We start from the raw sequence: 72,089 nt of genomic DNA on the forward strand, positions 1-72,089 counted from the left end.
AGCTTTCCTATGAAAAGGTCTTGCCTGTGGACTATTCTGAATGCCTTTTCCAATCTCGTAATTTTCTGCACCTGATTGTCCAGCATACGACATGTTTACACCTCACTAAATGGCCAAACTCCCCACACGGGGCCGTGGTATCGACACTTGGCGACAGCACCCGTGAGAGTGCAGTTTGTCTGAAGAGGTGGGTGAGCCCGCTTTTGGTCGACGGCACTGCCACTGGGTCCCTCCTAGTACAATAAAGTGTCTCTGGCGGTGGTGGTGCGCACCCAACGTCAGACACACCGTTGTAATATGAGGGGCCCTGGGCCTGTACCGCCGGCCACAAGACAGTTTCCCCCCACCCCAGCTCAAACAGTGCTCTACCACTTGCAAAATTATCTCACAGCTCCACCAATGTTTAGTCTATGCGCTGACATCCTTCAATGCCTGCCACTGACAATACCATTGTATTGACATTTTTGTTATGTTAGGCCTTCGATGCCTGTCTGTGGTCACTCCTTCCACTAGGCCTCCACTGACCACACCACTGCTGCCCGTGTACCCCTGGAACCAATTTAAAATTGCCTACAGCCATGTGTTATTATTTTAGGCCTTTGATGCCTGTCTGCGGTCACTCCTTCCACTAGGCCTCTACTGACCACACCACTGCTGCCAGTGTACCCCTGGAACCAATTTAAAATTGCCTACAGCCAGCCCAATTTTTTTATTTTAGGCCTTCGATGCCTGTCTGCGGTCCATTCTTTCAACTACTACTACACTGACCAGGGCACTGCTGCCCGTGTACCCCTGGAACCAATTTAAAATTGCCTACAGCCATGTGTTATTATTTTAGGCCTTCGATGCCTGTCTGCGGTCACTCCTTCCACTAGGCCTCCACTGACCACACCACTGCTGCCCGTGTACCCCTGGAACCAATTTAAAATTGCCTACAGCCAGCCCAATTTTTTTATTTTAGGCCTTCGATGCCTGTCTGCGGTCCATTCTTTCAACTACTACTACACTGACCAGGGCACTGCTGCCCGTGTACCCCTGGAACCAATTTAAAATTGCCTACAGCCATGTGTTATTATTTTAGGCCTTCGATGCCTGTCTGCGGTCACTCCTTCCACTAGGCCTCCACTGACCACACCACTGCTGCCCGTGTACCCCTGGAACCAATTTAAAATTGCCTACAGCCATGTGTTATTATTTTAGGCCTTCGATGCCTGTCTGCGGTCACTCCTTCCACTAGGCCTCCACTGACCACACCACTGCTGCCCGTGTACCCCTGGAACCAACATCAGAAAATATAAAAATAAGTATTTTGCTTATAAAAAAGAAAATACTGGAGAGATATCAAATGCAGACATTTTAACATTAAAAACAAACACACGACTAAAATCTGGTACAGTACTAAAAATGGCCACCAGCTACAATTACTTTCTCCTGCAAGTAGTTAACTGAAAGGTTTTTTAAATTGAAAACACAGATATGGCATCCACCGAGTGTTGTCCTGTCGCGTCTTCTTTATATTATTGCCGAGAAGATGCAAAACAATGAAAATAATAAAATCATTAATTACCAAAATAATAGAGAAAGTCAACACCACATTGCAAATAAACATTCATTCCAAATAAAGAAGCAGGGCGCGTCCGAGGGTGAGTATATACCTAATAAGAATATAATCACCCTCGGACGCGCAATGCTTATTTCCAACAGCCTTCCTTCCTAAGAATCAGCCCTTCCGTGGTGTAGAGAGACGTGTTACACTCCAAGGTGTTCCCCAGGTTGCCTTTCCTGAGCTTCGATCTTCCGGCTCTCGTTTAGTAGTTGTTGGAAACTACGCTGCATTAGGCCTTCAAATTGGGTATGGGGTGTAGAGAGAGGGTGTGTTACACTCCAAGGTGTTCCCCAGGTTGCCTTTCCTGAGCTTCGATCTTCCGGCTCTCGTTTAGAAGTTCTTGGAAACTACACTGCATTAGGCCTTCAAATTGGGTATGGGGTGTAGAGAGAGGGTGTGTTACACTCCAAGGTGTTCCCCAGGTTGCCTTTCCTGAGCTTCGATCTTCCGGCTCTCGTTTAGTAGTTCTTGGAAACTACACTGCATTAGGCCTACAAATTGGGTATGGGGTGTAGAGAGATGGTGTGTTCCACTCCAAGGTGTTCCCCAGGTTGCCTTTCCTGAGCTTCGATCTTCCGGCTCTCGTTTAGTAGTTCTTGGAAACTACACTGCATTAGGCCTTCAAATTGGGTATGGGGTGTAGAGAGAGGGTGTGTTACACTCCAAGGTGTTCCCCAGGTTGCCTTTCCTGAGCTTCGATCTTCCGGCTCTCGTTTAGTAGTTCTTGGAAACTACACTGCATTAGGCCTACAAATTGGGTATGGGGTGGAGAGAGATGGTGTGTTACACTCCAAGGTGTTCCCCAGGTTTCCTTGCCATTGCTTCGGTCTTCCGACTCTCGTTTAGTAGTTGTAGAAAAGTACACTGCATTAGGCCTACAAAATGGGTATGGGGTGGAGAGAGATGGTGTGTTACACTCCAAGTTGTTCCCCAGGTTGCCTTTCCTGAGCTTCTATCTTCAGGCTCTCATTAAATTGTGGTTAAATGGAACAACTGCATTTGGCGTACTAGTTGGTTTGGGGCCTACTATCGGTGTCTGCCACTCCTTGCTGTTCTCCTGGTTTCCTGTCCTGAAATTCCATTTTCAGGCTCTCGTTAAGTAGTTGTTAATGTTAGACTGCATTTGGCCTACTAGTTGGGTTGGGGCCTACTATCGGTGTCTGCCACTCCTTGCTGTTCTCCTCCACTGAACAAAGCTGTGCCGCCTGTTTACTACGGTTGCCAATTTTGAACTGCATTTCGACTACTTACTGATTTGGCCCTACTCTCTGTGTCAGCCTCTCATTCCAGTTGTCCTCCACTGCAATGCCCCCTGGTTATTCCTGTGTTACCAATTTTGAACTGCATTTAGCCCACTTTATTCTTTGGGCCTATATCTGTGTTTCCACTTCATCGTGCCCATTGCCCAGCCAGTGATAGATGAGTCTGCTGGTACATTGACCCATAACGCAACATTCCCCGTGCATGCTACACAACAACATTGTGACCCTGCTGAAAGTCAGGTTGCTCTTCCCGCATACCATACCACCTTACACGGGGACAAAGATGAAGGTGCAGATGAAAGTGCAGGTTCCTTCATCAGGTGGGGGGAGGAATACTAGTTGGCGACGTCACTGGCACAGGGCCTCTCATAGTACGCAAAAGTGTTGCTGCCGGTGGGAGGCGCCCCCGCCGTGCAAACACACCGCTGTACTTTGAGGGGCCCTGTGCCAGTGCCAATGCCAACAAGTGGGCCCCCCCTGCTTGCTCAGGATCACAGCACTTGCAAAGTTGAAATACTTACCTCTCCCTGCTCCACTGCCGTGACGTGGTCCAGATTTCCTGGGCCCACTAATTACTTGAACCAGCCCTACCCCACACAACTTTAGCCAAATGACCCCCAATTTCAAATGCCTTCCAATTATTATAAGGTAAATTACGCTTGACAAGCTTCATTAAGAAGAATGGATGGTTTTGACATTAAAATGGGCACTCTAGGTGTTTTCCTGGCCCCCACTCACTGCCGACTATGCTGCCCCATTGACTTGCATTGGGTTTCGTGTTTCGGTCGATCCCGACTTTACGTCATAATCGGCCGATTTCACTCGACCCGACTTTTGAGATAGTCGGGTTTCGCGAAACCCGGCTCGACTCTAAAAAGGTCAAGGTCGCTCAACTCTAATGCTTAGTATGAGAAAAGCAGGACTTAGTCACAGAAAGACCTGCTTGCTGCTGATCAGTGCTGGCTACAAAGGCAGAGCCTGGAAAGGTAGCAGTAACCATTCGCACAGTATCAGCTTGAGCCAGAGGCTGGGACTGACGTCTCTGCTGAGCAGGTTCCACTGCAGATGGAGGAGAATGGGATACCGCAGTGGACATGTTTTGAGAATCCCCCTGTGCAGCGGCGGGAACTCGACACCTAACACTGGGGCCTGCTTCTACCCTCATGCTAAATATCATGGCCTTAACCACTACCTCCTGGAACTAAATGTACAACGTATCGATGTGGAGTGTACATCGTGACAGCAGGAAAGCGTTGAGCATTGCCATTTGTACAATGTACATGGACAGCTTTTTGTACCACACCTTGGCCTTTCTCTAAGTACTATACGGTTGGAGGAGTTGATCGGAGAGATCAACGCCCCCATGTTTTTGTTGTACCCTAGCACACAGTCCAGTTTGCTGACCTGTGTAGAGGTACCTCGTACAGTGTTGAGGGCGCTGCCATCACCGTGTATGGTGGTCAAGAGAAGGATATCCCTCTTTTCCTTGTACTTGACCACCAGCAGGTGGTCGCTACATTGGGCTCTGCTCTCACCTTTTCACCCTCTCTGCGGACAGTACCGCAGGCTGCAGTACCGTGCACAAAGAGGGATTTGTAGAGTGGGATGCTGGAATAAAAGTTATCAGTGTGATGTAATAACCTTTATCCAGCAGTGGGTGCACCAAATCCCACACAATTTTCCCACTCACTCCCAGGTCAGGGGAACACTCAGGGGGTTCAATCCTAGCATCCTTCCCTTCGTAGACTCTAAAGCTGTAGGTGTACCCTAAGGTACTCTCACACAGCTTGTAGAGTTTGATTCCGTACCTGGCCCTCTTGTTGGGCAGGTATTGATGGAATCTGAGCTGCCCCTTAAAATTAACCAAGGACTCATCTGTTATGAACTGGTGATTCAGAACCACAATGGACCTAGTGGTTAAGAGCACACAAAGTGACCTGATAGTTACTATTAACATAGGATGAGCTCTGAGACGTGGGAACTCTGCTGACCGCAATCCCTAATCCTATCATACCACACTAGAGGTAGCCGTGGAGCGCTCCTGACCAGACCTAGGCGCCTCGGGCACAGCCTGAGAAACTAGCTAGCCCTGAAGATAGAAAAATAAGCCTACCTTGCCTCAGAGAAATTCCCCAAAGGAAAAGGCAGCCCCCCACATATAATGACTGTGAGTAAAGATGAAAATACAAACACAGAGATGAAATAGATTTTAGCAAAGTGAGGCCCGACTTACTGAATAGACCGAGGATAGGAAATATAGCTTTGCGGTCAGCACAAAAACCTACAAACAACCACGCAGAGGGCGCAAAAAGACCCTCCGCACCGACTAACGGTACGGAGGTGCTCCCTCTGCGTCTCAGAGCTTCCAGCAAGCAAGAAAAACCAATATAGCAAGCTGGACAGGAAAAATAGCAAACAAAAGTAACACCAGCAAAACTTAGCTTATGCAGGGCAGACAGGCCACAAGAACGATCCAGGAGAGAGCAAGACCAATACTGGAACATTGACTGGAGGCCAGGAACAAAGAACTAGGTGGAGTTAAAAAGAGCAGCACCTAACGACTTAACCTCGTCACCTGAGGAAGGAAACTCAGAAGCCGCAGCCCCACTCACATCCACCAAAGGAAGCTCAAGGACAGAACCAGCCGAAGTACCACTCATGACCACAGGAGGGAGCTTGACCACAGAATTCACAACAGTACCCCCCTTGAGGAGGGGTCACCGAACCCTCACCAGAGCCCCCAGGCCGACCAGGATGAGCCAAATGAAGGGCACGAACCAGATCGGCAGCATGAACATCAGAGGCAAAGACCCAGGAATTATCTTCCTGACCATAACCCTTCCACTTAACCAGGCACTGGAGTTTCCGTGTCGAAATACGAGAATCCAAAATCTTCTCCACTATATACTCCAACTCCCCCTCAACCAAAACCGGGGCAGGAGGATCAACGGATGGAACCACAGGTGCCACGTATCTCCGCAACAATGACCTATGGAATACATTATGGATGGAAAAAGAAGCTGGAAGGGTCAAACGAAAAGACACTGGATTAAGAACCTCAGAAATCCTATACGGACCAATGAAACGAGGCTTAAACTTAGGAGAGGAAACTTTCATAGGAATATAACGAGACGACAACCAAACCAAATCCCCAACACGAAGTCGGAGACCAACACAGCGCCTGCGGTCAGCGAAACGTTGAGCCTTCTCCTGGGACAATGTCAAATTGTCCACTACATGAGTCCAAATCTGCTGCAACCTATCCACCACAGTATCCACACCAGGACAGTCCGAAGACTCAATCTGCCCTGAAGAGAAACGAGGATGGAAACCAGAATTGCAGAAAAACGGTGAAACCAAAGTAGCCGAGCTGGCCCGATTATTAAGGGCGAACTCAGCCAAAGGCAAGGGTACCAAATGGACCATCTTAGAGAAGCGATCACAAACCACCCAAATGACCGACATCTTTTGAGAGATGGGGAGATCCGAAATAAAATCCATAGAGATATGTGTCCAGGGCCTCTTCGGGACCGGCAAGGGCAAAAGCAACCCACTGGCACGAGAACAGCAGGGCTTAGCCCGAGCACAAATCCCACAGGATTGCACAAACGAACGCACATCCCGCGACAGAGACGGCCAACAAAAGAATCTAGCCACCAAATCTCTGGTACCAAAGATTCCAGGATGACCAGCCAACACCGAACAATGAACCTCAGAGATAACTCTACTCGTCCATTTATCAGGGACAAACAGTTTCTCCGTTGAGCAACGGTCAGGTCTATTAGCCTGAAATTTTTGCAGCACCCGCCGCAAATCAGGGGAGATGGCAGACAAAATCACCCCCTCCTTGAGAATACCCGCCGGCTCAGGCAAACCCGGAGAGTCGGGCACAAAACTCCTAGACAGGGCATCCGCCTTCACAGTTTTAGAGCCCGGAAGGTACGAAACCACAAAGTCAAAACGGGAGAAAAACAGTGACCAACGAGCCTGTCTAGGATTCAACCGTTTGGCAGACTCGAGATAAGTCAAGTTCTTGTGATCAGTCAAGACCACCACGCGATGCTTAGCTTCTTCAAGCCAATGACGCCACTCCTCGAATGCCCACTTCATGGCCAGCAACTCTCGATTGCCAACATCATAATTACGCTCAGCAGACGAAAACTTCCTGGAAAAGAAGGCACATGGTTTCTTCACAGAGCCATCAGAACTTCTTTGCGACAAAACAGCCCCTGCTCCAATCTCAGAAGCATCAACCTCGACCTGGAACGGGAGCGAAACATCTGGCTGGCACAACACAGGGGCAGAAGAAAAACGACGCTTCAACTCCTGAAAAGCTTCCACAGCAGCAGAAGACCAATTGACCACATCAGCACCCTTCTTGGTTAAATCAGTCAACGGTTTAGCAATACTGGAAAAATTATTGATGAAGCGACGATAAAAATTAGCAAAGCCCAGGAACTTTTGCAGACTCTTCAGAGATGTCGGCTGAGTCCAATCATAAATGGCCTGAACTTTAACAGGGTCCATCTCGATAGTAGAAGGGGAAAAAATGAAACCCAAAAATGAAACCTTCTGAACACCAAAGAGACACTTTGACCCCTTCACAAACAAAGAATTCGCACGCAGGACCTGGAACACCATTCTAACCTGCTTCACGTGAGACTCCCAATCATCCGAGAAGACCAAAATATCATCCAAGTATACAATCAGGAATTTATCCAGGTACTCTCGGAAGATGTCATGCATAAAGGACTGAAATACTGATAGAGCATTAGAAAGCCCGAATGGCATAACCAGGTACTCAAAATGGCCCTCGGGCGTATTAAATGCTGTTTTCCATTCATCGCCCTTTTTAATACGCACAAGATTATACGCACCATGAAGATCTATCTTGGTGAACCAACTAGCCCCCTTAATCCGAGCAAACAAATCAGACAGCAGCGGCAAGGGGTACTGAAATTTGACTGTGATTTTATTTAGAAGGCGGTAATCAATACAAGGTCTCAGCGAACCATCCTTCTTGGCCACAAAAAAGAACCCTGCCCCCAATGGCGACGACGACGGACGAATATGACCCTTCTCCAAGGATTCCTGTACGTAACTCCGCATAGCGGCGTGCTCAGGTACAGACAAATTAAACAGTCGACCCTTAGGAAACTTACTACCAGGAATCAAATCGATAGCACAATCGCAATCCCTATGCGGAGGTAGGGCCCTGGACTTGGGCTCATCAAATACATCCCGGTAATCTGACAAGAACTCTGGGACCTCAGAAGGGGTGGATGATGAAATAGACAGAAATGGAACATCACCGTGTACCCCCTGACAACCCCAGCTAGACACAGACATAGATTTCCAATTCAATAGTGGGTTATGGACTTGTAGCCATGGCAACCCCAACGCGACCACATCATGCAGATTCTGTAACACCAAAAAGCGAATATCCTCCTGATGCGCAGGAGCCATGCACATGGTCAGTTGGGTCCAATACTGAGGCTTATTCTTGGCCAAAGGCGTAGCATCAATTCCTCTCAATGGAATAGGATGCTGCAAGGGCTCCAAGAAAAACCCACAGCGCCTAGCAAACTCCAAGTCCATCAAATTCAGGGCAGCGCCTGAATCCACAAATGCCATGACAGAATAGGATGACAACGAGCAGATCAAAGTAACGGACAAAAGAAATTTTGACTGTACCGTACCAATGGTAGCAGACCTAGCGAAACGCTTAGTGCGCTTAGGACAATCGGAGATAGCATGAGTGGAATCACCATAGTAAAAACACAGCCCATTCCGACGTCTGTGTTCTTGCCGTTCAGCTCTGGTCAAAGTCCTATCACATTGCATAGGCTCAGGTTTATGCTCAGATAATACCGCCAAATGGTGCACAGTTTTACGCTCACATAAGCGTCGATCGATCTGAATGACCAAAGACATAGACTCATTCAGACCAGCAGGCATAGGAAATCCCACCATGACATCCTTAAGGGCTTCAGAGAGACCCTTTCTGAAAATTGCTGCCAGAGCACATTCATTCCATTGAGTGAGCACAGACCACTTCCTAAACTTCTGACAATATATCTCTACCTCATCCTGACCCTGACACAGAGCCAGCAAGATTTTCTCTGCCTTATCCACTAAATTAGGTTCATCATAAAGCAACCCGAGCACCAGAAAAAACGCATCAATATCACATAATGCAGGATCTCCTGGCGCAAGGGAAAATGCCCAGTCTTGAGGGTCGCAACGTAATAAAGAAATAATGATCTTTACTTGTTGAACTGGGTCACCAGAGGAGTGGGGTTTCACAGCCAGAAATAGTTTACAATTATTTTTAAAATTCAGAAACTTAGCTCTATCTCCAGAAAATAACTCAGGAATAAGAATTTTAGGTTCTAACATAGGATTCTGAACCACTAAATCTTGAATGTTCTGTACACTTATAGCGAGATTATCCATCAAAGAGGACAGACCTTGAATGTCCATGTCTACACCTGTGTTCTGAACCACCCTGATGTAAAGGGGAAAAGAAAGACAAAACACAGTGCAAAGAAAAAAAAATGGTCTCAGAACTTTTCTTTTCCCTCTATTGAGAAGCATTAGTACTTTGGGCCTCCAGTACTGTTATGAACTGGTGATTCAGAACCACAATGGACCTAGTGGTTAAGAGCACACAAAGTGGCCTGATAGTTACTATTAACATAGGACGAGCTCTGAGACGTGGGAACTCTGCTGACCGCAATCCCTAATCCTATCATACCACACTAGAGGTAGCCGTGGAGCGCTCCTGACCAGACCTAGGCGCCTCGGGCACAGCCTGAGAAACTAGCTAGCCCTGAAGATAGAAAAATAAGCCTACCTTGCCTCAGAGAAATTCCCCAAAGGAAAAGGCAGCCCCCCACATATAATGACTGTGAGTAAAGATGAAAATACAAACACAGAGATGAAATAGAGTTTAGCAAAGTGAGGCCCGACTTACTGAATAGACCGAGGATAGGAAATATAGCTTTGCGGTCAGCACAAAAACCTACAAACAACCACGCAGAGGGCGCAAAAAGACCCTCCGCACCGACTAACGGTACGGAGGTGCTCCCTCTGCGTCTCAGAGCTTCCAGCAAGCAAGAAAAACCAATATAGCAAGCTGGACAGGAAAAATAGCAAACAAAAGTAACACCAGCAAAACTTAGCTTATGCAGGGCAGACAGGCCACAAGAACGATCCAGGAGAGAGCAAGACCAATACTGGAACATTGACTGGAGGCCAGGAACAAAGAACTAGGTGGAGTTAAAAAGAGCAGCACCTAACGACTTAACCTCGTCACCTGAGGAAGGAAACTCAGAAGCCGCAGCCCCACTCACATCCACCAAAGGAAGCTCAAGGACAGAACCAGCCGAAGTACCACTCATGACCACAGGAGGGAGCTTGACCACAGAATTCACAACACTCATCCACGCAGATGTCCCTTTGGGGCACGTACACTTTAGCAAACTTTTTGCTGAGGTGTTCGATGACCGGTCGAACTTTGAACAGACGGTCAATGTTGGGGTCATCTCATGCCGGACACTGTGCATTATCGGAATAATGCAGAAATTTATAGATGGCCTCAAAACGCATCCGGGCCATGACCATTCAGAACACTGGAGTGTTGTAGTGTCAAACTTGATTCCTGATTCTGCCACAAAATCAGGAATCAGTGGCTTGTAATTTTCGGGAGGAGGGGGGTGAGGTCCATACGGTGTCCGAAGATGGGGGTGCTGGTTCATCATCAGGAGTGGGCGCTGGTTCATCTTCATCTTCATGAATGGTGGGCACTGCTTCTGTCCTTCTGTCCGCGTGGCGGTTCCGCAAGACCTGAGGAGAAAGATGAGGAGGAAGAGGATGAAGAATCTGAAGAGTAAAGGAATGTGAGATCCTCTCCCTCACTATCAGTGTCGAAGGCAATGACAGAATATGCCTCCTCCAATGAATAGCGCTGTTGGGACGAGCGGAACATTTTTTTTGTGAGTATGGTCCTTGGGTGTACTTTATTGGTAACTATGTGTACGTGTGGGTGGGATAGTGTTTGGTACAAACTATTCTGAAAAGAAAAAGTTAAAGGAAAAATAAAACAAATAAGGAGAAAAAAATACCTGTGAAAGGAAAAGTCTAAAACAGCAGGCCCTAGCTCTGATAAGTGAACCGCGTCACTTATCAAAGTTCTGAGAATAAGTATGTGTGCACTACTAATGGTGGTGCTCAGGTAGGTTCCCACACCATGAGATAATAGATAGAAGAACCTGACCCTCAACTTAATGCTTAGTGAGAGGTTTTATTTAGTACTACAAAATAAAACCTCTCACTAAGCATTAAGTTGAGTGCCAGGTTCTTCTATTACTTATCAAAGTTCGGTGGCTGCTGGGTGTGCAAATGGGGATGTGAAAAAAAGGATAACGGCAGGCACGACAGCTCTGATAAGTGAAGCGCGTCACTTATCAGAGTTTGGCGGCTACTGGTTGTGCGAACGGGGATGTGAAATAAAAATGGCAGGCACGAGAGCTCTGATAAGTGAACCGCATCACTTATCAAAGTTCGGCGGCTGCTTGGTGTGCAGGGGGATGTGGAAGAAAAAGAAAAGGGAAGGCATGAGTTAGACGTAGCGGCTGGGTGAGCTCATGGGGATGTGGAAAAAAAAGAAAAGGGAAGGCACGGGTTAGATGCAGCGGCTGGGTGCACGCAAAGGGATGTGGAAAAAAAATTAAAAGGGAAGGCACGGGGTAGACGCGGCAGTTGGGTGCGCGCACAGGGATGTGGAAAAGAAAGAAAAGGGCAGGGCACGGGTTAGACGCGGCGGCTGGTGAGCACACGGGGATGTGAACAAAAAAAAAGAAAAGGGAAGGCATGGGTTAGATGCGGCGGCTGGGTGCGTGCACAGGGATGTGGAAAATAAAGAAAAGGGAAGGCACAAGTTAGACGCTGCGGCTGGGTGAGCGCACGGGGATGTGAAAAAAAAGAAAAGGGAAGGCACGGTGGCTGGGTGAGCGCACGGGGATGTGGAAAAAAAAAAGGTAAGGCACGGGTTAGACACGGAGGATGGGTGAGTGCACGGGGATGTGGAAAAAAAAAGAAAAGGGCAGGGCACGGGTTAAACGCGGCGGCTGGTGAGCGCACGGGGATGTGAACAAAAAAAAAGAAAAGGGAAGGCATGGGTTAGATGCGGCGGCTGGGTGCGCGCACAGGGATGTGGAAAAAAAAGAAAAGGGAAGGCACAAGTTACACGCTGCGGCTGGGTGAGCGCACGGGAACGTGGAAAAAAAAGAAAAAGAAAAGGGAAGGCACAGGTTAGACGCGGCGGCTGGGTGCACGCACAGGGATGTGAAAAAAAAAAGGAAGGCACAAGTTAGACACGGCGGCTGGGTGAGCGCACGGGGATATGAAAAAGAAAAAGAAAGGCAAGGGTTAGAGACGGCGGCTGGGTGCGCGCACAGGGATGTGGATAAAAAAGAAAAGGGAAGGCACGTGTTAGACACGGCGGCTGGGTGAGCGCACGGGGATGTGGAAAAAAAAACAAAAAAGGTAAGGCACGGGTTAGACACGAAGGATGGGTGAGTGCACGGGGATGTGAAAAAAAAAGAAAAGGGAAGGCATGGGTTGGACATGGCGGCTGGGTTTGCGCATGGGGGTGTGAAAAAGAAAAGTGAGCACGAGTGTTGATCAGTGAACTGTATCACCAATCAACACTCGGCAGCTGCTAAATTTGGGCACTGAGGTGGTGCAAAGTGGGGGTGGAGGGGGAAAGGGAAGGGGGTTGGGGGGATGAAGAGAGATCGGGCTGAGTCGGGGATCAACACTTACGGTTGTAGTCTCTCTTCTTTCTTCTGTCTTCTGTCTTTCTTCTTTAGCAAAAATTGTGGTGTCACAGGTTACTATGGCATCACAAGTCCCAGCACAGGAGGGGATTTCTCTGCGTGACCGCTCTGCAGGAATCCTCAACTAGTGTGAGGATTCCTGCAGAGCTGTCAGGCAGGTCAGGAACAGGTGAGACAGGTCATAGAGCGGTCATACTGCTGCTGTGACCTGTGATAGGTGGGATCGAGGCCCTGGTGATACCGGTGTTGCTAGACGATCACATCGATTGAGCCAATCAGTAGCTGCAGACTCTGGAGTGGGATCGGTGCTATTACAGAACGATCCAGGAAGTTACCGGCAGGGCACAGCGCGGTAACACTGCCGCTGTGCCCCGCGATTGGCGCGATAGATGTGACCGTCAATCGCGCCAATCTGGGGGATTTTGGCTGATGCCTGGCGTTGCCAGGCACCAGGTCAAGGATCGAGTACATTGGTACTCTATCCTAGCCTGAGACCTCACTGTTTCAGCCAATCTGATTGGCTGAAACAATGAGAAAGGCTGCGGTTGGCTGTTCAGAATTGAACAGCCAATCACAGCGATCAGGAAGCCGGGGGGACGGAGACAGACCCTGGCATGCCAACACCATCTTTCTCCAGGTAAGATGGCATCAGAATTTTAATACGATCACCGTGATTTAAGTTGCAGTGTCGCATTAAAGGGCATGATGTTCTATCCCGTCGGTGGTCATATGGGCCTCGGCCACCTCGACAGGATAGTATGTCAGATGTCAGAAAGGGGTTAAATCACCCCCCTTTCGCCCCATTTAAAATAAAACAATAAAAAAATCAAATATACACTTATTTGGTATTGCTGTGTTCAGAATCGCCTGATCTATCAATAAAAAAAAATTAACCTGATCACTAAACGGCGTAGCGAGAAAAAAATTTGAAATGCCAGGATTACGTTTTTTTGGTCGCCGCGTCATTGATTTAAAATACAATAACGGGCGATCTAAAGAACCTATCTACACCAAAATGGTATCATTTAAAATGTCAGCTTAGCACACAAAAAATAAGCCCTCACCCAACCCCAGATCACGAAAATGGAGACGCTACGGGTATTGGAAAATTGTGCAATTTTATTTATTTTTTTTAGCAAAGTTTGGAATTTTTTTACCACTTAGATAAAAAATAACCTAGACATGTTTGATGTCTATGAACTCGTAAAGACCTGGAGAATCAAAATGGCAGGTCAGTTTTAGCATTTAGTGAACCTAGTAAAAATGCCAAAGTGTGGGGTCATGAAGGGGTTACACACAGCTGTACTCCAATGAAGGAGTAGAACCATCTCAAGAAGTAACACAAGAAAATGGACAGCATGTGACTTAAATATGAGTGTCGGAGCAAAGGATCTGAATACTTATGACCATGCGATATTTCAGTTTCTCTTTTTTATTAAATTTGCAAAAATGTCTACATTTCTGGTTTTTTCAGTCAAGATGCAGTGCAGAGTGTACATTAATGTAAAAAAATTAACTTTTTTGAATTTACCAAATGGCTGCAATGAAACAAAAAGTGAAAAATTTTAAGATACACAAACACATACACACATGCACACACACATATATTGTGGCGTCTTACTCAGCTGCACATGTAGGTAGTCAATGCTGGTGTAGGTCCACTGTGCTTTATCAAGACCAAAGTCAGCGCAGCCGTCTACCAGGAAATTTTAGATCACTTCATGATTCCCTCTGCCGTCTGCTTTTTGGAGATGGAAATTTAATTCTCCAGCAGGACTTGGCTCCTGTCCATACTGCCAAAAGCAGCAATACCTGGTTTAAAAACAACAGTATTGCTGTGCGTAATAGGCCAGCAAACTCATCTGACCATTAACCCCATAGAGAATGTATGGGGTATTATCAAGAGGAAGATGAGAGACACCAGACCCAACAATGCAGATGAGCTGAAGGCTGCTATCAAAGCAACCTGGGCTTCCATAGTACCTCAGCAGTGCCACAGACTGATCGCCTCCATGACATGCCGCATGATGCAGTAATTGATGCAAAAGGAGCCCCGACCAAGTATTGAGTGCATTTACTGAACATACATTTCAGTAGGCCAATATTTCAGTGTTAAAATCAATTTTTCAAGCTGGTGTTATAAAGTTTTCTAATTTACTGAGATAATGACTTTCGGGTTTTCATTGGCTGTAAGCCATAATCATGAACATTAGCAGAAATAAACACTTAAGTTGAAATACATCACTCTGTTTGTAATGACTCTATATAATATATGGGTTACCCTTTTTGTATTGAAGAACTGAAACAAATTAACTTTTTGATAATATTCTAATTTTGTGAGATGCACTTGTAATTTGTATACTCGTCTTAAAAAGTGCTGAAAAAAGAGAAAGGACAGCACCTCCAAAAATCATGCAATGATCTAATGCCTCTTGGCAAAAATATATATAACTGAACATGAGGTTCTTAGTTTAACATTCTGATCAGACTGTATGAAGCCCACTGCCATGTCACAGTAAACCTTGTAGTGGGTCCTACCACCCTAACGAAGCGGAGCCATGCGCTGACCACTGCCACAGCGGCCATGCACTGGCAAAGCAGATGGCCCGGGGTCTCCTGACCACGCTGCTCCACTAACACAAAACCACAGCCACAATGGCCGCCACACAGCATCAGCACCAAATAAAAGGAGTCCCCATCACTCCCACGAAGCAGAGCCGTGCGCCCACCTCCACAGCAGCAATGCAGTGGCATGGCAGATGGCCTGGTGTCTCACAGTACCCATGCTGCACTACGGAGTCCCCATGACTCCAGACCATGCCTCCCCATCACCACAAAACCACAGCAACAATGGCCGCCACACAGCACCAACACCAAGTGTAAGGGGCAATGAAACTCACTCCTTACTAGCAGGAAACTGCAAAGTAAATGCCTTAGCCCATTTTTGCTCTCACTGAAGAGCTTGATGGAGGTGAGCTTCATTGCTCCTTACACTTGGCATTGGTGCTGTGTGGTGACCATTGTTGCTGTGGTTTTGTGGTGGTGGTGAGGCATGGTCTGGAGTCAAGGGCACTCTGTCTTGCAGCATGGGTGCTGTGAGACGCCAGGCCATCTGCCATGCCGCTGCATTGCCACTGTGGTGGTGGTCAGCACATGGCTCCGCTCTGTGGGAGCGATGGGATCTCCTTTCATTTGGTGCTGGTGCTGTGTGGTGGTGGCCATTGTTGCTGTGGTTTTGTGTTGGTGGAGCAGCATGGGCTTGAGACCCCGGGTCATCTGCCCTGGCGGTGCATGGCTGCTGTGGCAGTGGTTGGCTCATGGCTCCGCTCAGTTAGAGCAGTAGGACCCACTACGAGGTTTGCCATGACGTGGCAGTGGGCTTCATACAGTCTGATCAGAATAATAAACTAAGAACCTCATGTTCAGTTACATATATTTTTGCCAAGAGGCATTATGATCATTGTATGATTTTTAGAGTTGCTGTCCTTTCTATTTTTCAGCAAATTGCATGTTTTGTCCTTTTTTTCTTTGGATGTACACTCCTCCCATTTGGCACAGGTAATTTTAACTAGCAATAGACTGCAAAGTAATGGGTCTAGCCCATTTTTGCTCTCACTGAAGAGCTTGATGGAAGTGAGTTTCATTGCTCCTTGCACTTGGTGTTGGTGCTGTGTGGCGGTGATTGTTGCTGTGGTTTTGTGGTGATGGGGAGGTGCAGTCTGGAGTCATGGAGACTCCGTCTTGCAGCATGAGTGCTGTGAAACACCAGGCCATCTACCCTGCTGCTGCATTCCCACTGAGGTGGTGGTCAGCGCATGGCTCTGCTTCAATGGAGCGATGGGGAATCCTTTCATTTGGTGCTGGTGCTGTGTCGCCATTGTTGCTGTGGTTTTGTGTTGGTGGAGCAGCGCAGTCTGGAGACCCCAGGCCATCTGCCCTGCTGGTGCATGACTGCTGTGGCAGTGGGTGGTGCATGGCTCCGCTCTGCTAGGATACTATGTCCCACTACGAAGTTTGCCGTGATGTGGCAGTGGGCTTCATACAGTCTGATGAAAATGTTAAACTAAAAACCTCATGTTCAGTTATACCGTATTTTTTTGGACCACAAGATGCGCTTTTTCCCAAAAACTTTTTGGGGAAAAAGAGGGTGCGTGTTATTGTCGCAACATACTTAGAAATCCTGGCAGCGGTCCTGGTGGTGGAGGTCCTGATGCAGCAGGTGCGGCTGTAGCTGTGCTCTGTGGGGCAGTGGTGTCATGGCTCTGTGGTGTGGTGGTAGCGGGGTTCTGTGCTGTATGGGGGGCTCTGCTTGCATTTTGTCAAAGCTTGGAAGCCCCCGCAGCTGTGTTGCTGCGACGCGGTGGCCTCCAGAAACATGGCCACCGGGGGTGGCGCATGCTTAGATTCAAATCTCCCAAGATCTTGGGATGAAATCTCATTGCGGAGATCTGAATCTGAGCATGTGCCGCCCCTGACTACCGGCGGCCATCTTTCCTGAGGCCTCCGTGTCACAGCGACAAAGCTGCGGAGGCTTTGGGGCTTTGACAAAATGCCAATGGAGCCCCCCACGCCGCTGCAGCTCCAGCATAGGGCCTTGACACCACCGCCCCACAGAGCCACGCCAGCCCACAGAGCCACGCAGCCCCACAGAGCCCCATAGCCCCACAGGCCACTGCAACCCCACAGAGCACTGCAGCCCCGCGGGCCACCGTAGACCCACAGATCAGCACCTGTACCACTGCACCAGCCTGGGATCTTCCAGAGGCCACCGCATCATCCTGGACCACCGAACACCCTCTGTGACCACTCCTCCACCAGTGCTGAAACCCCTCCCTGGTAAGCTGAATTCGGACTGTAAGACGGACCCCTATTTGACACATTTTTCCCCTATTTTCCTTCTGAAGATTTGGGGTGCGTCTTATGGTCTGGTGCGTCTTATAGTCCAAAAGATATGGTATATATTTTTACCAAGATGCATTGGATCATTGTATGATTTTTGGAGGTGATATCATTTCTCTTTTTTCAGCATATTGTCTTAAAAAGTGTCCCATACAGCCTACTGTAAATGGTATATAAGATTTATTCATGGCATATAACCATCTGTTGCAGATTTAAATTTTTTCTCATAGATATTTCCGGTGCAGAGTGTACGTTGTCAAATGAATAAATAACGTAAGAAGACTGGCACTCACCTTGTAAGTTTGCAGAATTGATAGATTTTTATTTCATGCTCTTAAGAAAACAATTGTGTTATGTGTTTAGGCTTGAAAACAAGACTTTTTTTTAAAGTCAAAACACGTAATACGATTGTTTTCTGAAGAGCATGAAATTAAAATCTACAAATTCTGCAAACTTACAAGAGAGTGTAAGTTTGAAATTGGATGCCAACCCTAGACACGAGCACCACAGACTTTGAGTGCTGACTGGAATATATGTTTTTTGTCAAAAATAAAGATTTCCAAAATTAATCCTGTAGTATCAGAAGACTAAACCAGAATCAGACGATTGTTTCATCATCTTTGGAAAAAGTAGAAGAATAATTACCTTTACTTTTATGTAGATCTACACTAAATCTCCTTTTAAAAGCCTGTGACTAATCTGCTTGTCATCAGCAACAGGCAGCATTGACATCATAAAAGACTTAGGCTGCTGTCACACTAGCAGTATTTGGTCAGTATTTTACATCAGTATTTGTAGCCAAAACCAGGAGTGGGTGATAAATCCAGAAGTGGTGCATATGTTTCTATTATACTTTTCCTCTATTTGTTCCACTCCTGGTTTTGCCTTAAAAATACTGATGTAAAATACTGACCAAATACTGCTAGTGTGACGGCAGCCTTAGTCTTCATTGCTGCATTAACACGTTTTTGAAAAACCCTAGTGGTGTCTGGCTACATTGCCCATTGTAAGGTCTGCTCTAAAAGGCTGACTTTATTAAAAAAAAGAAAAATATGTGTAATATTTTGTGATGACAAAAAATTGAAATAAAGACAAAAAATGCAAAAAATATGCTCTCATTAAATAAAATGTATACATTTAAATACACCTTATATAGCCTGTAGACAAAAAAAGTAACTTTTTTTACTTTATGTGGCTTTTGAATTTATCCCGACAACTTGCCACTTCTATTTGTAAAAATGTCCACAGATTAGAAGTCATAAGATAAGACTTGGTCATCAGTCTTTTCCATTGTAATACATTGGTCTGGTGAGAAGGCTAAGCTAACAAAATCTTGTGTAGCTATTTCATCCAAAAGATAACTAAGATTTTATAGTAAAATTGAAAGAAGAAAAATAAAAATGAAAAAAAATAATCTGGTGAATTGGTTAATCATGGACAAATATAACTGGGAAATTTGAAGTCAGATGACTGAAAAAGAGTGAGCAAAACGTGCACATGCCCTACTGGATCTGTACTTTATCTTATCCCAAGATTATATTACATTTTCTGATCTTTATTTTTATTTGAGTTATTTAGGCTGGTTTCACATTTTTGTACGGGAGGGCTGCAGATGGCAGCGTACTTCCTCCCTTCTTCCTCCCTGAAGCCCCTCCCTACGCTCCACCTACTTCTCCATGCATCCTGCGTTGCCCTGCACACCTATCTTTAACATTGGGTACACAGGGACATGCTTTGTATGTGGATGCGTCCACATGCAGCAGTTTGAGGTGTGCTGCCATCCGCAGCCCTCCCATACGTAAATGTAACATAGTAACATAGTTAGTAAGGCCGAAAAAAGACATTTGTCCATCCAGTTCAGCCTATATTCCATCATAATAAATACCCAGATCTACGTCCTTCTACAGAACCTAATAATTGTATGATACAATATTGTTCTGCTCCAGGAAGACATCCAGGCCTCTCTTGAACCCCTCGACTGAGTTCGCCATCACCACCTCCTCAGGCAAGCAATTCCAGATTCTCACTGCCCTAACAGTAAAGAATCCTCTTCTATGTTGGTGGAAAAACCTTCTCTCCTCCAGACGCAAAGAATGCCCCCTTGTGCCCGTCACCTTCCTTGGTATAAACAGATCCTCAGCGAGATATTTGTATTGTCCCCTTATATACTTATACATGGTTATTAGATCGCCCCTCAGTCGTCTTTTTTCTAGACTAAATAATCCTAATTTCGCTAATCTATCTGGGTATTGTAGTTCTCCTATCCCCTTTATTAATTTTGTTGCCCTCCTTTGTACTCTCTCTAGTTCCATTATATCCTTCCTGAGCACCGGTGCCCAAAACTGGACACAGTACTCCATGTGCGGTCTAACTAGGGATTTGTACAGAGGCAGTATAATGCTCTCATCATGTGTATCCAGACCTCTTTTAATGCACCCCATGATCCTGTTTGCCTTGGCAGCTGCTGCCTGGCACTGGCTGCTCCAGGTAAGTTTATCATTAACTAGGATCCCCAAGTCCTTCTCCCTGTCAGATTTACCCAGTGGTTTCCCGTTCAGTGTGTAATGGTGATATTGATTCCCTCTTCCCATGTGTATAACCTTACATTTATCATTGTTAAACCTCATCTGCCACCTTTCAGCCCAAGTTTCCAACTTATCCAGATCCATCTGTAGCAGAATACTATCTTCTCTTGTATTAACTGCTTTACATAGTTTTGTATCATCTGCAAATATCGATATTTTACTGTGTAAACCTTCTACCAGATCATTAATGAATATGTTGAAGAGAACAGGTCCCAATACTGACCCCTGCGGTACCCCACTGGTCACAGCGACCCAGTTAGAGACTATACCATTTATAACCACCCTCTGCTTTCTATCACAAAGCCAGTTACTAACCCATTTACACACATTTTCCCCCAGACCAAGCATTCTCATTTTGTGTACCAACCTCTTGTGCGGCACGGTATCAAACGCTTTGGAAATGTGAAACCATCCTTACTCTTGCACCATTGTTACTTCACTGCCACATTTAGGCAATCCACTAAATTAATTTGACAATGCCATTCCTACCTGCTATATTAATATCTGCATTTTCACTTCACGAGTTTTATAAGTTCATATAATTATTCTACCTTATTTATATATGAACTGTATTATCTTTGACATATATACACTCCAGGCTGAATTATCATCTTGTACCAGTAGCATAGCTACCGGGGGGCAGAGGGGGCGGTGGCCCCGGTCCCTGTGCTCAGAGGGGGCCCACCCGGAGCTACGGTACTGTAACTGTATTGGCGTGCACACCACGCTGATACAGTCACATTCTGCGTCAGAGCAGGGAATAGTCTGCCTATGGGGGCTGCCTTATGCTATAGAGTCTGCCTATAGGGGTGGATTATACACTATAGAGTCTGCCTATGGGAGTGCATTATACAATATAGAGTAGGCCTATGGGGAGTGCATTATACTATATGGAGTCCTGTGGAGGGTGCGTTATACTATATTGAGGACTATCTGGTGCATTATACTATATGGAGGCTATTTGGGGCGGCATCATACAGTGTGGAGATTACAGTGAAGGGGCCATCATTCAGTTTTGGAGCCATGAAACAGTTTGGGGGCTACTAAGGGGTCAGTATACTGTGCGGGTGGTACTACACTGTGAGGGGGTATTATATTGTGTATAGTAAAAGAGAGCATCATACTGTGTATAGGGGAGCTGTACAGGGGGAGACTCAGGACATTATTAATTGTAAAGTGGGCACTTATTGCTATAGGGGAACTCAGGTTATGGTGACTATCAAAGGGGCACACAGAACAAAATTACTTTATGGGGACACAATGTGGGCACTATGTTCTAGTTCACTTGGACCCGGTATTACTATATCATAGAGGGTTGCTTTAGAATTTAGAGGTCACAGAGAACCACACAGCAGGTGCAGTAATAGGGACACATACGGCAGCAGCGGCTCAGCATTGAGATATCAGCAGGATGAGGAGTTTGTGCAGGTTGGAAATAGATGGCGATGTATGAAAATATGAGGTGTGAAACATGTCTTTTTTTCATTTCTCTGCAGCCGAGACATGGCTGGAAGAAGTTGTCATCTCGGTCTGGGCCAGATGGAAAAGACGTGAAAAGTGACGACTCCATCTGAAAGAAAGTCAGCGGTAAGTCATTATCTGTAACTGTGCTGTGATCTCTTATATGTTCTGTAGGACTGGTATCTGCCACTGACCATATGACGGTAATATCCATGTTGGTCATTAGATAGAGATTATTTTCAGCAACAGCGCGGTCATCTGCTGAGGTTCTCCTCCACTATTAGGGTGCCGTCACCCAGCTGTAATCAAGGTTACCTGTTTAGGGGCCCACTTTGAAGCTTCGCCCCCCCTGAACCAAAACCCTAGCTACGCCTCTCTCTTGCACATAGGTTCTGTCCCTCCACCTCACTCATGTTTTAAATTTCCAGTTATCTATTTTTGTTTTGTAACTTCTTTGTATCTGGTCACTACATTTATAAGAATTTTCTTTATTTATTTTCATATATATGATAGTAGAAAGGAAAAAAGAAAAACATTTTTTTTTTTTAAATCTGGTCATTCAATGGGTTAACCATGGGCAAACATAACCTGGAAATTTGAAGAGAAAGAGCCTGTGAAGATCTGAAAAATTTTGAAAGTAAAATATTAGCTCATAAATAAAAATAATTATTAATAATAATAATAATAATAATAATAATAATGCATTTCTCTTTTTGGCACCCTACCCCAAAAAGTTATTATTTTAAAGTTATATTTAATATTACAGGATAAACAGGCAGGAGCAAAGCATGATTTACATGTCTAGAACAAAGCAAAACTTCTTCTTAGCAGTAATCCCTTGGTGGAAAGGATTCATTCTTCAATGGAAAACACCTGTAGTGTAAAGGATGCATCACTTTACTAGTGTTTACATTCCGGCTAAGTCATAAGTCAAGCAATGCTTGACTGCTTCTGTGCTTGTCTTGATAATTCTCATTTGTTCACAAGCTGACATTTCCGTAGAATTAAACCAAGTCAGGTTTTCTAGTGGAAAGGAATATGTCTTGAAAGTTTAGACTTTGGTGGCAGTCGATCTATTCAGACTTTGTGAAGCAGTGAGGGGAGCATGTAGAGAAATAAGATTTTGTACATCTGGGTGGCCTTTCAACTATCAACACCTGAGTATATTCAAATCCACAACCCATAATGGTAACGATCATTTATCACTGAGAACACAACACCTTGCAGATGCCGAGCATGATGTCACCAGTGACAGCTCAGTAAAACTTCTCAAAGGAAATCTTTCAAATCCTGTTGAAGTTAAATTGACCTTTTTGTTTAATGAAACAAGTCTGTGCACTCTAAAATCTAACTTTAGGATGTGCCTAGACCGTAGATATGCTGATATGTCACCACTCATTTCTGGAATATGTTGTCAAACTAGAAGTTCAATGAGGTATTTAACTCTACAATACAAATAATGTTGGGATACATCCTCATATAACCACCTGCTGTAAAGAAATCTAAAAATGTGAATCCAGCTTTTATACTGTTGCCTAATGGAAACATCAGATAATGGAAGGGAGGATATTTCAATGATCAGGTCGCTGCCAGAGATGTTCCACACTACTCTGAAGATGATGCAAGGACAGTAGGTTTACTTCACGTTTCAGGCTCAAACCAAGCCCTTTTTCAAATATCTGTAGTTTAGAGCTGAGAGCTAGTCTTACTATTTGGCATTTCTTTCTGGTAACTTCCCTCTAGGATAGCCATACTGGCTGTATAATTTAATTTTAAATGTATTCCTATCTCATCTATCTCAATTCATGCAGTAGCTAATGTGGTAATGTCTCTCTTTGTTTGGTAGCTAAAGTTGGTTGAGACTGCAGAAAAACCGAAACGAGCCATGCTATGCTGTTTTTGTCATTCTAGTCTACTTCTAAGGCTATGTCATAAAACACTAATAGAAAAATACTGCATATCTAAGGTATAATGTAGTATTGAAATGTTAAAAATAACATGCACTGTATAGGGCCAACTTCATTAGTATTGTCAGGACAGATTGCAAGGAAAACATGACAAAAACATGAGAAAAGGAAAAATAATCAGATATCCTGAGTAGAGATGAGCGAATTTGTTCTGAAAATGATCACCAAATTCTGCACGAATATGGCACATTTAGATTTGTGATCTGAAACACGAGCAACATTTTATAAAATCTGAAAAAATCGGTATCATTCGGTAAACGTGCAGGAATATATTTCAGTTGCCAAAAAAGTATTTTTAGCACTTTACCAATGACAATGGTGGTGAATCTTGAGTGTCTGGAACATGTATGATGAGGAAAGAGGTTTGCAGAGCTCAGAGTTGCGGCGTTCTTGTAAACAGTCATTTTTTTTACCTAATTTTATTTGTGCACAATCAGGGCGCAGGAAACATCCACAATGTCCTGACACAACGGCTTGTGTCATTGGCTGCTGAAATAACATGTCCCTCTCCATATAAAGAGTGGACATCTTGTTTTAGCACCATTTTGACACTGTAAGAGCGCAGAGAGGCTGCTACTGACACTGGCAAAGTTAGCAGCAAGATTTTAGCTAGTTACTTAGGCGGTTGTATATCAGTCAGATAATGTAGCTAGCTAGTGTCCAGTGTGGCTGTAAAATTTACCCTCCATCATTTGATTCCTGAGGTCCACAGACAAAGCCAGCTGGGCACATGTCCTACAAGTGTGTTGTGCACTGCTTCTATAGTGTTTCAAGCACAAATACAGCATTTTAAATCTTAGTTTTTTACTACCATACTACCTTTTTTGCTGTGAACCAGTCACAGAAGAAGAAGTAATCAGGCTCCTTGCATCTTCTCGCCCGACCACTTGCACCAGTGACCCCATTTCGTCACATCTCCTCCAGTCCCTTTCCCCTGCTGTCACCACTCACCTAACAAAAATATTCAACCTATCTCTCTCTTCTGGTATCTTTCCCTCCTCATTTAAGCATGCCATCATACATCCATTACTTAGAAAACTATCCTTTGATCAAAACTGTGCCGCTAACTATAGACCTGCCTCTAATCTTCCCTTCATCACTAATCCCCTGGAATGCCTGGTCCACTCCCATCTTATCCACTATCTCTCAGATAACTCTCTTCTCGACCCTCTACAATCTGTTTTCCGCTCTTTACACTCTACCAAAACTGCCCTTACTAAAGTCTCTAATGATTTACTAACAGTTAAATCTAGTGGTCACTGCTCCCTGCTAATTCTCTTGGATCTGTCTGCAGCATTCAACACTGTGGATCATCAGCTCCTCCTCACTATGCTCCGCTCCATCAGCCTCAAGGACACCGTTCTCTCCTGGTTCTCCTCCTATCTCTCAGACCGCTCCTTCACTGTATCTTTTGCTGGCTCCTCCTCCTCTCCTCTTCCCTTTACTGTTGGGGTTTCTCAAGGATCGGTTCAAGACCCCCTCCTCTTCTCTTTGTATGCTGCCCCTATTGGTCAAACAATCAGTAGATTGGTTTCCAGTACCATCGCTATGCTGATGACACCCAATTATATACTTCTTCTCCTGATATCACGCCTGCCTTTTTAGAAAACACCAGTAATTGTCTTACCGCTGTCTCTAACATCATGTCCTCCCTCTATCTGAAACTGAACCTGTCAAAAGCTGAACTCTTTGTGTTTCCTCCCTCTACTAATGTACCTATGCCCGACATTGCCATTTCCATGTGTGGTTCCACCATTACTCCCCAGCAACATGCCCGCTGTCTTGGGGTCATACTTGACTCCGAGCTTTCATTCACCTTCCACATCTGATCACTGGCTCACTCTTGTTATCTGCACCTCAATAACATTTCTAGAATTTCACCCTTTCTTACTTTCGACTCTGCAAAAACTCTCACTGCTTCTCTTATTCATTCTCTTCTGGACTATTGTAACTCTCTACTAATCGGACTCCCTCTTACCAAACTCTCCCCTCTCCAATCTGTTTTGAATGCGGCACCCAGAATCATATTCCTCACCAATTGTAACACCGATGCCTCTACCTTGTGCCAGTCATTACACTGGTTACTCATCCACTCCAGAATCCAGTACAAATTTATTACCCTCACCCACAAAGCACTCCATGGCTCAGCATCACCCTATATCTCCTCCCTTGTCTCAGTCTACTACCCTACCCATGCCCTCCATTCTGCTAATGACCTGAGGTTAGCATCCTCAATAATTAGAACATCCTACTCCCGTCTCCAAGACTTTTCACGTGCTGCACCAATTCTTTGGAATGCACTACCCAGGTGCATACTATTAATCTCCAATCCCCAATATTTTAAGCGTGCCTTAAAAACACACTTTCCGAGACTGGCCTACCGTCTCAACACATTAACCTATCTCTGTGTTGCCCATTCAAAATTTTTACCATAACTAGGTTCCTCACATCATGCTTTTTCATGCTGTATGCATTTAATAGCCCTCTGTGTCTGTACTGTTACATACTTAGGCTGATAACCAGTTCATGCAGCATTACATGAACACCCGATTCTTATACTTTGGCTGGTCCTTACAATGAAAGCAATTGCTACCATCCACCTTCTGTGTCTCCCCTTTTCCTCGTAGATTGTAAGCTTGCGAGCAGGGCCCTCATTCCTCTCGGTATCTGTTTTGATCGATGTGTTTATTGTTATGCTGTAACTTCTATTGCATGTACAAGTCCACGCTAAAATGTAAAGTGCTGTGGAACATGTTGGCACTATAGAAATACATTTATTATTATTTTTATTATTATTGCCTAAATGTGAAACAGCCTGCTATATCCTACCTTGTCATTTAGTGCTATGGTGATATGAACCTGTATGCAGACCTAGCGCGCATTAAAAAAGAATTATAATTTTTTCTGTTGCTGAATGTGATACAGCCTGCCTTATCCCAAGTCATCATTTTGTATCAATGATATGAACTTGTCTGCAGACATAAGGCGCGTTAAAAATTATAATTTTTTCTGATGCTGAATGTGATACAGCCCGCCGTAACTCTCATTGTCATTTTGTGGTGGTGATATGAACCTGTCTGCAGATCTAATGCGCATTTTAAAAAATTATAATTTTTTTCTGTTGATAAACGTGATACAGCCCGCTATATCCAACCTTTTCATTTAGTGACTTTGTCATTGTTCTGTGTGCAGAGCTGGTGCACATTAAAATTAGTTTTATTTTACATTTTTTTACAAACATGATACAGCAGCCTAAATCTGAGTTTGAAATTGTTTTGAACCTATCTTCTAGATTATGTGCATCTTTGGCATCCAATTTCTCACATCCATCTTTTATGCTTAGCTTGAGATGTAGGAAGCCAACACTATGGAAAACCATAAAAAGATCCCAGCCAATAGAGATAATATTAAAAATGTCTTTATTGATACAAATGTCAGTAGTATAATAATTAAAACAATTAAAAAATGTGCGAACAATAAAATGAAATTTCAACCAGACTGAAAATAGAATGGGATAAAATAATATATTTATATATATATATATATATATTATGACCAAAATAATGTATTTGCTTATTAATCCTAAGGTATATCATAAAGGAATAAAACTTATGCAGCAATACTGCCTTGAATAGACTGGGCAGAAAAAGGTGCTAAAAAAATATAAAAAACATATGGTGTAAAAATGTGCAAATTGTGCAAGAAAATACATCACATAAAAGAGGTATCAACCTAATCAATAATTTTCCATATAGGGATGCAGTGCAAAGTGCGCACTTTACTCGGACCAGACCGACCTTAAAGGTATATCCCCCATATATATGCTTTTTCCTTTTGTACATTGTGGCATATTCCTGTTTACTTTATATGTTAATGGCACAACTTTTTCTTGGTTTTAAACCTAAATTTGTGACTATTATTCACATTGCACTGTATCCCTATATGGAAACTTATTGATTAGGTTGGTACCTCTTTTATGTGATGTATTTTCTTGCACAATTTGCACATTTTTACACCGTATGTTTTTTACATCCATCACCAATGTGTTGGCATTTGCACCAGAGTGATGGGAGAGCAAATATGCTGCTCATAGAATGGGGGCTTGCCGCTCATTTGGTCAAAAAAGGCAAAATTTAAGACTCAGGCTCCAGTTTGAGTCACATGCTGCAAAAGGTCCACTGTTGGACCAATAAGTACAAGGTGAGACCCCTCCCGAAAACAAGGGAGTAAAAGGAAGGCTTATTAACCCAAGAAGCCTGTGAACAGCAGCTCCTCATTGAGACCGTAGGCATCGTACAACCAAGATTAAAAATGCAGCGGGACTCAGATTGTAATAATTGTCTCCTAGGTCAACCCCCTCTGGTAGAGTCTGAAATTTTCTCCAATCCCACCACCCATGTGTTGGCAATCTTACCAGAGTGATGGGTAGGGAAATATGCTGCTACTGAAATCAGGGGTTTGCCCTTCAGTTGGTTAGAAGAGGCCAAATTAATAGTGGAAAAATGTTTCTGAATTCTCTGTCGTAGCTCTTGAGACGTCTGACCTACATACACCTGTTGACAGGGACAGATTAAAGCATAAATGACAACTGGAGCAAGAGCAGGCCTTTTGTTGTAAAGATCACGGGAATCAGAGATCAGGGCCATTGCCATGTAAAACAACAGAGGGGACACGAGAACCATCACAGGAAGAGGATCACACATTGGGTAGTGATTTTTTATCTTCAGTAGAAAGCGATCTTGACATCGGACCAGAAGAGGGTGCAAGTGGCAACAATGCGTTCATGACAACCACCAGAAACAGGGGTCGCAGATCACCGCCCTACAATCAGCACAGGAACTTTCACAAGTAGACTTTCCATTGACTGTGGTGGGGCAACCTTCTGGGACACATGTACAGAGTGAGACACTACACATCAAAAACATTTCTAACCATCAGGTGACATCGATGGAGACTTCAGTACACCAGAGGGGTTTAACTTTCTCACCAGTACAACCAATTGATAAATTTACTTTGATAAAAGATATTTATCTTTTTTGTAGAAATTAGATTTTTTTAGGTGTTGCACAACAAGCCACAGATGATGGATAACCTGGACTAAACAAACCAGTGAGTATTTCAAGATTTGATGGATTTTTTACATTTTTCTGTCAATAGTAATCTACAAAACTGATATGTGTGCCACGTGAGTGTGGCTGCACATCCCATTCAATTTTGTGAGGGGTGTTCTTCACTTGTATAATGCTAATAATTCAACATTTGCTTTACAGACATTTACAGACTTAGGCTGGTTTCACACTTGCGTTTTGATCTGCAGCATTTTTAACGCGTTGAAAATGCATGCAAAAACGCATGTAAACGCATGTCAACGCTGCGTTTTTTTGCCACATGCGTTAACGCATGCGTCTAAAAAACGCAGTGTTGGCACACGTTTACATGCGTTTTTGCATGCGTTTGCGTTTTTTGTGCACATGTCCAAAAATATCAAAGGAGCCAAACAAAGATAACCTGACACCACCAATGGGAATAGAGAGGGCGTATATGATGGGCCCTCTATATATAGACCCTAGGGGTACTGAAATTTTAACAGCTTGCTACTGTTTCCTGTATCATGATGGATCTTTGCATGGAGAGCTTTTATTTCAACCTGGATTTCAGCTTCAAGATTTTTCTGGCCTGTGCTTTTGCTTGGGAGCAAGACCGAAACCGCGAAAGATGGAGAAGGAGACAACGTAGGCGTTTTTGGAGGCACCCCATAATAGAAGTGCGTGAGAGCCGTGGAGCCTATCACACGCTCTATGCCGAGCTGAATGACAACCCGGAGAAATTCCAGGAGTACACGAGAATGTCACAAGAATCGTTCCGGGATTTGCTGTCTCGTGTCCAAGGAGCCATACGGCGACAGGACACCCAGCTCCGTAGAGCAATTCTACCCGAGGAACGTCTGCTGGTGACATTAAGGTACGTTCAAAATCTAAACCAATGACTGTCCCAATTTTGTTTATTCTGACATTTTTTTTTGTTTGTTTTCATCATTTTTTTTTTAACCACACCATAAAAAGAGTTGATTGTAATGTTGTTTTTTGTTTGTGTTTTTCTTCTAGATTTTTTGCCACAGGGGAGAGTTTATCTTCCCTCCACTTCCAATACCGGCTTGGAATATCCACCCTGTCCGGAATAGTTGTGGACACCTGTCGGGCTTTATGGAATGTACTCCGTGAGGAGTTTATACCAGTACCCACCGTGGACATGTGGCGTGAAATTGCAGATAAATTTTTGAATGTGTGTGATTTCCCCAATTGTTTAGGGGCGGTGGATGGAAAGCACATCCGCATTATCAATCCTGCCAGAACCGGATCGGAGTTTTTCAACTACAAAAAATATTTTTCTGTAGTGCTCATGGCAATAGCAGATGCGGACTGTCGCTTCATCGCCGTGGACATTGGAGCTTTTGGCCATGGCAATGATTCCCAGACTTTCAAGAGCTCGGATATGGGCCATCATGTGTATGGCAACAATTTTAATTTTCCCCCTCCACAGCCTCTCCCCAACAGTCAAGGCCCACCGCTGCCATTTGTTATGGTTGGGGATGAGGCCTTCCAGATGTGTGAAAATCTACTGAAGCCATATTCCAGTCGGGACTTGGACCACACTAGAAGGATCTTCAACTACAGACTGACCAGGGCCCGGAGAACAGTAGAGTGTACCTTTGGCATTCTGGTTGCTAAATGGCACATTCTTGCAACAGCCATAAATCTAAAAGTGGAAACAGTTGACGAGGTGGTCAAAGCCTGTGTGGTTCTCCACAATTACATAATTACTAAGGAGCGACCCCACATTAAACTGGATGAACCAGTTGCACACCCACTGCCTGATTTTCAGCATCACCCGCTGCGGTCAACTGCAGCCGTTGGTCTCATGCGGGACCAATTTGCGGCCTATTTTGTTTCAAATATTGGAGGGGTGTCATGGCAGGACAATGTGTAAATGTCCTGTTGTATCTTTATCTTTACCAGTAATTTTCTACAATGAAAAAAATATTTCAAATTAATAAACTTTAGTGTTGGTTGTGTTGACCGTGTCTCCTATCTTTTTCCTCTCCAAACAATGGTTGCCCAAAAACGGGCAGTAGATATGTATGTAATATCATTTTTTGTAATCCAAAACCAGGAGTGGGTGATAGAGGCAGAGGTAATAGTTATTATTTTAATATCATAATTGACCTCTTATTGTTGCACTCCCTATTTTGGTTTACAAATAATGATATAAAACACTGGCCACATACTTCTAATAATGGCAACCATGTTGATTTATTGGTAAGCTTGTTGACCTTATTGCGTCAAGACTGAGACAATCACTGTCACGCTATCTATACTCATCAAGTTAAGTGTCAGAAATAATGAATTCATGATAAACATATACAGGCTCATGAATTCACAATTTCTTACACCTGGGCAGGTGAGCATAGATATGTAGCGTGTGACAACCATTGTCACCTCAATTGGTGTGTAATAGATTAGGTATAAAGAAGAGAATATGGTGAATATACAAAGCAGTTATCAACTCAATAGGTCAGGTGTCCTAACTTATGAGTTTTTGGACACCTGACCTGTTCAGTAGAGGACTGAACTGGATTTACACCATTTTCTCTTCGTACTGTCACACTAGGCATATACAAAAACAGAGTATGGAAATAAATGTTATATTTTTTGGGCCACCTCATATCTCTATACTAAAGACACACATATAGCTGCAGTCTTGTATTTCTAACTACGGGAGATATGTTGTGGCCCAAAGAATACGTGTGTGGCGAAGTTTCTTGGCGCACAGTGTGTATTGCCGGCAGCGATAGACACTATAAACCAAACATAATTGGGGCAAATTAAACTTTTCTTATTTAGTTAACAAATTCAAAAACGTATTTTTTTGTACCGCGACGGCTTGGGGTAGAGTGATGTAAACGGGGGGTGTGAAGAACTGAAGCCTGGCTAACTGTGGACGACGCAGAGGTGGCAGGAGAAGGGGCAATGAAACTGGAAGGGTCTGGAAGTTCGGGGATGGGGCTTGACACATGAGAGGCTTGAGACGCACTGGAAGGGTGAGACAAAACTGACAATACAGACACAACAGTAGGTGATGGGGGTGGAATACTAAGAGGTTTTTTTTTTTGTGAGTTTTTGTTTGGGTTTGCTTGGTAGGGGGACGTCTTGGTGGGCTCATATACTGTAGCATGGTGGCGGGAGACACGTCAGGGTCCGGCTGTACTGTCTCACAGTCCATTGCACTTGTCGATTGCTCGGCCACGCCAGAGTCCTGCTGTGTCGTAGTGGGGGGAACATAAAGCCCTGCCAGGGTCCTGCTGCATCATTGGGGGGATTATAAAGCCCTGCCAGGGTCCTGCTGCATCGGGGGGTCCTGCCCAGAAAGCCATGCCTGGGTCCTGCTGCATGGGGGGGTCCTGCCCAGAAAGCCATGCCTGGGTCCTGCTGCATCGGGGGGGGGTCTTGCCTGGAAAGCCATGCCTGGGTCCTGCTGCATCGGGGGGTGTCCTGCCTGGAAAGCCATGCCTAGGTCCTGCTGCATTGGGGGGCAGTCCGATACGCTATGCCTGGGTCCTGCTGCATCGGGGGGGGGGCAGTCCGAAAAGCCACACCAGGGTCCTGTGGCATCGTGGTGTCAGTGGAGGAGGTCCAAGCAAGAGCAGCGGTTGTCACGGTGGTGGCGGTGGGATGTCCAACAGCACTCGTCATGGTGTTGGCGCTGTAGTGGAGCACACCTGTGGAAGGAATTGAGGTGGCCGTCAAGTGGTATGCAGCAGAGGTAGGATTGGAGGTTAATCGTGACAGTGACGGCACAGTTGGATATGCCGCCACTGTCTGCTGTAAATTGCGACTCTGCTGCATAGCCTGTACAAAAGCAGCATTGCAGGCCTGCATCACACTGAGCTGGAGATCAGGGCTAAGGTGTTCCGACATGCCCTGCTCAATTTGGTTGAAAAAATGATGAGCTGGCCTCTGGAGGTTGGCTTTAACTTGATCAAGGCTTTTGGTGACCTCCTGGATACGGCAATTCAAGAGGTTATGACACACATCCATTCGGTCACCTAAAGCCTTGATTGCTTCGTGTAAAACCGAGCTCAAGTGCAAAAACTCGGGCATAAGTGACCTGTCCGAAGCCCTCTGTCGCTGCCGGGATGAGCCCGCAGAAAAGGGTGCAGTGGAAGAGGACTGCGAAAGGGGAAGACCTGATGGGCCAGCTCCCTGGTCTCCAGTTAGTGTGGAAGGCCCACCTGCTGCGGCGCTGCTGGATGGCTGGGCCGGGTCCATGGCTGCCGGCTGAAAGACCGCTCCAGAACCTGGGGCGACAGTCGTGCTGTGTGTGCTGTGAAAAAAGGAAACAGAAAATTAATACCAAAAAATAACCAGACGCTAAATCCTGTGGAATTTGAAAATACATATCATGTCAATGCAATACAACTGGAAGCATGTGAGAAATACTTACATTCTCTGGAGAAGGACCGGTCTTAAAAATGACAGCACACGATGGTATTTGTAGTCTGATCCTTTCTCCTGAACCACTTGCAGCACGACTCTCTTCGCGCAGGTCGTTGTTGAAGCGGTCCTTCATGGAACGCCAACGTGTTCTTATTTTGTCCACTGTTAAAAATAAAATATAATGGTCAGTAAATGGACTTTTGGCCGTGCAAAGACAACTGTGTGTGATGAAAGAAACTCTGAAGAGTTTCTTTCATCACACACAGTCAAGAGAGCACGGCCAAGGTCTCTGCTGCTTCACACTGCAGTGCAATACTTACCAAATGCATTACGGACCCGTGGCGGAGCATTGTCCCAGCCATCCCACAACGCTTGGGCCACCTCACTCCATAAACGGCGGAGCGTGCTGTTCATTGAATGCTGTGGATCCCGGCTGTCCCACAACGGAACTCGCTCCTGGACCAGGGTTATCAGGAGGTCATCGTCCCGTCGTGAAACCTAAAATTAAAAGAAAATCATTAAAGTTTGCTCAATCACATAAGGAAAAGAAAGATAACAGATGATGAGAAATGGCATGAATATGAAAGTCTACATACAAAAGGATTCCAGAAGAAAAATTTAACCCTTTCACGACATGCGCCGTACATGTACTGCGCATGTCGTGAATCCTTGGGCTCTGGTGGTGAGCCCGCATCAAAGTCGCGACATGTCAGCTGTTTTGTACAGCTGACATGTGCGCGCAATAGCGGCGGGTGAAGTCGCTATTCACCCGCCGCTATTAACCTGTTAAATGCCGCTGTCAAACACAGACAGCGGCATTTAACTACCGCATCCGGCCGGGCGGCCAGAAATGACGTCATCGCTGACCCCCGTCACATGATCGGGGGTCGGCGATGCATCAGGAAGGTAACCATAGAGGTCCTTGAGACCTCTATGGTTACTGATGCAGGCCTGCTGTGAGCGCCCCCCTGTGGTCTGCGCTCACAGCACACCTGCATTTCAGCTACATAGCAGCGATCTGAAGATCACTGCTATGTAGCAGAGCCGATCAGGCTATTCCAGCTTCTAGCCTCCCATGGAGGCTATTGAAGCATGGCACAAGTAAAAAAAAAATGTTTTTAAAAATATGAAAAAAATATAAAAAATATAAAAGTTTAAATCACCCCCCTTTTGCCCCATCCTAAATAAAACAATAAAAAAATCAAACAGACACATATTTGGTATCGCCGCATTCAGAATCGCCCGATCTATCAATTAAAAAAAAGCATTAACCTGATCGCTAAACGGCGTAGCGAGAAAAAAATCAGAAATGCCAGAATTACGTTTTTTTTGTCGCCGCAACATTGCATTAAAATGCAATAACGGGCGATCAAAAAAACATATCTGCACACAATTTGTATCATTAAAAACATCAGCTCGGCACGCAAAAAATAAGCCCTCACCCGACCCCAGATCACGAAAAATGGAGACGCTACGGGTATCGGAAAATGGCACTTTTTTTTTTTTTTTTTAAGCAAAGTTTGGAATTTTTTGTCACCACTTGGATAAAAAATAAACTAGACATGTTAGGTATCTATGAACTTGTAATGACCTAGAGAATCATAATGGCAAGTTAGTTTTAGCATTTAGTGAACCTAGCAAAAAAGCCAAACAAAAAACAAGTGTGGGATTGCACTTTTTTTGCAATTTCACCACACTTGGAATTTTTTTCCCGTTTTCTAGTAAAAGACATGGTAAAATTAATGGTGTCGTTCAAAAGTACAACTTGTCCCGCAAAAAATAAGCCCTCACATGACCATATTGATGGAAAAATAAAAAAGTTATGTCTCAGGGAAGGAGGGAAGTGAAAAACGAAAACGCAAAAATGAAAAAGGGCCGCGACTTGAAGGGGTTAAAGAAATTCAAGGGTAAAGAAAGGAAGATTCAAGAATAGTACAATGAGGACAGTCAGCCTTGTATACATACCCGCTGCTGTCTTCCCACCGGACCTTGACTCCGCCGCTCCGGCCCTGTCTGTGCCTCAGTAGAAGTGCTCTAAAAAAAAGGAAAAATCAAATTGTCACATGTGTCGATGTGACAGTGAATACTTACCAAGCTGACGGGGCAAAAACTCACCTCACTGACGTGCTCCACTTCCGACTGACGTGGCTGAAACTCCTCACCAGATGAAGACTCCGAAGAAGACATTCTGATGCATGTAGAAAAAAAGAAATGTAAGAAATTAGGACATGTAGAGCAAAAAATTTGAAAATAAAGGCATTGGTTAGGATATACTCACATTGACCTGGGTCTTGTCCTCCAAAATGCAGCCTGACAGTGTCTTGTCTTCTTGAGAGTCTGATGAGAAGTGTCCTGAAACTTCCCCCAAACTCCCTTTTATCACCTTGATGCTAGGGGGTGGCTTATCAGTGTCTAGACATGCTTATGTTAATTGAAACGCATGCATTCAAAAACACATGCAAACGCATGGATGTAAAAAACGCATGCGTTTCCAATGCATTTTTGAAAACGCGACCAATCAGAAGCCGCGACGTCATTCGCAGGTCCTGAATTCCTAGAAATAGGAGTTGAGTGAATGAGAATGACGTCGCGGCTTCTGATTGGTCGCATGGTGGTCACATGAGTGGCACGCGACCTATCAGAAGCCGCGACGTCATTCGCAGGTCCTAAAGGCGCTCATTTTAAACAAAGAAGCCTGCCGGTTACCAGCGTGATGTCCAGGGGCCGCCAGAGAGGTGAATATATCAATATTTTTTATTTTAATTCTTTATTTTACTTATCCCTATGGAACCGATACCGATACCCGATACCACAAAAGTATCGGATCTCGGTATCGGAATTCCGATACCGCAAGTATCGGCCGATACCCGATACTTGCGGTATCGGAATGCTCAACACAAATTACTACATGTTGCATTTCTGCAAATAAACGCATGCAGCAAAAAAACGCATGTGTCGTAAAATGCGACCAAACGCGTATAAAAAAACGCATGTGTTTTTAATGTTAAAGATAGGGAAAAATGCATGTGTTTTTTGCATTACAAACGTTGAAGATCAAAACGCAAGTGTGAAACCAGCCTTACTGGCACTGTCACCATTGGGACTCACAGTCTAAATTTAGTATCTGTATGTCTTCGTAGTGTGGGTAGAAAAATAGTTACTGGGAGTAAACCCTCATAATCATAAAGCAAACAAACTCAACGTTTCTGTGATTGGAAGGCTATCACTGTGATGCAAACTGTGTGCTTGACTGCTGTGTTGGGGAAAACCACTGTCAAGATTGTCTTCCAGCATGTTTTGATACTGCAGCATGGGCGTGTACCTTTCCAGGGAGGAAGCAACTGGCCAAATTTACTTTTATATTATGGATAGAACACACTCACAAACTCATAGTCAGCACTATTTGGAATCATAACTATACGGGTAACAGTCATGTTGCAGATAGTGCTGCAAGAAGGCACTCATGGGTCGGTCTCTTTCATGAGGTCCAACTCCACAGTTTGTTGGTGGTAGGATAACACTAAAGCTTTCTTCCTCCATTCCCTTTTGACAACCACGAACAACATAGAGGGAATCATTATAGTCTTCATCTCCTAAATGTTTTGCATCCATCACCTCTTCCTTCTCGTCCTTTTCATTGTCCATATCCATTTGTTCCTCCCATGGCAAACATCTGTGTGATGACAGACCTGAACTTATAGATATTGTTAACCATAAAGGTATCCTCCTCTGATTCCTTCTCTTCCACCCCACCACCATCTCCTCGCCCACACTATTTAAAGTGTGCTCCAGGATGTAGATGACAGTAGTACGGATGCTGATGATGACATCATCACTGCTAACCATCTTAGCTAACCTAACCATCTTAGCTAACCTTTGCTAACCTCTATGCTGATGACACACAGATCTAAATCTCTGTACCAGATATCACCTCCCTACCAACCAGAATCCCTCAATGTCTGTCTACTATTTCATCCTTCTTCTCCGCTAGATTTCTCAAACTTAACATGGACAGAACAGAATTCATCATCTTTCTCGCGACCCCCCCCAATGAACTTATCCATTACAGTAAATGACTGCCCACTCTCCCCAATCCCACATTCTCGCTGCCTCGAGGTAATCCTTGATGCTGATCTCTCCTTCAAACCACATATCCAAGCCCTTTACACTTCCTGCCGACTTCAACTCAAAAATATTTCACGAATCCATTCATTCCTCAACCAACAATCTGCTAAAACCCTAGTCCATGCCCTCATCATCTCTCGCCTTGACTACTGCAAACTCCTGCTCTGTGGTCTCCGCCCTAACACTCTCGCACCCCTCCAATTTATTCTAAACTCTGCTGCCTGACTAATCCACCTGTCCCCCCCGCTATTCCCCGGCCTCTCCCCTCTGTCAATCCCTTCACTGGCTCCCCATTGCCCAGAGACTCCACTACAAAACCCTAACCATGACGTACAAAGCCATCCACAACCTGTCTCCTCCATACATCTGTGACCTCGTCTCCCTGTACTTACCTACATGCAACCTCCGATCCTCACAAGACCTCCTTCTCTACTCCCCTCTTATCTCCTCTTCCCACAATCGTATACAAGATTTCTCTCGCGTATCACCCCTACTCTGGAACCCTCTACCACAACACATCAGACTCTCGCCTACCATCGAAACCTTCAAAAAGAACCTGAAGACCTTCCTCTTCCGGCAAGCCTACAATCTGCAGTAACCACCGATCGACCAAACCGCTGCATGACCAGCTCTATCCTCACCTACTGTATTCTCACCCATCCCTTGTAGATTGTGAGCCTTCGCGGGCAGGGTCCTCACTCCTGCTGTACCAGTTATGTCTTGTATTGTTTAACATTATTGTACTTGTTTTTACACGTAAAGCGCCATGGAATAAATGGCGCTATAACAATAAATAATAATAATAATAATCTTAGCAGCCATTAAGAAATTGTGCAGAAGGGTGCAGAGGTCCTTCATCTATATTCACTACGCAAGTATGAATTGCACCACGTCCATACTGCATTGTGTCAGGCTATGAAAAATGCCACACTGCACCAGGTCTTGGCGCCTCTGCCAGAGCCACTGCAACATGTGCAGAGTTGAATTCCACGGTCATATCACATATCAACCGGTTAACCGGTAGTCCGAAAGTTCTCTATACCAACTGAAGTGGAATGGTGGATGTCAGCATGACAGCAGCTTCTGCATCAGCACACCCGGGCTAGGGCAGTGGCAGAGGAAATGCTGTACCATCATGTTGAGGATGCGAGCCATGCAAGGTTTCGTGTGTAAGGTTGATTACACACGGCCTTCCCTGGCTCTAAGTTGAGCATAGACAGCCATTGCTCAAACTCGGCATGGATAGCTGTCTACAACTGTTGATCTGTATGACTGAGATCTCCAATGAATATTAATGTAAACACTGACTGATCACGGTGAGCCCTGGCTGCACAGTATGGAGGTGGGGGAGTGACTCTCTCTGCAGTGTTGCAACGTGTGTTTAATTAAGGCAAAATTTGATGATGCAAATAGAGGCCTTAGAGGAGGTGGAGGAAGCAGAAGCACTGCAGGAACTGTTACATACAGAGGTTTGTTCCACAAGCCCTGGGGATTCCAAGGCTTGGTGCTTAGTGACATCGTGATATCTACTGCTTTAGTTCTCCATCCCCTGGTGTGTACTAGTTTAGTTCTCCAACCCAAGCTGTTTAGTAGTTTAGTTCTCCAACCCCTGTTGTCTATTAGTTTAGTTCTCCATGTTCTGCTGTTAATTTGTTTAGTTCTGCAATCATAGCTGTTTAGTAGTTTAGTTCTCCAAACCCTGTTGTCTATTAGTTTACTTATCCATCATATGGTGTGTAGTGGTTTAGTTCTGCAACCCTAGCTGTTTAGTAGTTTAGTTCTCCAACCCCTGTTGTCTAGTATTTTAGTTATCCATCTTATGGTATGTATGGTTTATTTCTCCATTCCCAAAAGCCCTTCAAGCATTGGGGTTTGCAAGACTTGTGGAGTAGCCTTTTCCCCGACTGCCCCCACAGCCATCAGAGTCATCCAGTGCCCAGTCATCAAGATGTAACTCCCCACTCAATGCTTGCATGTCTAGGTGTCATTGTTGAAATGCACCCTGGCAGACAGAATTTTTCAGGGAATGTGTGATGTCTGCACATCTTTCTTAGAGAAGTAATGGTGACTGGGCAACTGGTACTATGGGGACTGTGACGGCCATCAGCTTTTGGAAACCATCTGTATCCATAAGGCAGAAAGGCTGTATTTCTGTGGCCAACAGATTGGGGTGGTCATGCAATTATCACAGAGATCACAGGCCATGACTGAGTAATACAAAAACAAGTGCTGTGATCTTTGTAGCAAATAGCTTTCAGCTGGTCCTTATCATCCAGACAATGACACGATTGGGTGACGAATCATCCAAGAAGACTGCAGGCTGTTCACAATAATTAGGTCTCAGAAAAGTAATAGTGAGTGTACAGCTTATCCACGTCCAGATTAGAACAAATGAAATATGTGTATATCCCACCATACGATCACTGCTATGTCCGCGATAACCCTACACTCCTCGCTGCCAACAACAATCCTGTTTTTACCACGATACATGTATACAGGCCCCCTGAGGAAGCGGTGAAAGATTGACGTGAAACGCGTGTTGGGGTAAGGTGACCGGGATCCAGACAGGACACTTCTACTTTTGGGTAATTATCCCTTTATTTAATCACACAGTTTTTATACACTGGCACAGAGAGATATGATCACGAACTTATTATTAATAGTGTGAAGTTTCCATATATAAGGCATATGCACTCAATGGTTGGGAGTAATTTATGGACATGATGTCCGTTGCATATCCCCTTGACTCTGTTGTATTAATATATGTCCCGGTTTGATTTCTTTGGGTCATATCTTTGTATCCATGGATCTAGTCACTACAAAAAATCCATATATTGTACCTTTTGCAAATATTGTGAACTTTCTTTTTTATGTAATTAAGTGATTATTTTTTTCCAATAAATATTGTTTATTTATTCTTTCTGACTACATTTGGACTCATATTTTTCTCCTGCGATTTTATTATTATGATATATATGGTTATTTATGACTGGTGCTTCTTTTTGTTATGAATACAGGCCTATTGCACGCCATTCTTCTTTTGAGGTTCACATCATCAGGGTGTTCACCCCCTCTCCCTCCGAGTAGCAGAGTCATATGCCGCCCCCCAGGCTCACGCACCCGCTTCCTTGACCACTTTTATGCATTGCTGCCACACTTCATGTCCTCGGAATCGACAACCATTATCCTGGGAGACTTCATCAGCCCCACCTCCCCAACTGCATCCCAGCTTCTATCTGTAGCCAATTTTCATTGCGTCTCCCAACTTTCAAACTCTGAGACACACAAAGATGGTAATGTCCCTGATCTGGACTTTGTTTAGCTCATTTCAATCTCCTACCTAAATACTCATCTCTTACCCTTTCTCCCCCCATGAAATTATGAGTACAACCACAGCTTAGACATTTTTAGGTGCTCTCTAAAAACACATCTGTTTAGGGCTGCCTATCACGTTCCCTAATTAAAGTCCTATATATATATATATATATATATATATATATATATATATATATATATATATATCGTGTTCTCTACTTCTCTAAACATAATTCGTTATCAAACTCAACCATACCCAAAAGGCTCATGCAGCCTTGATCTACCCCCTATTTCCTCAAGATGGTTGTACCATCATTGTAAATAAGCACCTGTAATTGTTGTCACCCCCCCTTCATTGTAGGCTGTAAGCTCTGAAGAGAAGGATCGTCATTATTTTTGCTTTAATTTTTTGAATATCTTAACCCCTTCATGACCTTGGGATTTTTCGTTTTTCCGTGTTCATTTTTCACTCCCCTTCTTCCCAGAGCCATAATTTTTTTATTTTTCCGTCAATTTGGCCATGTGAGGGCTTATTTTTTGCGTGACGAGCTGTAATTTTGAACGACATCATTAGTTTTAGCATGTCGTGTACTAGAAAATGGGAAAAAAATTCCAAGTGCGGTGAAATTGCAAAAAAAGTGCAATCCCACACTTGTTTTTTGTTTGACTTTTTTGCTAGGTTCACTAAATGCTAAAACTGACCTGACATTATGATTCTCCAGGTCAGTATGAGTTCACAGACACCTAACATGACTAGGTTATTTTTTACCTAAGTGGTGAAAAAAAATTCCAAACTTTGCTAAAAAAAAAATAAAAAATTGCGCCATTTTCCGATACTCGTAGCGTCTCCATTTTTCATGATCTGTGGTCGGTTGAGAGCTTATTATTTGCATGCCGAGATGACGTTTTTAATGATAGCATTTTGGTGCAGATACGTTCTTTTGATCGCCCGTTATTGCATTTTAATGCAATGTCGCGGCGACCAAAAAAACATAATTCTGGTGTTTCAAATTTTTTTCTCGCTACGCTGTTTAGCGATCAGGTTAATGCTTTTTTTTAATTGATAGATTGGGCGATTCTGAGCGCGGCGATACAAAATATGTGTAGATTTGATTTTTTTTTATTGATTTATTTTGATTGGGGCAAAAGGGGGGTGATTTAAACTTTTATATTTTTTTTATTTTTTTCACATTTTTTTAACTTTTTTTTTTACTTTGCCATGCTTCAATATCCTCCATGGGAGGATAGAAGCAGGCTCAGCACGATCGCCTCTGCTACATAGCAGCGATCTGCTGTTCGCTGCTATGTAGCAGAATTGCAGGTGTGCTGTGAGCGCCGACCACAGGGTGGCGCTCACAGCTACCGGCGATCAGTAACCATAGAGGTCTCAAGGACCTCTATGGTTACAATGGAGAAGCATCGCCGACCTCCGATCATGTGACGGGGGTCGTCATTTCCGGCCGCCCGGCCGGATGCGGTAGTTAAATGCCGCTGTCTGCGTTTGACAGCGGCATTTAACTTGTTAATAGGCGTGGGCAGATCGCGATTCTGCCCGTGGCTATTACGGGCACATGTCAGCTGTTCAAAACAGCTGACATGTCCTGGCTTTGGTGTGGGCTTACCGCCGGAGCCCGCATCAAAGCGGGGCTTCTGACCTCGGACATACTATCCCGTCCGAGGTCAGAAAGGGGTTAAACTTGGTAGCTTTTGACTGTTTTATATGAACTGCTGACTTGTGAAGCAATGCGGAATGAGTTTGCGATATGTAAATAAAGGCTATTACTATTAATAGATTGAACTTCAGCATCTGCAATCTGTTAGCTTTGCCATGTGTAGGAGGAAAGAATCTTTTGCGTGAGCACAACTGCACAAATGAGGGTTTGCTGCTGTGCTGACAAAGGATGGAGTAGGGTGAACACGACAAACTACTGGACTGTGAGAGAGGTGCATGCGGAGATGTTGCAGTGGATTGAGAAAGATGGGGTGTGCTTGGTATGTAAGATCAGTCAAAAACAGCAGGCATGTCCAGTTCAGTATCAGCTGACAGGCTCTCAGTCATCCCAACTGTAGGGGTAAACAAGTGGAGGTTCTTCGGCCAGAGACCTGTGTGACAACACTTGCCATGGTGAGAGAGGAGGAAGAATCAGAAGATGTGGCTGATGGAGTGGATGGTGGTTGGCGAAGCCCGCTAGTCTGCATTTTAGTGCATTCATTGACATTTCCCTGATTAACACATCTTGATCGCGCATGTGTCAGTTCATGCATGTTGTATTCAAATTGTTTCATTTTTTTTACTCTACTAGGTCTCTTTCAAAAAAGTTGACAGCTACCATGACTTTTTAGATTTTTGCCGGTCTGAAAAAAACACCAAAGATAGGCAACTGCAGGACCAGGGCCGCTGCTCTCCACTGCCAGAGTTGGGGCTCAGGATGCATTGGTTGTCATGGTTGCATAACTCTGTGTCTACGTAATCTCCTTGTCTTCCTCCTCCTCCTCTGCTGAGCTGCTCAAATGCATGCTTCTGAGTTTACACCAAGTGTGATCTACTATCTCATCATCAACCTCTCTGCTCTCCCACTCCTCACCCTGAGAGTCACCCTCCTCCTCTTCCTGCTTTGACAGCACAGTACCATCCGCAGGCGCCTCAAATATCTGAGTCTCATAACGAATGGATCAAAAACATCAGCGTGATATCGCATTTTATTCACTGTTATCACTGATGTTTTTATCCTCTATCAAGCACATTTTCTAGTGAATAAATAAAAGGTTTTTTCACTACCTCGTTGAGCTGGTGTCTTCATTTTTTCTGAATCTTTAGAGTACTCTTCCTATGCCCATGTCATACAATGTGTGAAGAGATCTGCAGACTCAGCCATCTGTGGTTCCCAATAGTCAATCAATAGAGTTGTGGTGTTGGTAAAAAAATGGTAATTGGGGAGCCACCACTGAGGACTATACTGTGTGTGATGCTAAGGTGGAGGAAGAGGAGCAGAGGCCACTTGATGCAGCACTTGCCATCTACTGGAGCGCATGTTCCTTCTAACCCTCATTTACAAAGTGTACCATTGAATGGCTGCCAAAGAAAGGGAGTGGAGTTGCCCATCCAGTAACAGAAGTTGCAAAAATGCTGCTCAAATTCTGATTGCAGCAAAACAAACCGACTTCTATTCAGTACTTTCAATTATTTCATGCGTGCACAAGTCCCCCTCCCTCTACTCTCATCTCAGCTGAATACTTTGCATCGCCACCAGTGAACTTGACACATTAGAGTCCCATCTCATTCCAAACTTAACCACAATCTTCATCACAAGCCTCCTCTTGTCAATAACAACTGGTGTCTTCCATCTTTATTGAAACATACCTCGATCACACCCATCCTCAAAAAGCCCACCCTTGATCCATCCTCTGTGTCTACCTATCACTTCATATTATTTCTCCCCTATGCCTCCAAACTACTGGAATAACAAGTCCCTTTTGAACTGTCCTCCCACCTCTCCTCTTGCTCCCTTTTTGACTGCTTAAAATCTGGCTTCAGACCGCACCATTCCACTGAAACTGCCTTAACTAAGGTCACCAATGACCTACTAACCGCCAAAAGAAAGCACCACGAGTTTGTCCTTGTCTTTCTCCTGGATCTGGCATCTGCCTTTGATACAGTGGACCATTCCCTCTTACTACAGACTTTCTGATCTGTTGACATCACAGACTTGGCCCTTTGTTGGATCATTTCATACCTAACAAACAGGACATTCAGTGTCTCCCACTAACAAACCACCTACTCATCTCACCCTCTATGTGTCAATGTCCACCAAGTTTCAGTTGTAGGCCCGGGAACTATACTTAGGGGGCGCATCTGCATGCTCCCTCCCTCTTAAAGGGACAGCCCACGTCAACATAAGTTATTCCCAGCCAATGGCTGGGCAACACCTTCTATTTAACAGTACGAGAAAGTATACGGCACTTTTAAAGCAAAAGATGAGGTACCCAAGTAAGATATCCAGCCCGTAAAGTACAATATAAAACAAACTTGGCACTCGAATAGCAATATTTTGCAAGAATAAAGTTCCTTTTATTCTGCATTAATTGTTGATAAATGTTTTCAGTCCTACTAGGGACCTTCATCAGAGCTAAATGAAAAGAAGGGGGTGTACAGAAAAAAAGAGGGATGGAAGGGTTGTCAAAAAATCATATTGACAAACAGACTAGCATGGTATATATATATATATATATATATATATATATATATATATAAATAACTATTAAATTTTCAGTTGAGATAGTATTAACAGTAAAAACAAACAATATGTTGATGGTTTATTATTGATAGACAATACACAGTTGCCATTTTAACCTGTTTAGAGAGAAAAATTCAATGCATAATGATTTGGCGGCTAAGCAGAAACAAGAAAAAGCGCTAACACTGTGAGTATGGTGAAATATAAAATAGAGAGTAGGAAGGTTACGCTTGTGTTTATAGCAAGAGGATATGGTGAAAGGATACAAGATTACCTTGTAGAGGACACTGGGGAGAGAGTTCAGCCTGCTAATCCTCTTGGAAAAGGATAAATAGGTGCAGAACAATCTAGTATTTCTGGTGCAGACTTCCTGTAGTCTATTGGTGATTCTAAGCAGCCTCAAAAAACCTGGAGAAGTGAGGTTAGGAACAGATTAGTGCCATTTAATGTTCAGCACATAGAGTACAAGAGGGAAGCATAGGAGAATATATGAAGGAAATGTTGCAGCCCTGGTTCCGTCCAAACATATAGTAAGGGGAGTTTACCTGAATGCTGTAGAGGAGGAGGAACCCGGGTAGGCTAGCGAACGGTATGTACTCTATGTACTGAACTTTATATGGCACTAATCTGTTCCTAACCTCACTTCTCCAGGTATATTGAGACTGCTTAGAATCACCAATAAACTACAGGAAGTCTGCACCAGGAATACAAGAGTTTTCTGCACCCATATCTGCAGCAGCTGCCAAGGCAAATAGGATCATGGGGTGCATTAAAAGAGGTCTGGATACACATGATGAGATCATTATACTGCCTCTGTACAAATCCCTGGTTAGATCACACATGGAGTACTGTGTACAGTTTTGGGCACCGGTGCTCAGAAAGGATATAATGGAACTAGAGCAAGTACAAATGAAGCCAACAAAATTAATAAAGGGGATGGGGGAACTACAATACCCAGAGAGATTAGCAAAATTAGGTTTCTTTAGTCTTTTGACTGAGGGGCGATCTAATAACCATGTATAAGTATATAAGGGGACAATACATATATCTCTTTGAGGATCTGTTTATACCAAGGAAGGTGATGGTCACAAGGGGGCATTCTTTGCATTTGGAGGAAAGAAGGTTTTTCCACTAACATAGAGGAGGATTCTTTACTGTTAGGGCACTCAGAATCTTGAATTTCTTGCCTAAGGAGGTGGTGATGGCAAACTCAGTCGAGGGGTTGAAAACAGGGCTGGATGTCTTACTGTAGCGTAACAATATTGTATCTTACAGTTTTTAGTTTTTTTAGAAGGACATAGATCTAGGGATTTATTCTGACAGAATATAGGCTGAACTGGATGGACAAATGTCTTTTTTCGGCCTTGCTAACTATGTTATTATGTTACATTTATCCTTTTCCAAGTGCATTAGCAGGCTGGAATCTCTCCCCAGTGTCCTCTACAAGATAATCTAATATCCTTTCATCATATTCTCTTGCTGTAAAGACCTTCCTACTCTCTATTTTATATTTCAACATACTCACAATGTTAGCGTTTTTTCTTTTTCTTTTTCTCTTTGTTTCTTGTTTCTACTTAGCCGCCAAATCATTATGCATCAAATTTTTCTCTCTAGACAGGTTAAAGTGGTAACTGTTTATTGTCTATTAACCCCTTTACCCCCAAGGGTGGTTTGCACGTTAATGACCGGGCCAATTTTTACAATTCTGACCACTGTCCCTTTATGAGGTTATAACTCTGGAACGCTTTAATGGATCCTGGTGATTCTGACATTGTTTTCTCGTGACATATTGTACTTCATGACAATGGTAAAAATTATTTGATAGTACCTGCGTTTATTTGTGAAAAAAACGGAAATTTGGCGAAAATTATGAAAATTTCGCAATTTTCCAACTTTGAATTTTTATGCAATTAAATCACAGAGATATGTCACACAAAAAACTTAATAAATAACATTTCCCACATGTCTACTTTACATCAGCACAATTTTGGAAACAAAATTTTTTTTTGTTAGGGAGTTATAAGGGTTAAAAGTTGACCAGCAATTTCTCATTTCTACAACACCATTTTATTTTAGGGACCACATCTCATTTGAAGTCATTTTGAGGGGTCTATATGATAGAAAATACCCAAGTGTGACACCATTCTAAAAACTACACCCCTCAAGGTGCTCAAAACCATACTCAGGAAGTTTATTAACCCTTCTGGTGCTTCACAGGAATTTTTTGAATGTTTAAATAAAAATGAACATTTAACTTTTTTTCACAAAAAATTTAATTCAGCTCCAATTTGTTTTATTTTACCAAGGGTAACAGGAGAAAATGGACCCCAAACATTGTTGTACAATTTGTCCTGAGTATGCCAGTACCCCACATGTGGGGGTAAACCACTGTTTGGGCGCATGGCAGAGCTCGGAAGCGAAGGAGTGCCATTTGACTTTCAATGCAAAATTGACTGGAATTGAGATGGGACGCCATGTTTCGTTTGGAGAGCCCCTGATGTGGCTAAACATTGAAACCCCCCACAAGTGACACCATTTTGGAAAGTAGACCCCCTAAGGAACTTATCTAGAGGTGTGGTGAGCACTTTGACCCAACAAGTGCTTCACAGAAGTTTATAATGTAGAACCGTAAAAATAAAAAATCATATTTTTTCACAAAAATTATCTTTTCGCCCCCAATTTTTTATTTTCCCAAGGGTAAGAGAAGAAATTGGACCCCAAAAGTTGTTGTACAATTTGTCCTGAGTACGCTGATAGCCCATATGTGGGGGTAAACCACTGTTTGGGCGGATGGGAGAGCTCGGAAGGGAAGGAGCGCCGTTTGACTTTTCAATGCAAAATTGACAGGAATTGAGATGGGACCTCATGTTGCGTTTGAAAAGCCACTGATGTGCCTAAACATTGAAACCCCCCACAAGTGACACCATTTTGGAAAGTAGACCCCCTAAGGAACTTATCTAGAGGTGTGGTGAGCACTTTGACCCACCAAGTGCTTCACAGAAGTTTATAATGTAGAACCGTAAAAATAAAAAATCATATTTTTTCACAAAAATTATCTTTTTGCCCCAAATTTTTTATTTTCCCAAGGGTAAGAGAAGAAATTGGACCCCAAAATTTGTTGCCCAATTTGTCCTGAGTGCGATGATACACCATATGTGGGGGGAACCACTGTTTGGGCACATGGGAGGGCTCAGAAGGGAAGGAGTGCCATTTGAATGCAGACTTAGATGGAATGGTCTGCAGGTGTCACATTGCATTTGCAGAGCCCCTAATGTACCTAAACAGTAGAAAACCCCCACAAGTGACACCATTTTGGAAAGTAGACCCCCTTAGGAACTTATCTAGATGTGTGCTGAGCGCTTTGACCCACCAAGGGCTTCACAGAAGTTTATAATGGAGAGCCGTAAAAATAAAACAAAAATTTTTTCCCACAAAAATTATTTTTTAGCCCCCAGTTTTGTATTTTCCCGAGGGTAACAGGAGAAATTCGACCCCACAATTTGTTGTCCAATTTGTCCTGAGTGCGCTGATACCTCATATGTGGGGGGGAACCACTGTTTGGGCGCATGGGAGGGCTCGGAAGGGAAGGAGCTCCATTTGGAATGAGGACTTAGATGGAATGGTCTGCAGGTGTCACATTGCATTTGCAGAGCCCCTAATGTACCTAAACAGTAGAAACCTCCCACAAGTGACACCATTTTGGAAACTAGACCCCCTAAGGAACTCATCTAGATGTGTTGTGATAGCTTTGAACCCCCAAGTGTTTCACTACAGTTTGTAACGCAGAGCCGTGAAAATTAAAAAAAAAAATCTTTCCCCCCAAAATTATTTTTTAGCCCCCAGTTTTGTATTTTCCCGAGGGTAAGAGGAGAAATTCGACCCCAAAAGTTGTTGTCCAATTTGTCCTGAGTACGCTGATACCCCGTATGTGGGGGAAACCACCGTTTGAGCGCATGGCAGAGCTCGGAAGGGAAGGAGCGCCATTTGGAATGCAGACTTAGATGGAATGGTCTGCAGACGTCACATTGCGTTTGCAGAACCCCTAATGTACCTAAACAGTAGAAACCCCCCACAAGTGACCCCATATTGGAAACTAGACCCCCCAGGGAACTAATCTAGATGTGTTGTGAGAACTTTGAACCCCCAAGTGTTTCACTACAGTTTATAATGCAGAGCTGTGAAAATAAAAAATCTTTTTTTTTCCCACAAAAAATATGTTTTAGCCCCGAGTTTTGTATTTTCCCAAGGGTAACAGGAGAAATTGGACCCCAAAAGTTGTTGTCCTATTTGTCCTGAGTACGCTGATACCCCATATGTTGGGGTAAAACCCTGTTTGGGCACACGGGAGAGCTCGGAAGGGAAGAAGCACTGTTTTACTTTTTCAACGCAGAATTGGCTGGAATTGAGATCGGACGCCATGTCGCGTTTGGAGAGCCCCTGATGTGCCTAAACAGTGGAAACCCCACAATTATAACTGAAACCCTAATCCAAACACATCCCTAACCCTAATCCCAACAGTAACCCTAACCACACCTCTAACCCTGACACACCCCTAACCCTAATCCCAACCCTATTCCCAACCGTAAATGTAATCTAAACCCTAACTGTAACTTTAGCCCCAACCCAAACTGTAGCCCTAGCCCTAACCCTAGCCCTAACCATAATCCTAACCCTAGCCCTAACCCTAACCCTAGCCCTAACCCTAGCCCTAACCCTAACCCTAACCCTAGCCCTAACCCTAACCCTAGCCCTAACCCTAACCCTAGCCCTAACCCTAGCCCTAACCCTAACCCTAGCCCTAAACCTAACCCTAGCCCTAACCCTAGCCCTAACCCTAGCCCTAACCCTAGCCCTAGCCCTAGCCCTAACCCTAGCCCTAACTCTAACCCTAGCCCTAATGGGAAAATGGAAATAAATACATTTTTTAAATTTTTCCCTAACTAAGGGGGTGATGAAGGGGGGTTTGATTTACTTTTATAGCGGGTTTTTTAGCGGATTTTTATGATTAGCAGCCGACACACACTGAAAGACGCTTTTTATTGCAAAAAATATTTTTTGCGTTACCACATTTTGAGAGCTATAATTTTTCTATATTTTGGTCCACAGAGTCATGTGATGTCTTGTTTTTTGCGGAACGAGTTGATGTTTTTATTGGTAACATTTTCGGGCACGTGACATTTTTTGATCGCTTTTTATTCCGATTTTTGTGAGGCAGAATGACCAAAAACCAGCTATTCATGAATTTCTTTTGGGGGAGGCGTTTATACCGTTCCGCGTTTGGTAAAATTGATGAAGCAGTTTTATTCTTCGGGTCAGTACGATTACAGCGATACCTCATTTATATCATTTTTTTATGTTTTGGCGCTTTTATACGATAAAAACTATTTTATAGAAAAAATAATTATTTTTGCATCACTTTATTCTCAGGACTATAACTTTTTATTTTTTTGCTGATGATGCTGTATGGCAGCTTGTTTTTTGCGGGACAAGATGACGTTTTCAGCGGTACCATGGTTAGTTATATCTGTCTTTTTGATCGCGTGTTATTCCACTTTTTGTTCGGCGGTATGATAATAAAGCGTTGTTTTTTGCCTCTTTTTTTTTTTTTTTTTTCTTACGGTGTTTACTGAAGGGGTTAACTAGTGGGCCAGTTTTATAGGTCGGGCCGTTACGGACGCGGCGATACTAAATATGTGTACTTTTATTGTTTTTTTTTTTTTATTTAGATAAAGAAATGTATTTATGGGAATAATATTTTTTTTTTTTTTCATTATTTTGGAATATTTTTTTTTATTTTTTTTACACATTTGAAATTTTTTTTTTTTACTTTTTTACTTTGTCCCAGGGGGGGACATCACAGATCAGTGATCTGACAGTTTGCACAGCACTCTGTCAGATCACTGATCTGACATGCAGCGCTGCAGGCTTCACAGTGCCTGCTCTGAGCAGGCTCTGTGAAGCCACCTCCCTCCCTGCAGGACCCGGATCCGCGGCCATCTTGGATCCGGGGCTGGAGGGAGCAGGGAGGGAGGTGAGACCCTCGCAGCAACGCGATCACATCGCGTTGCTGCGGGGGGCTCAGGGAAGCCCGCAGGGAGCCCCCTCCCTGTGCGGTGCTTCCCTGTACCGCCGGCACATCGCGATCATCTTTGATCGCGGTGTGCCGGGGGTTAATGTGCCGGGGGCGGTCCGTGACCGCTCCTGGCACATAGTGCCGGATGTCAGCTGCGATAAACAGCTGACACCCGGCCGCGATCGGCGGCGCTCCCCCCGTGAGCGCTGCCGATCGCATATGACGTACTATTGCGTCCTTGGGAAGTAAAGCCCACCCCACATGGACGCAATAGTACGTCTAATGGCAGAAAGGGGTTAATGATAAACCATTGACATATTGTTTGTTTTCACTGTTAATTCTATCTCAACTTAGAATTTTATGGTTATTTATATATATACCATGCTAGTCTGTTTGTCAATATAGATTTTTTGACGACCACCCCCTTCTTCTTTTCATTTAGTTCTGATGAAGGTCCGTAGCAGGATTGAAAATGTTTAACAATGAATGTAAAATAATAAGGTGTTGTGCATGCCTTTGTTTTTGCCTCCCAATGACATGAATGGATTTCGGTTATGTTTGGTGAATATTCAACAAATTAATTGTGGAATATTGCAAATTCGGGGATCGTAATCAGAACTAAACATTGAACTATTCGCTCATCTCTAACAATGAGTAGTAGTAAAAATGCAAAGGATCAGTATAAAATAGACGGGAGGGAATAATGAGTGCACATATGCAAAATGCGTGCACATCTAACACAGGAGCTAGTCAAATAATGCAATGTATCTAGATATAGGCATTTATAATTTTGTTAAAGAATATTACTCAAGAAACAATTGCACAACTACACATGGCCAATAAGATGATCTGTAAACTAAAATCTAGATATAATAGTAAGTACAAGTATGTGTTCCATATAATTACCTTGAGTACTAATGGCCGAGTGGGGAAAAGTTCCTGGTAGTACATGCGCCCAACCCTACACACGTTTAAACAAAGCCTTCATCCCTTCTGTCCCCTCTGGCATTAGTACTTGAAGTACTTATATGTAACATATAATAACTGACAACCAGTTTGGATTCATGAAAGATAAGTTGTGTCTAACCAACATGTGGGGTTTCTATGAGAACGTAAGTGCAAATCAGGATGTTGGTACTACAATTGATATGATTTGCCTGGAATTTGCCAAGGAATTTGATACTGTATCACACAACAGCCTTTTACTGAAACTAAAGAAGCAGGGACTAGGTGAAACTGTATGCAGATAAGAAATTAGCTAAATTACAAGAAACAAAGAGTTGTCATAAATTGTACATTCTCAAAACGGGATATAGTCAGCTGTGGGGAACGCAGGGATCTGTGCTAGGACCGATTCTTTTTAATCTCTTTATTAGTGAACTTGTCTATGGGGTTGAAAGGAAAGTGTCAGTCTTTGCTGATGACAGCGAACTATTTAGGATATTAAAGTTGATCTTGACAGTACAATGCTACAAAATGATCTGAATAAGATGTCTGAATGGGCAAACAGTGAGTGAGTTCTCAAACACTTGGCAAATACGATTTAATGTAGATAAATATAGAGTAATGCACCTAGGATGGAGTAATCCAATTGCTGCATATACATTAAATGGGAGTGTGCTTGGGACTACATACAAGGAGAAGGACTTGATCATCTTGCTTACAAGTAAGCTGAACAGCAGTACTCAATGTCAAGCAGCAGCCGCAAAAGCAAACAAGATTTTAGGGTGTATAAAGAGAGATAATATCATGGGATCCCAATGTATTGTTACCCCTTTATAAATCACTGCTGAGGCCACATCAAGAATATAGGATCCAGTTTTGAGCTCCACATTTTAAAAAGGATATTCAGAAGTTCAAATGAGTTCAAAGGTGGGCAACTAGATTATTACAAGTGATGGAAGCCCTCTCATATGATGAGAGGTTGGAAAAGTTGGACTTGTTCAGCTTTGAAAAAATTGTCTCAGAGGAGTTCTCATTTATATGTGTAAATACATGTGTGATCAGTACAAAGGACATGACTTATCCCTTCCAAATACCGTACTAAGAACCAGTGGACACTCAATACGGGTGAAAGAAAGGCAATTCTGATAGCTAAATAGGAAAGGGTTCCTAGAGCAGTCAGACTGTGGAGTTCCCTACTACAAGAAGTTGTAATGGCAGACAGTATAACAGTATTTAAAAAAAGGATGGATGATTTCCTCAGTACAAATAGCATTGTAGGTTATAGATAATTTAGTGAGAAATGTATAATTGGCAGAGAAAGATTGAGCTTGGTGGACCTATGGCTTTTTTCAACCTACAGTGGGGGAAATAAGTATTTGATCCCTTGCTGATTTTGTAAGTTTGCCCACTGACAAAGACATGAACAGTCAATAATTTTAACCCCTTTCTGCCATTGGACGTACTATCCCATCCATGTGACCTGGAACTTAATTCCCATGGGATGGGATAGTACATCATACACGATCAGCCGCCCTCACTGGGAGCATGGCTAATTGCGGCCGAGTATCAGCTGATTATCACAGCTGACACCCAGCACTATGTACGAGGAGCAGTCACGGACCACCCTGCCATGCCCCCGGAATAATGCAATCAAACAAGATTGCAGCATTCCAGTGGCATAGGGAAGCATCACGCAGGGAGGGGGCTCCCTGCCTACTTCCATGAGACACTCAGAACAATGCGATGTGATTGCGTTGTTCTGAGGCTCTCCTCCCTGCAGGTCTCCGGATCCAAGATGGCTACGGGATCCTTCCGGGTCCTGCAGGAAGGTGGCTATTTAGTGCCTGCTGATTGTAGGAGCCGGCAAGCCTCCTGCACTGCCTGATAGATCGCTGATCTGACACAGTGCTCTGCAAAGTGTCAGATCGGCGATCTGACTTTATACAGTGATGTTCCACCTTGGGACAATGTAAAAAAGTAAAAAAAATATATATTTAAAAAAAAAATCCTAAATAAAGAAAAAAAATGTTTTTCCAAAAAAAACATTTTTTTATGTAAATAACAAAAAAAAAATAAAAGTACATATATTTAATATCTCCGCATCTGTAACGACCTGCCCTATAAAACTGTCCCACTAGTTAACCCCTTCAGTGAACACCAAAAAAAACAAATAAAAAACGAGGCAAAAACAGTGCTTTATCATCATACTGCCGATCAAAAAGTGGAATAACACGCAATCAAAAAGACGGATATAAATAAACATGGTACCGATGAAAACGTCATCTTGTCTTGCAAAAAATGTACTGCAATACAGCGTTATCAGCAAAAAATAAAAAAGTTATAGCCCTCAGAATAAAGTGATGCAAAAATAATTATATTTTATATAAAATAGTTTTTACTGTATAAAAGCGCCAACACATTAAAAAATTTTACCACATGAGGAATGGTATAAACTCCTCACCCAAAATAAATACATGAATTGCTGGTTTTTGTTCATTTTGCCTCCCAAAAATTGTAATGAAAAGCAATTAAAAAAGTCATGTTCCCAAAAATAGTACCAATGAAAAGGTCAACTTGTCCCACAAAAAATAAGACCTCACATGACTCTGTGGGCCAAAATATGTAAAAATTATAGCTCTCTAAATGTGGTCATGCAAAAACTATTTTTGCAATAAAAAGCATCTTTTAGTGTGTGACAGCTGCAGAACAAAAAACCTCTATAAATAGTAAATCAAACCCCCTTCATCACCCCCTTAGTTAGGGAAAAATAATAAAATAAAAAAAAGTATTTATTTCTATTTTCCCATTGGGGTTAGGATTAGGGGTAAAGTTAGGGTTAGGGTTGGGGATAAAGTTAGAGTTAGGGATGGGGCTAGGATTACGTTTATGGTTGGGATTATGGTTGGTATTAGGGTTAGAGGTGTGTCAAGGTTAGGGGTGTGGTTAGGGTTATGGTTAGGGTTGGGATTAGGGTTATGGGTGTGTTGGGGTTAGCGGTGTGGTTAGGGTTGGGATTAGGGTTAGGGGCATGTTCGTGTTAGGGGTGTGGTTAGGGTTATGGTTTTGGGTCCAATTTCTCCTGTTACCTTTGGGAAAATACAAAGCCGGGGGCTAAAAAATCACTTTTGTGGGTTATAAACTGTAGTGAAACACTTGGGTGTTCAAAGTTCTCACAACACATCTAGATACGTTCCTTGGTGGTTTAGCTTCCAATATGGGGTCACTTGTGGGGGGTTTCTACTGTTTACGTATATCAGGGGCTCTGCAATTGCACCGTGACGCCCGCAGACCATTTCATCTAAGTCTGCATTCCAAAAGGCGCTCCATCCATTTGGAGATCTAGCATGCGCCCAAACGATGGTTACCCCATACATATGGGGCAACATCATATTCAGGACAAATTGGACAACAACTTTTGGGGTCCAATTTCTCCTGTTACCTTTGGAAAATACAAAACCGGGGGCTAAAAAATCTTTTTTGTGGAAAAAAAAAAGAATTTTTATTTTCACGACTGCGTTATAAACTGTAGTTTGGGTGAGTATAATCTAACCTCTTTTTCTCATCTTTCAGGATACATCAGGGGCTTATCTACAGTATTACAGAATGCTGTAAATAAGCCCCTGATGCCAGTGGGCTTAGCTCTCCTTCGATTTTGGGGGTGACAGGTTCCCTTTAATACCTTTCTGACCTCGGACGAGATAGTACGTTCGAGGTCAGATCCCCTGCTTTGATGTGGGCTCTGGTGGTGAGCCCACATCAAAGCCGTGACTTGTCATCTGTTTTGAACAGCTCACATGTGCGTGCAATAGCAGCGAGTGGAATCGCGATCCACCCGCTGCTATTAACTAATTAAATGCCGCTGTCAAACGCTGACAGTGGCATTTAACTACCGCTTCCGGCCGCACGGCCGGAAATGCGCTCATTGCCGACCCCCTTCACATGATCGGGGGTCAGTGATGCGTCGGCATAGCAACCAGAGGTCTCCTTGAGACCTCTATGGTTGCTGATGCCGGTTTCCTGTGAGCGCCACCCTGTGATCGGCACTCATTGCAAGCCTGTAATGAAGCTACATAGGAGTGATCTGATGATCGCAGCTATGTAGCAGAGGCGATCAGTCTATGCCAGCTTCTAGCCTGCCATGGAGGCTATTAAAGCATGGCAAAAGTAAAAAAATTTTTTTTAAAAATATGAAATAAATAAAAAAAATAAAAGCTTAAATCACCCCCTTTTGCCCCATTCAAAATAAAACAATAAAAATAAAATCAAACATACAGATATTTGGTATCGCCACATTCAGAATCGCCTGATCTATCAATAAAAAAAAGGATTAACCTGATCGCTAAATGGCGTAGAGAGAAAAAATTAGAAACGCCGAAATTATGTTTTTTTTGGTCGCCGCAACATTGCATTAAAATGCAATAACGGATGATCAAAACAATGTATCTGCACCAAAATAAGCCCACACACGACCCCAGGTCACGAAAAATGGAGACGCTACGTGTATCGGAAAATGGCACATTTTTTTTAGCAAAGTTTGGAATTTTTTTCACCACTTAAATAAAAAATAACCTAGACATATTTGGTACCTGTGAACTCGTAAAGACCTGGAGAATCATAATGGCAGGTCAATTTTTTTCCATTTTCTAGTACACATCATGGTAAAACCAATGATGTTGTTCAAAAGTACAACTCATCCGGCAAAAAATAAGCCCTGACATGGGCATATTGCCTGAAAAATAAAAACGTTATGGCTCTGGGAAGGAGGAGAGCGAAAAACAAGAACGGAAAAATGGAAAATCCCAAGGTCATGAAGGGGTTAACATGCAAACCACCCTTGGGGGTTAAGTGTAGGTTAACTTTAACATTGAGAGATAGAATATCAAAAATAAAATCCAGAAAATCACACTGTATAAATTATATAAATGTATTTGCATTTTGCAGTGAGAAATAAGTATTTGATCCCTCTGGCAAACAAGACTTAATACTTGGTGGCAAAACCCTTGGCAAGCACAGCAGTCAGATATTTTTTGTAGTTGATGATGAGTTTGCTCCCATGTCAGGAGGAATTTTGATCCACTTCTCTTTCCAGATCATCTCTAAATCATTAAGATTTTGAGGCTGTCGCTTGGCAGCTCAAGGCTTCAACTCCATCCATACGTTTTCTATGAGGTTAAGGTCTGGAGACTGGCTAGGCCACTCCATGACCTTATATTGTGCTTCTTTTTCAGCCACTCCTTTGTTGCCTTGGTTGTATGTTTTGGGTCATTGTATTGCTGTGAGACCCAGCCACGACCCATTTTTAATGTCCTGGAGGAGGGAAGGAGGATGTCGCTCAGGATTTTATGGTACATGGCTCCATCCATTCTCCCATTGATGCTGTGAAGTAGTCCTGTGCTTAAAACGGGCCTGCACATGTGCCTTCTTGAGCAGGGGGGCCTCGCGGGCACTGCAGGATTTTAATCCTTTATGGCATAATACGAAAGCAATGGTTTTCTTGGTAACTGTTGTCACAGCTGCCTTGAGATCATTATGGGAAAATACTTTTCCATTGAGAAAGCCATCCTTTTTGGTGGCGATATGTGTGGGGTCCTCCTCCCTCTTACCAACATGCTGGCAACAGGTCTCACTCTTGCTTCTATTTGTCCATGTGGTTTCATTTTTCCAACTGGTGTTCATTTTGGTGTTTTTTTACTGCTTTTTGTCAGTCAGATTGTTCATATGTCCTTTCTGTTTTAGTCCATTTGTGCTTTCATTTTTGTATGTTCACTTTTTAATTTTCTGCTGCATGTGCTTGTCTGTTGTGAACAGAACATCAATCTTATTCACAGATCTGTGTTATCACTCATTGTGTTCTCCCTGTTTTCATTTGTCCATCAGGGTTAAGACCTTCATTTACAGATCTTTGTTCTAATATGTTTATTGTGCCCTGTTGTTTTCACCAGCCGAGTATGGTGCCTTTTGCGTTATCTCATACTCAGTTGCTATATTTTCATAAACATGTTTAACTGCATATAGGTCATTGGAGGTTTGATGTTCATCTATTGTTTTGCATTTGTTAAACTACTTTATTTATCAAGTGGATTTTGGATCTCCTTGTACCATGCTCACCAGTTGGAATTCACTTTACCAAAAAATGGATGTATAATATTATGACAATTGGTCATTTAACCCCTTAGTGACAGAGCCAATTTGGTACTTAATGACCGAGTCAATTTTTGCAATTCTGACCACTGCCACTTTATGAGGTTATAACTCTGGAACGCTTCAACGGATCCCACTGATTCTGAGAATGTTTTTTCATGACATATTGTACTTCATGTTAGTGGTAACATTTCTTCGATATTACTTGCGATTATTTATGAAAAAAACAGAAATATGGCGAAAATTTTTAAAATTTTGCAATTTTCAAAATTTGTAATTTTATGCCCTTAAATCAGAGAGATAAGTCACAAAAAATAGTTAATAAATAACATTTCCCACATGTCTACTTTACATCAGCACAATTTTGGAAACAAATTATTTTTTTGTTAGGGAGTTATAAGGGTTCAATTTGACCAGCAATTTCTCATTTTTACAACACCCTTTTTTTGGGGGGGACCACATCACATTTGAAGTCATTTTGAGGGGTCTATATGATAGAAAATACCCAAGTGTGACACCATTCTAAAAACTACACCCCTCAAGGTTCTCAAAACCACATTCAAGAAGTTTATTAACCCTTTACGTGCTTCACAGGAACTGAAACAATGTGGAAGGAAAAAATGAACATTTAACTTTTTTTTGCAAACATCTTAATTTAGAACCATTTTTTTTTATTTTCACATGTGTAAAAACAGAAATGTAACCATAAATTTTGTTATGCAATTTCTCCTGAATACGCCAATACCCCATATGTGGGGGTAAACCACTTTTTGGACGCACCGCAGAACTTAGAAGTGAAGGAGCGCCGTTTGACTTTTTCAATGCAGAATTGGCTGGAATTGAGATGGGACGCCATGTCACGTTTAGAGAGCCCCTGATGTGCCTAAACAGTGGAAACCCCTCAAGTGACACCATTTAGGAAACTAGACCCCTTAAGGAACTTATCTAGATGTGTGGTGAGCACTTTGAACCCCCAAGTGCTTCACAGAAGTTTATAACGTAGAGCCGTGAAAATAAAAAATCGCTTTTGTTTACACAAAAATGATCTTTTCGCCCACAAATTCTTATTTTCACAAGGGTAACAGGAGAAATTAGACCACAAAAGTTGTTGTGCGATTTCTCCTGAATACGTCGATACCCCATATGTGAGGGTAAACCACTGTTTGGGTGCACCGCAGAGCTTGGAAGTGAAGGAGCGCCGTTTTACTTTTTCAATGTAGAATTGGCTGGAATTGAGATTGGATGCCATGTCGTGTTTGGAGAGCCTCTGATGTGCCTAAACAGTGGAAACCCCCCACAAGTGACACCATTTTGGAAACTAGACCCCTTAAGGAACTTATCTAGATGTGTGGTGAGCACTTTGAACCCTCATGTGCTTCACAGAAGTTTATAACGTAGAGCCCTGAAAAAAAAAATCGCATCTTTTCTACAAAAATGATCTTTTTGCCCACAAATTTTTATTTTCACAAGGGTAACAGGAGAAATTAGACCACTAAAGTTGTTGTGCAATTTCTCCTGAGTACCCAATATGTGGGGGTAAACCACTGTTTGGGCGCACCGCAGAGCTTGGAAGAGAAAGAGTGCCGTTTTACTTTTTCAATGTAGAATTGGCTGGAATTAAGATCGGACGCCATGTCGCGTTTGGAGAGCCCCTGATGTGCCTAAACAGTAGAAATCCCCCACAAGTGACCCCATTTTGGAAACTAGACCCCCCAAGGAACTTATCTAGATGTGTGGTGAGAACTTTGAATGCCCAAGTGCTTCACAGAAGTTTAGAATGCAGAGTCGTGAAAATAAAAAAAAATTTTTTTTCACAAAAAAAGATATTGTAGCCCCCAAGTTTTTATTTTCACAAGGGTAACAGGAGAAATTGGACTGCAATAGTTGTTGTCCAATTTATCCCGAGAACGCTTATGCGCCATATGTGGGGGTAAACCACTGTTTGGGCGCACGGCAGAGCTCGGAAGGGAAGGAGCGCCGTTTTGGAATGCAGACTTTGATAGAATGGTCTGTGGGCGTTATGTTGCATTTTCAGAGCCCCTGATGTACCTAAACAGTAGTAACCCCCCACAAGTGACCCCGTTTTGGAAACTAGACCCCCCAAGGAACTTATATAGATGTGTGGTGAGAACTTTGAATGCCCAAGTGCTTCACAGAAGTTTATAATGCAGAGTCATAAAAATATATATATATATATATATTTTTCCACAAAAACGATTTTGTAGCCCCCAAGTTTTTATTTTCACAAGGGTAACAAGAGAAATTGGACCCCAGAAGTTGTTGTCCAATTTATCCCGAGTACGCTGATGCCCCATATGTGGGGGTAACCCACTGTTTGGGCGCACGGCAGAGCTCAGAAGGGAGGGAGCACCATTTGACTTTTTGAGTGCAAAATTGGCTGTCGTGTTTGGAGACCCCCTGATGTACCTAAACAGTGGAAACCCCCAATTCTAGCTCCAACCCAACTCCAACACACCCCTAACCCTAATCCCAACCTGATCCATAATCCTAATCACTAACCCTAACGATAATCACAACCCTTACCCCAAAACAACCCTAATGTCAACCCTAACCATAACCCTAATCAAAACCCTAAATCCAACACACCCCTAATCCTAATCTCAACCCTAACCTCAAACCTAACCCTAATCCCAATACACCCCTAATCACAACCCTAACCTTAACCCTAATCCCAAACCTAACCCTAATCCCAAACCTAACCCTAATCCCAAGCGTAACCCTAATGCCAACCCTAATCCAAACCCTAACCCTGATCCCAACTCTAACCCTAGCTTTAACCCCAACCCTAGCCCTAACTTTAGCCCCAACCCTAACCCTAGCCCTAAGGCTACTTTCACACTTGCGTCGTTTGGCATCCATCGCAATCTGTAGTTTTGGACAAGAAACGGATCCTGCAAATGTGCCCGCAGGATGCGTTTTTTGCCCATAGACTTGTATTGCCGACGGATCGTGACGGATGGCCACACGTCGCGTCCGTCGTGCACTGGATCAGTTGTGTTTTGGCGGACCATCGGCACAAAAAAAGTCCAATGAAACGTTTTTTTGTACGTCGCATCCGCCATTTCTGACCGCGCATACGTTGCCGTAACTCCGCCCCCTCCTCCCCAGGACATAGATTGGGCAGCGGCTGCGTTGAAAAACTACATCCACTGCCCACGTTGTGCACAATTTTCACAACGTGCGTCGGTATGTCGGGCCGACGCATTGCGACGGCCCCGTACCGACGTAAGTGTGAAAGAAGCCTAACCCTAAATTTAGCCCCAACCCTAACCCTAAATTTAGCCCTAGCCCTAACCTTAGCCCTAACCCTAACCCTAGCCCTAACCCTACCCCTACCCCTAGCCCTAACCCTAACCGTACCCCTAACCCTAGCCCTAACCCTAGCCCTACCCCTAACCCTACCCCTAACCCTACCCCTACCCCTAGCCCTACCCCTACCCCTAGCCCTAACCCTACCCCTAACCCTACCCCTAGCCCCAACCCTACTCCTAACCCTAGCCCTAACCCTAGCCCTAGCCCTAACCCTAGCCCTAACCCTACCCCTAACCCTACCCCTAACCCTAACCCTACCCCTAACCCTAGCCCTAACCCTAATTTTAGCCCCAACTGCTGTTCTCCTGCCGGCCAGCAGATGGAAACAGATGGCGGGCGCACCGCGCATGCGCCCGCCATTTTCTTTTCCCCGGCAGCCAGGAGGAGCAGCAGGAGGACCCAGGGACACAGGTGAGTATGCTAGGGTCCCCGAATCCCCCTATTTCTCTGTCCTCTGATGTGCGATCACATCAGAGGACAGAAAATTACACTTTACTTTTTTTTTTTTTGTGGTCGCCGGTAAACAGTTAATTACCAGCGATCGCAAAACAGGGGTCGGTAAAACCGACCCCGATCATGTTCTTTGGGGACTCGGCTACCCCCGGCAGCCGAGACCCCAAAGATTCTCCCGGTGCCAGCCGGCGGGTGCACTGCGCATGCGCCCGCCATTTTGAAGATGGCGGCGCCTACCGGGAGACATGAGGAGCATCAGGGGAGATAGGTGAGTATTGGGGGGCTACCTGGGACCCCTTTTCTCTGTCCTCCGATGTGCGATCACATCAGAGGACAGAGAAATTAAAAAGAGATCGGGTTATTTTTTTTTTTTTGCGATCGCCGGTAAACGGTTAATTACCGGCGATCGCAAATGCGTGGTTGGTTAAAAACCCCCCGAATCATGTTCTCTGGGGTCTCGGCTACCCCTGGCAGCCGAGACCCCGGAGAAAATCCGACTCTGGGGGGCGCTATTCACTTTTTCCACAGCGCCATTAATTAACGGCGCTGTGGTTTAAGTACCCTTAGCGGCCGCCGTTAAAAGGCGTATCGGCGGTCGCTAAGGGGTTAAGTGTCTATATTCTGCATTTACCACCCACTCCTGGTTTTGGCTTAGAAATACTGATGTAAAATACTGAACAAATACTGCTAGTGTGACAGCAGCCTAATTTATCTTTATCCTTAACTTATTCTATAACTTAGCAGCAAACAAGGTAAATGCAATTCTGGGATGTATCAACAGAAGCATACAGTCTAGATCAGTGTTCCCCAACTCCGGTCCTCAAGAGCCAACAACAGGTCATGTTTTCAGGATTTCCTTAGTATTTCACAGGTGGTGGAATTTCTGCCTGTGCAGGTGATGCCATTATCACCTGGCAATACTATGGAAATCCTGAAAACATGACCTGTTGGTGGCTCTTGAGGTCCGGAGTTTGGGAACACTGGTCTAGATCATGCAAAGTCATTATTGCCCTCTACTCCTCTTTGGTCAGACCTCATCTGGAATACCGTGTCCAGTTTTGGGCAACACATTTTAAAAAAGACATCAACAAACTGGAGCAAGTTCAGAGAAGAGAGACCAGAATGGTGACCGGTCTGCAAACCATGTCCTATGGGGAACAGTTGCAGGATTTGGGAATGTTTAGCTTGCAAAAAAGAAGATTGAGAGGATACTTAATAGCTGTCTACAAATATCTCAAGGGCTGTCAAATTGTCATCTTTATTCTCATTTTCACAAGGAAAAACTAGAAGCAATGGGATTAAACTGAATGGGAGGAGATATAGATTAGATAATAGAAAAAACTTTTGGACTGTTAGGGTGATCAATGAGTGGAACAGGCTGCCACGAGAGGTGGTGAGTTCTTCATCCATGGAAGTCTTCAAACAGAGGCTGGACAGATATCTGTCTGGGATGATTTAGTGAATCCTGCTTTGAACACGGGTTCGACCAGATGACCCAGGAGGTCCCTTTCAACTTTACCATTCTATGATTCTATGATCCTTGTCTTGTCTGTGGTCTTTATGTATAATAAAAATTGTTATTTTTTTGCATTAGCTTTTTGAGTTATTATTTCAAGTGTGATCATGACCAGTATGCACATTGCTTTTTTCTCCTTCTTTACTGTGGCTCATTTCCATGTGTGGTCATTGATCCCCTCTTGATATTTTGTATTGCCCTCAAATTTCTCTTCTCCCAATCTCCAGTGAGAGCTGAATAAACTTGGCTTGCCATGCACTGTCTGAGGAGACAACCACCATCCTGGGCTATACTGCACACCATCTTCCATTGATCATCTCGAGGTTTGTGGTCAGAATGTTGCATCAACACTGACGTTTCCTTGCTGGAGTCCCGTACAACAGTGAGTGCTCACCTGAGTCCAAAAGCAGCCATTAGTCAGCCTACATAACTGGTGCCTTAGGAAACACAGGGCAGGTGCAGATGTGCAGGATGTCTCTGACAACATAAGTGCCCTGGCCCAATGTAGTGGGGATATAATGACAAGCAGCAAAAAGTTGAGGAAAGAAGATTTGATGACATAATCAAGAATCCAAGATGGCACCAACACATCCTGCAAGAGGAAACAAAAAGATGTCAAAGGGGGGCATTGCTGCTAGATTACAGAAGCATGCTCACAGATCACATACTGAAGCTCTCTTGCGCCAGAAGTCAGCTGGGATAAGTGAATATCCAGGATCTCCTCATTTGTTAGTCTGTAAGTACCATAATCTGTGTTAAAAATGTGATAATATTTCTACCATTTTTGCTTCTATAAATTGATTTATAATAAGTTTGTCCCATTTTAAAAACATATTTAATTTGGTGCGTGAAAGTTTTAAGTCCGGTCAGCCCAATTCCATAAAATGCAATCATATAGACTAGAATTTCTTCCCTAGTAAGTTCTCCAAGTTTTAACCAATACAAAAGTAAAGATCTTTTTGCAATTAATAGTAGAGCTACAGCTATCAGTGGAGGGCTTCCGTAATCTAAAGCTGAATAAAACAATATAGGTTGTGGATCCAATTCTAGATGATATCTTAAAAAAGTTGGGATCTTGATAACCTGCAAACAGTAGAAAAGTGACAGATCGAAGTAATACAAGACTGCATGGTCAATATACACAGTTATTTGTAGTCTGTAGCAATGGAGTTACAAAGGTCTGCATGAAAGCTGTAGAACACTAAGTAGTTTTCTTTTTTATTTGTTTATAAGACTTTGCAAAGTTGATTTTTCTATGCATTGACACAGTAAAAAGTTTTAAAATAGAAGATATCATGTAAGACATAAGAGATTATTCATGTCTCCAATGACTACTATGCCTTGAAATTGCTAATTATTTATTCATTATTCAGATGACTGTGACGGCTCATTTGTAGAGCATTGATATTTCTAAAGTTAAGTTTTGGTTAATTGTTAAGCAGTTTTCTCATGAAACTCACCAGTCTTTTATTTTGCAGAATGAAGGTTTTTCTATGTATCACATAGACAACAAATTGAAGATTTCATATTAATCATAGAAGATGGAAATCTGGAACTAACCATAGAAAAGAAGAAAAGTTTCTACAACTGCAGAAGAAGATAAGAAAAACAAAGTTTTATACAATATAAACATCTTTTGTGTTTTTTTCTTTTAATTAATGGGAAACTGACATTAGAAAATCCTATATAATGAACCTGGCCTATTAGATTGACTCTTCCCATAAATACAGACCAAACCAAAAAGAGAACTTTTAGGAAGCAAACGTCAAAGTATATAAAATCAAACAAGATCTTTATTTAATACAAAAACAAGATTTACCAAACATAACATCTAAAGAGGTAAAACATATATATACTGTCCTCGGTGGGATACACATGCAATATAAGACTGCAAGTACAGAGCCATGTACACACCCAACTAAATCTCCATCACAGATATCATAGATATCACTAACAACATAGTAAGCTGGTGGTTATTGTTACATGCAATGTTGACATCAAACCATATATAATATATACCATAAGGACACAGTGTCCAAAATAGATGGTGATAGCTATTATATGAACAAGTTGAATGGTTATCTGTTTACGCTGTGGTGGTTATACTAATAAAGGTGCAGGCAGTGCCTTATAAACTACCACACACAGCAACCATTACAGCATGCTCATACACAAATCCGCCAGTGCTTAAAGGGTAAATACCCACAGCATGATACAACAAATCAATAAGGAGTGTGGATGCAATACATCACCTGCACGTGCAGTCCTGAGAGCCCCAACGCACGTTTCGCGTATTGCTTCTTCCGGGGGAGTGTATGTGTGGTCCGATACATGTTTGGGCTTTTTATAGCCCTGTCTCACATTGGTGACAGCGGCGTTGTATTGGCGCTCTCATCGCTGACCCGGGTCACAGCGCATGCCCAGATCGGCGTCCTACGTCACTGTCCCGCTTCCCCGTCTGACGCGTCAAGACGGGGGGCGGGGCCAGCAGCGCTCCGGACGCATCACCAAAGCCGAGCATTAACCCGGACAACGATGGAGCGCTCACGTCGCACATATGACGAGAGCGTGAAGACGCGGTGGTAACTAAGTAACAGGGGGAGAGAGGGAGGAGTAAATGTTGGCACAATGCGATGGTAACTAGGTATCAGGGGGAGGGAGAGAGATGCAAATACTGGCATACAAGTATCATACAAAGCGCAGTATAGTGAAAGCCCTGGTAATGGTGAAGCAATCTTATGACAGGTATAATCAAGAATACACGGGAATGAAAATAGGTTGGCGAAGAGGATTAAGCTATATCCCACCAAAAAATCCACCCGGACGACCCATTGTGTCGGGAAATGAAAGTCTATGCGAAACAGCTTTTGTTGTGGAGGTCAGGGATATCCGGTGATAAGCTATGGATCAGGAGCGGAGAGCCTGGAGTGGATTCGTACCCCTGAAAGACACTACAAAAATAAAAGGAAAGCAAGTTAAATTAGAAGAATCTGCATCAGAAGTCAGAGAATTCTGTAAATTTTACTATGTATATGTATAATCCTGTTGAGCCCAGCATTCATAGGGTAATATGCACTATATGCACTTTATTACTATCATGTTTTTTTTTTTGTTTTTTTTTAAATTTTATAAGAATGAGTAGATTTATCATATATTTGATGTATGCCTTATTGCTGACATTCAGCAATCCACTGCACTAGTCACTTTTATGGAATAAATATGGTTTATGTGTTACACTTTGCTCTATGAATATATAATTAATACTATTTTTAGAGGTATATACACAGCAAGTATATGTAATTTATATATATATATATTTTTCAATATATACTTTTTTCAGTATAGGTTATTTCTTTCCTAAGTATATGGTGGGTAATAGATGTTTTTTATATGTAGTCACGAGTGGTGGATGCTGCAGGGCTTGCACGTGCTGTCCTTGGACCTAATGCGCTCATATACCCCGAGTAGAGTCTGACCACCCCCTCCCCTGAATCCCCTCCTTTGTCCTGGTACATATCTGGTTAGCTACACCACTATAACATCTCCTTTTGGTGGGATATAGCTTAATCCTCTTCGCCAACCTATTTTCATTCCCGTGTATTCTTGATTATACCTGTCATAAGATTGCTTCACCATTACCAGGGCTTTCACTATACTGCGCTTTGTATGATACTTGTATGCCAGTATTTGCATCTCTCTCCCTCCCCCTGATACCTAGTTACCATCGCATTGTGCCAACATTTACTCCTCCCTCTCTCCCCCTGTTACTTAGTTACCACCGCGTCTTCACGCTCTCGTCATATGTGCGACGTGAGCGCTCCATCGTTGTCCGGGTTACTGCTCGGCTTTGGTGACGCGTCCGGAGCGATGCTGGCCCCGCCCCCCGTCTTGACGCGTCAGACGGGGAAGCGGGACAGTGACGTAGGACGCCGATCTGGGCATGCGCTGTGACCCGGGTCAGCGATGAGAGCGCCAATACAACGCCGCTGTCACCAATGTGAGATAGGGCTATAAAAAGCCCAAACATGTATCGGACCACACATACACTCCCCCGGAAGAAGCAATACGCGAAACGTGCGTTGGGGCTCTCAGGACTGCACGTGCAGGTGATGTATTGCATCCACACTCCTTATTGATTTGTTGTATCATGCTGTGGGTATTTACCCTTTAAGCACTGGCGGATTTGTGTATGAGCATGCTGTAATGGTTGCTGTGTGTGGTAGTTTATAAGGCACTGCCTGCACCTTTATTAGTATAACCACCACAGCGCAAACAGATAACCATTCAACTTGTTCATATAATAGCTATCACCATCTATTTTGGACACTGTGTCCTTATGGTATATATTATATATGGTTTGATGTCAACATTGCATGTAACAATAACCACCAGCTTACTATGTTGTTAGTGATATCTATGATATCTGTGATGGAGATTTAGTTGGGTGTGTACATGGCTCTGTACTTGCAGTCTTATATTGCATGTGTATCCCACCGAGGACAGTATATACAGTGGGGCAAAAAAGTATTTAGTCAGTCAGCAATAGTGCAAGTTCCACCACTTAAAAAGATGAGAGGCGTCTGTAATTTACATCATAGGTAGACCTCAACTATGGGAGACAAACTGAGAAAAAAAAATCCAGAAAATCACATTGTCTGTTTTTTTTAACATTTTATTTGCATATTATGGTGGAAAATAAGTATTTGGTCAGAAACAAAATTTCATCTCAATACTTTGTAATATATCCTTTGTTGGCAATGACAGAGGTCAAACGTTTTCTGTAAGTCTTCACAAGGTTGCCACACACTGTTGTTGGTATGTTGGCCCATTCCTCCATGCAGATCTCCTCTAGAGCAGTGATGTTTTTGGCTTTTCGCTTGGCAACACAGACTTTCAACTCCCTCCAAAGGTTTTCTATAGGGTTGAGATCTGGAGACTGGCTAGGCCACTCCAGGACCTTGAAATGCTTCTTACGAAGCCACTCATTCGTTGCCCTGGCGGTGTGCTTTGGATCATTGTCATGTTGAAAGACCCAGCCACGTTTCATCTTCAATGCCCTTGCTGATGGAAGGAGGTTTGCACTCAAAATCTCACGATACATGGCCCCATTCATTCTTTCATGTACCCGGATCAGTCGTCCTGGCCCCTTTGCAGAGAAACAGCCCCAAAGCATGATGTTTCCACCACCATGCTTTACAGTAGGTATGGTGTTTGATGGATGCAACTCAGTATTCTTTTTCCTCCAAACACGACAAGTTGTGTTTCTACCAAACAGTTCCAGTTTGGTTTCATCAGACCATAGGATATTCTCCTAAAACTCCTCTGGATCATCCATATGCTCTCTAGCAAACTTCAGACGGGCCCGGACATGTACTGGCTTAAGCAGTGGGACACGTCTGGCACTGCAGGATCTGAGTCCATGGTGGCGTAGTGTGTTACTTATGGTAGGCCTTGTTACATTGGTCCCAGCTCTCTGCAGTTCATTCACTAGGTCCCCCCGCGTGGTTCTGGGATTTTTGCTCACCGTTCTTGTGATCATTCTGACCCCACGGGGTGGGATTTTGCGTGGAGCCCCAGATCGAGGGAGATTATCAGTGGTCTTGTATGTCTTCCATTTTCTAATTATTGCTCCCACTGTTGATTTCTTCACTCCAAGCTGGTTGGCTATTGCAGATTCAGTCTTCCCAGCCTGGTGCAGGGCTACAATTTTGTTTCTGGTGTCCTTTGACAGCTCTTTGGTCTTCACCATAGTGGAGTTTGGAGTCAGACTGTTTGAGGGTGTGCACAGGTGTCTTTTTATACTGATAACAAGTTTAAACAGGTGCCATTACTACAGGTAATGAGTGGAGGAAAGAGGAGACTCTTAAAGAAGAAGTTACAGGTCTGTGAGAGCCAGAAATCTTGATTGTTTGTTTCTGACCAAATACTTTTTTTCCACCATAATATGCAAAAAAATGATAAAAAAACAGACAATGTGATTTTCTGGATTTTTTTTTCTCAGTTTGTCTCCCATAGTTGAGGTCTACCTATGATGTAAATTACAGACGCCTCTCATCTTTTTAAGTGGTGGAACTTGCACTATTGCTGACTGACTAAATACTTTTTTGCCCCACTGTATATGTTTTACCTCTTTAGATGTTATGTTTGGTAAATCTTGTTTTTGTATTAAATAAAGATCTTGTTTGATTTTATATACTTTGACGTTTGCTTCCTAAAAGTTCTCTTTTTGGTTTGACATTAGAAAAATTGCATGATTCCAGCCAGGTATGTTGTACTCTGAATCACTGCAGCATTTCAAAGTAAAGTACCGTACATCAGGGCAGGGAGAAATTGGCCTGGAACCCCCCTCAGACTAGTCAGATCTCATCCTATAATCGCAGGCTGGCTAATAAAAATATATTCACTTTGAGACACCCCAGCATTTCAGAGTAAAACATATCTGGTAGCATTCATGCAGTCAGGCTCTGATTCTTGAGATTCAGGATGCATGAATAGAATGACAGGTATTTGGGGATTTAAAAAAATTGCAATTGGGTTTCATAAAAAAAATCTGCACTTTTTGGCATTTACAAGCTCAACTTTGATTTGGACCATGATCCAAAATTAGCCCAGAGGAGATTAGAAAAAAGAAAGACAAAAAAGTTGCAAATGGTCAGAATGCGCTGTAAGATTCTTAGATAACCGATTCTGCAGCCAACAATTACAGTGCAACACATTAAGGAGTACAAATGAACAGACAGCATACATGTTTAAGTGAAACCCAATTGCAAACATGATTTTTAGCCCACAAGAAATGTATCTAGGTAATAAATGTCCCTGAAGGTGTCCATAATCTTTAAGCTTGAGAAAATGATACCTTACAGGCCCTAATTGGTGAGTTTTCGCTTTTGGGATTAACCCTGCTGTTCAACCATGGGGTCATATAGACTCCAGCGCTGAATAAATTGAAAGATTTCTAAAACTGGTCAATCTCAGACATTGACCTTCTATGTATTTTCAAGTAACATATTTCTGCTTATGTTGATGATATTTTGAATTTGTTTTTCAATTTTGTTCCAAAGTTATTTTCAGTTTTATCCCCCACCCCCTGAAGAAGGCTGGACCATCATTGTAAATACATCATTGTAAATACACACCTGTGCTTTGTATCTCCCCACCTCATTGTAGATTGTAAGCTCTCACGAGCAGGGTCATTTTATTTCGCTTTAATTATTGTATTGTTAACGTTGCTACTGTTTGTGTTTGAAACTGTTAAACTGTAAAGCGCTGCGGAATATGTTGGCGCTATATAAATAAAGATTATTATTATTAATATTATTATTATTATTATTATTATTATTATTATTATTATTATTATTATTCAGTTTTCTGTGTTTGGGACTCTCCTGACCCCATAGTACCTTTATTGTCTGACTTTTTTTAATATTTTCTGTTTATTCACAGGTTTTGTAATATAATTGTAAATAAACAATGGCTAGTCACTTCCAAGTGACACTAGCAGTGTTACAGGACAGCGCAAACAGTGCTATGTTTGTCTTCAATGGAAGGACAAAAAGACGAGATTTGTTTGCAATGACTGCAAGAAGTTCATTTGTGAAGAACATGGCACTATGGCACAGTGAATGCGAGGGTTACATTTATTGCCAGGTTATTGGTTGTCATTATGTTTTTACTTAAGTACACACAGTTGCAGTTATTGTGCTTTTTTTATTGAATTTGACAACTTTTACTTATTAGTAAATAGTGTTGAGCATTCCGATACCGCAAGTATCGGGTATCGGCCGATATTTGCGGTATCGGAATTCCGATACCGAGATCCGATATTTTTGTGATATCGGGTATCGGTATCGAATCAATAGGGATGTGGAAAATAAAGAATTAAAATAAAAAATATTGATATGCTCACCTCTCCGGCGGCCCCTGGACTTCACGCTGTTATCCGGGAGGCTTCTTTGTTTAAAAAGCGCGCCTTTCGGACCGGTGAATGACGTCCCGGCTTCTGATTGGTCGCGTGCCGCCCATGTGACCGGCACGCGGCCAATCAGAAGCCGCGACGTCATTCTCATTCACAAAACTGCTAATTATAGGAATTGAGGACCTGCGAATGACGTCTCGGCCTCTGATTGGTCGCGTGCCGGTCACATGGGCGGCACGCGACCAATCAGAAGCCGGGACGTCATTCACAGGTCCGAAAGGCGCGCTTTTTAAACAAAGAAGCCTCCCGGTTAGCAGTGTGAAGTCCAGGGGCCGCCGGAGAGGTGAGCATATCAATATTTTTTATTTTAATTCTTTATTTTACACATCCCTATGGATCCCAGGGCCTGAAGGAGAGTTTCCTCTCCTTCAGACCCTGGGAACCATGAGAATACCTTCCGATACTTGATGTCCCATTGACTTGTATTGGTATCGGATATCGGTATCGGCGATATCCGATATTTTTCGGGTATCAGCCGATACTATCCGATACCGATACTTTCAAGTATCGGACGGTATCGCTCAACACTATTAGTAAAGCATTTTGGGATAAATTTCAGTTTGCGTTTGATGATGACAAATAAATCACTTCAAAGTTACGTTTGATTTCATAACTGTGTTCTGAAATCATGAGAGAATAAAACTTAATTATTTTGAACAGCCAGCATGTTCATTTTAATGAAATATGACGATTTTGAGCCTGGGGTCATATAGACCCCATGGTACCAAAGCAGTGATTTTTTTCCATGGTTCCACAGCAGGGTTAAAGAAGATGATTCTTATGAATATTATATGATGCACAGTGAATCTACCTAGATCAGGGGTCTTCATCCTGTGTCTCAGGAGCCATATGTAGCTAATGG

This window comes from Ranitomeya imitator, chromosome 4 (assembly GCF_032444005.1).
Source record: "Ranitomeya imitator isolate aRanImi1 chromosome 4, aRanImi1.pri, whole genome shotgun sequence".
In the NCBI taxonomy this organism is placed as follows: domain Eukaryota; kingdom Metazoa; phylum Chordata; class Amphibia; order Anura; family Dendrobatidae; genus Ranitomeya; species Ranitomeya imitator.